Below are 72,089 nucleotides of genomic sequence, written 5' to 3'. Positions count from 1 at the left end.
CCTGCAAAACAAGAGACATCATTACTAAAGACTTTAAAGACATTTGAATGACTCAAAACTTACCGTTCGCGCAGTAAACGACGGACAGCAGTCCTCTGAAGTCAAGAGGCCTGCGCTACCTATCCAGTGAAGAAACTGGTTACAGCACCCTGCCCCGAGGCAGATGGAGAGGTCGGCATTCACTTACCTAAGGTGAGAGCGTTAACCTTTGGGGGTCTACAGGAGAGGAGAAGAGGAAAGAGATAGGGACACCCCAATAACCCCAGTTCATTAACCCCATATTTTCTATCTGCAGACATCTTACTCTACACGTCAGGCATACAGTGCACAGAGGTCCAGCCCATGAGCCAACCGGGTGCTACACATCACCTTTGGAGATACGGTAGTCGCCCAGTCAAGACCGGCGCCTCTGCGAGAATCAGGTGAGCGTTACAGTTATTTACTATTCTTGGGAATGGTCCTAAGGCTTGTGAGAACCAAGTCACCTGCAACGAGTGCAAAATGGTACTCAGTCGCGGGAGGCTTGGTTCGTACAGCTTTGGGACGACTACCATGAAGCGACACCTAAAGTCATTCCACACTGGGGCCATTTGCAAGGTTGTACCTTGTGAAGAGCATAGCAGGTTTACTTCCTCTACTTCATCCTCCGTTTCTGATCCTGTCACCACAAGGAACACTCCAGTGGGACAGCGTATTCCTCAAGCTGCCTCACAGGCCATACACAATGCTGATGACCCTTACCTTTCGAGGGTCACAGTTGTGTGTATGTACTGCGACGCAGTACTCTGCAGGGAGGAGCGACTTCGAAGTGCTTTTGAGACTATTGTCTCAGAGCACGAGAAGATCTGCTCACTACCCAAATAAAACCCACTCTACATCTTCCTCTCTCAGCTCGCCCTTTCTTATCCCCGTGGTTGGTGTCCCCCCTTATCCTCCTTTCCCCTCCTCTCCTAGTGTGTCTTGTATAAAAAACCAAAAAAATATAAAACAACTAAAATAAAAAAATAAGGCTCTTTTCAGAGCCGCCTTTCCCAGTTAAAAAACAGAAGTGTAAATAAATGAAGCAGGGCCCTGTGTATTTTTTAGAAGTCCGAGGACAGTCCGCGGACATCTAAAATGTTGGGGTGCTGCCCTATCATAACCATTGCAATTTTCTCTGGGAGGAAGTGGTGGATCTGAAAAGAGCCTTTTGGTGGTGTTTGTGTTTGAAAAATTAAAAAAACTCAACACCTACTACAAAATGGATGCTGTAATTTTAAAAAAGGTCGCATTGCATTTTGTAGATTTCTCAGAAAAATCTGATTGCCAGCATAAGTAAGATGGACTCCATCTCTGCGAAAAATGTATGTACTACGAAAACATAATATTTTCATTGTGAAAAGAGGACATGCCAAAATCTCTTAGAAAGGCACAAACAGCCTTATTGACATTGCGCCTTGCTTTCTCCATTTGTGGACCAAATGAAGAAGAACAAAGCCACATTTGTCTCTGCGCAATCCGTGAAAACATCACTTGAGAATTTGGAAACATGTCCATGACCTTCCCAAGTCCTTCTTTCATTGCAAATTGCAAAGAAATTCCAGACACATGTCCTACACTATTCCCTCCACAATGAATTATAATTATATCTGGATGTTGCTCTGTCTCCAAAGTAGCACAGAGAGGTAGCAAGTCCAACCACTTCATTCCACGTGCTCCATGCCAGTGTACTTCCACATGTGGGAATCCAAGATATACAGCTACTCCACAGCTTTCTGCATGCACCTTCAACCAATGTATCCACGAGTCTCCCAAAATCCAAACAATTTTTTTCTGAAACACACAGCCATAGCTATCTCTTCTTCTCTCAGCAAAAAGAGTATCTGAGAAACTCTCTCCTGGCACAACACACCCACTAAACTTTCCTGACCAATCCCTTTCTATGCTCATTCTCATTTGCATGGCTTCCCAACCCAAAAATCCCCAGATGTAACACCCGATGTCCGCGAACTACCGCCATGTCCGCAGACATATCGTAACATGGACAGCCCTTCTACCATTTCCACTTCACTCTCTGGGCCATTCCCTCATTGGATGTAGCTAAGAAGTCACATGACCATCCACCAATCACATAGAATACCTCTACATCTAACTGCATCATCATAGATCAGCACTGCAAATGTACTGTTAATCTCTGTGAGTACAATTGTCATTTCATTGGAAAGCACCTTCTACAAGAAATACTATACAAGTCTCCAAGATTTCTACTTGCAGCTCCATACTAATATCCATATGCATGAACACAAACTAAAGGTATGCATATTTTCTGTAAAGTACATGTACAATTCTTCTAGTTTCATATAAAAAGATTAACTGACTTTTAGCTTGTATAATCTGTAAAATGAACTTACTGTCTTTTTTTCCATCTCCTAAAATCAACTGTCACTTACAAACATTTATACTATTTAATTTCTTTTTACACACACATATTCAAAGCATGTTGAACTAACATATTTTAAATAAAATATATAGAGTGCATATAGTCAAACAAAATTGCCTGCACACACTATGTTCAAATCTCAAACAACAATACTTGTACAATAACATAAACATTTGTTTTTATTTATTTATTTACTTACTTATATTTATATAGCGCAAGCAGCCCATGACATTGAGGCACTATTACTTGCAAGAGCTTAGTTACAGGAATAGTGGTATTCAGTGGGACATTATGAATTTCACAAGGCATAGTAAAGATATTTTGTTTGCTACAGTTAGTCGTTGCAATACAGTTTATTCATTAAGAACATATGATATGTATTCAACTGGTGCGACGTATCTTATGTGAATAAAATAGTTTTCATGGTTTTGAGGAAAGGGCTGAGGATGTCAATTAAAAAATCAATGTCTAAATTAAAAACAGTGCTATATACAAACAAAATTACTAATTTGTTTCTTTTACAATTGCAGTGAAGACCATTCTCCTGAAAACAAGCAGCCAAATCTGAAGTACAAATAACAACTAAGAAGAAACATGCTCATTTTAGAAAAAAAGTAAGTTGAATACCACCATAATATTTGTATTATTACTCAAACACACTGTACAGTTAATTCATGCTATTTCTGTCCCTAAAAATAGAGATTGTGCACCGTTCTGTCCGAAAATCCCCATTTCTTAAACAGCAATTTACAGCCAGAATGGCCCACAAATTCCTATTTTTCGACACACAAATGACCCAACTCAGCCGCTAGAATTTTGATGTTATAGAACAAACAACAGTTTTAATTGTATAGCATTAGATTTACTATTTGTACTTCTCCACACCACTAGCTTTTTTTTTTTTCTGTCATCTGAACCCAAGTTTAGTAGCACATTAATTCAAGAATACCCATCCCTACTAGTTGTAGTTGCCCAATGCACAATCATACACCATTACATACATCTTTTTCATCTTACTCAAACACTCATGCACACAGCACACATACATTGCAGAACATCCCAACCCATACCTTCTTTAACATAGGCATCCATCTCTAGCACAATTTGTAAAAAAAGTTGAAACAAAAGAGCTAAAACAGTATTTAGTGAAACAAAAGAAGTTTGAAGTACAGAAACTTTGCCCCCTCTATCAAAATGTAAAACAAACCAGAAAACAATTAACAAAAAATCAGCTATCACTACAGATAAAACTGCTTCTATAAATCTTGATATAGTGCAAAGTAAGCATACCCAAAAAAGTATTTTAGCTAAAATGTTCTGTCACAGAGTCCTTCAAAATCTTATAAAAACAGGAGAGAAACCAGGTTCAACCCTTAAAACCTATCGTAGGAAATTAATCTTAGAAGCGTTGATAGACAGTGCAATTCTTCTCAAAAGAAAGTTATTTATTTTAGTGTTAAACAAAATGAAACCACTAACAAAACTAATGACTAAATTACAAAAAAGACTTCTTAATAAGCAAAATGTCAACAGAAAGTACTTCTTAAATATCTGCGGAGGTGAATGGAGTCACACTACAAGCACAGAACCATACTTTAATGAAGAAGCATACAAACAAAAGCAAACAAATACAATTGCCATACATAGCAGTGGTCGAGGTTGTGAAAAAGTTAACAATACCATAATGAACAAGAAATACTGCTTACAAAAATATGCCCTGAAAACTTAGAATTACCTCTCCATTCAACTGAATCAGAACATCTAGTATACAAATGGCCATGCACGTCAAAGTGGAACATTCCCAAAAAAATGTTCAAGTCCTTAAGCCAATTCCTCAATCAATACGTGAAAGGCAAAGACAAAATCAAAATGAAACTACTGCAAAATATGGATACCTGTCCAGTGCGCAAGTACACAGGACAACAAGGACATTCATTGGCATGCATTACAGGACCTACTTGCAAAACCACCATCCATGATATCAAAAGGATATCAACACATCATTCAACTATAAGAAATCTAGTCTATAAACTGACTATGCTAAAAGTCCTGCTTTAGCACTAGCCAATTTAAATAACATTCTTCTAAATGGTACAGGAAAAGACCTACCTGAAGAAATCGACTATATCCAGAAAAAATATTTTGGAAGTGAAAGCCACTTACAGAATGAAATAGCTTTAAACCAAATTAGCAACAATTCTATGCATGGCAACCTTTTACTAAACACATACAAAAAAGAAATACTGAAATGTAAAAGTACATCAGCTGAAGTACCAAACCATGTGTGTGTATGTTGCTGCAGAACTTTTTATAAAAGTAACACAAACACTGTAGACCTATCATACAAAATAGAAGACAATGAAGATTCTAAATGGTTTGAATTAGCTCTCTACCTTATAGCAGAAAACAAATACGAAATAACTGACCCCTTAATACTTTGCAGTTACTGCACTACAAAACTTGACAACAACCAAACTCCTTCACGTGCTATCACAAATATTTTGGAATTATATCCACTACCAAAACCCCTACAACAACTTAATTTATATGAGAGCATCATAATTCAAACAGTGCACCCATTTCAAGCAATAATATGCCTTCAACCAAAAACAGCAAAATTACCTCCCTCTGAATTAGTGAAAGGTATTTGTGGAAAAGTAGTGTATTTACCATTAGGTCTAAAAGAAAATGTGCACACTCTAGGAGTGCAACGTCCAATGGAGCAATCTTTAATTATCTTAGTAAATGGAGTACCTACAAAAGACAAAAAAATATGGCAACAGATGGTAGATTTACATAAAGTTAGACAAGCCTTGCAATATCTTAAAGAGAATAATGAATACTACAAAGAAATTAATATTGTAGAAAACTTGAAGGATACAACTGAAATAATTCAAGAGAAACAAGAAGCTGGTCAATTTGAGCTCCTAGATCCTGCTACAATATCAAATACTTTAGACCATTATACAATTCATCCATTGCACTCTAATGACACCATAGAAGATGCACTAGAAACATACCAAATGCGTCAAACAAAAGGATCACCAATCAGCATATGGGAAAAAAGTATAGAAGCACATGCTCCACTCTTTCCTACTGGTAAAGGAGGAAGGTACGATGATAGACCTATTCAAATATCAGCATCAGAATACTGCTCATTACGGATGTATTCTGAAGATCCCAGATTTAGACAAAATGTGGAATACATATTCCACCTACTCTTTGAAAGTGAACTAGCAACTTTATGTTACGGAGTTGCACACACATTAAAATCAGGATCTCACTTTCAAAATATGTCAGCTACACAATTATTACAAAATGTGCAACAAAATATGAGGTTTTACAATCAAATATTACAAATCTATTAGCAAATATGCGTGGTACTGGTTTCGACGTCATGGAGATGTACGTTGTATGATCAGAAACCTTGGCCCACCCACTTGGTTTGTTACATTAAGTTGTGCAGAATATGCATGGGAAGATTTACATGATTTCCTACGCATATCAAACAAAAACATAACAAACATAGATATACCAACACCTGGAGAACTTTGTTCTCTGGATCTTGTTAATGTTTCAAGATATTTTCACCATCGCTTCATTGCTATGCTACATTTTATTTGTAATAAAACTGTTCCTCCCCTTGGAGAAGTGCAATACTTCTTTTGGAGAAAAGAAATCCAAGCCAGAGGAGCACCACATATCCACATGCTTTTATGGATTAAAGATGCTCCTAAATTAGGTCAAGACAGTGATGCCACTGTTTTACAGTTTATTGAAAAATATGTCACTTGAGAAATTCCATCAAAAGCCACAAATAGTGATCTTCATGCACAAATTTTACAATTTCAAAGACACAAATGTGGCAAATATTGTCGTCGCAAATAGAAAAACAAGAACGGAAATACTACACCAAATGCTGCTTTGGTTTCCCTAGACCGGTTACAAATACAGGTCAAGTGAACAACCTCATGTCTTCAGTTCGAAATAGTGTTAAAGGTAAGTCACCTAAACATACATATTACATAAAAAGAACAAAAGAAGAAAAATATATCAATGATTACAATGCAATCATTGCCCACTTATGGAATGCAAACATAGATATGCAGTACATTGCAGACAATTCCACTGCAATTGCACAATATGTTACAGCATACTTAACCAAAGCAGAAAAAACAGAGCTCCAAGACCTCTGTAATGACCTGTCATCAGCCAAACAGTGTCTCAGAAATTATACAGCTTGGGCATAAAAATGCTCTCCCATAGAGAATGTGGATCCTATGAAGCAGCAGATCGTTTAACTGGTACTGCATTGTATGGTAAATCTGAAAATATAGTATGGCTAAGTCCTGCTAAATCTAGAAAAAGAGTTCTAAAATCATACAAAGATATAGAAACAATAGCCAAACGTGATCCCAACAGCCAAGACAATTTAAAAAACAATTTATTGGACACATACTACCCAAACAGAAGTAATACTTTGGAAACCATGTGTCTAAACCACCTAGCCCAAAACTTCACATACAAAAATAATATAAAACCTGATGAAAAAAAAGGTAAATACAGAGTGACAAACTGTGAAGGCAGCTTAGTAAAACTCACCAAATCAAATTTAATTAATCATATCAAATTGTCATTAAAGACTCCTCAACATAAAGAACTATATTACATGTCCCTGCTACAACTCTTTAAACCATGGGGAAAAGAAGAAGAAATACTAGATAACTATGACTCATATGAAGACGCTTTCAAAGCAAATGAAAGCACTATAACTGATGTAAACTTTACACAGTACAAAACAATGTTGCACAATGAACAACAACACGAAGAAGAACTCCAGGCCCAACTAGATAAGGACACTCCTGACAGTAGTCAACCTTCTGTAACAGGAAGCCAAGAACCACTGGGAGAACCAATAATAACAAATGAGGCAGAATTAGCTACGACAGAAGTAGAAAACACCATGTGTCACTATGAAGATAAAGAAGACTTAACTATACTACAATCAAAACTAAACAATGAGCAATGTAGCATTTTTCAAGAAGTAAAAAAAGAAATTGCACATAGTGTACAACATGAAAACAAAGACTGCACCTACCAAAATAACAAACCTATACTACTGTACGTCAGTGGTGAAGCTGGTTCTGGCAAAACATTCCTCATCAAAATCATCAGTAAGTTCCTTCAACAATTGACAAACAACAAACTGTCAGCTGTTGTCACTGCCCCCACAGGTTTAGCTGCCTACAACATAGGCAGTGTCACTTTACACCGATTACTACTCCTGCCAGTAGAACACCAAAACAAAATAGACTATTACAAACTTTCTACAGAAGCAGCAATGGAACTACGCAGAGTATTAAAACAAATGAAAATGCTACTAATAGATGAAGTGAGCATGGTGTCCAACCTAATGTTGGCTTTGATTCACCTCAGATTACAAGAATTACTCAAAACAAACTACGAAGAGCTCTTTGCACGAAAACATATTATTGTTTTTAGAGATCTTCTTCAATTGACACCAGTAAAAGGTGAGCCTATTTTTAAAACATTAGGACAAAAACTCTGCCGTAAAACTGTTGGCAGCATTGGAAATGTCAACCTTTGGCAACATTTCCAATACAGAGTATTAACAGAAAACATGCGGCAATCTGCAGACCTCACTTATGCCAACATCTTAAAAAGTATTAGGGCCTCATTACACGGTAGGCGGTAAGGGTTTACCGGTACCGGTATTTTACCGGTACCGGTAAATCCGTACCACCTTACTACGAGGTCCCTTTGTGGGTTGGGGAATTTAACGCCTGCTTTTTGCAGGCGTTAAAAACCAACCCACAAAGGGACCAGTGGAGCTAATTACGGTACCGCAATTTGCGGTACCGTAATTAGCGCCTTCCCCATTCCCATAGAGCCCTATGGGGCAAAAATGGGAATGGGGAAGGGCAATGGTGGAAGGGGGAATTACCGCCCCGCCAACCTTGGAATGGGGCGGTAATTCCCCTTTCCACCAAGGCAGTGCCGGTATTTTACCAGCATGAACCATGGCGCTAATAGCGCCATGGTTCACCGCTTTCCGTGTAATGAGGCCCTTAGAGTTGGTATACTATCTAAAGAAGCACAAGCAATATTGAAAACCCAGCACATTCATGCACTTTATGGCGATAATGCATGTGCTACAGATGTCATGGAACAATTAGCCCACAAAAATGTCAATTGTACGGCCTTAATGCCAACTCTTGCAAGCTGTTTCAAATTCAATGAAATAATGTTAAATAAAGAAATGCAACCAATTATGGAAATTAACGCCACAGACAAACTAGATGTACATGGTATGACCCTACCCATGTGTGAGCAAGCCACAACAAGACTAAATAGTTTAGAAAATTCAATCTCCAATACAGCTGGGTTGGAAAAGATATTAAATTTATCCTTAAATTGCAGAGTAATCCTTAAATATAACCTTGACGTGATACAAGGACTAATTAATGGAGCACTGGGTACAGTTGTTGGCTTTCAAACGTGACAACAAAATTGAGTTTGTCAATATTCTCTTTGACAAACTTTCTGAAGTAAAAAGGATAGGATGCTCAACAGCTCGATTCCTTCTCTTCAAAGACATGTATGTACACAGAGAACAATTTCCTCTAACTCTTGCATAAGCAGTCACCATTCATAAATCACAAGGTCTTACCTTAGACAAAGCAATGGTAGTCATTGGTAACACAGTCTTTAAAGAAGGCATGAGCTACGTAGCACTATCACGCGTACGTACACTTGACGGTCTATTTCTAATCAACTTTGATGCAAGTAAAGTAAACGCTGATATTCCTTGCATTTTAGAATACAATAGACTTCGCTCACTATACACCCCCATCTAAACACATATTCTGTTCCACAAAAAGTAAAACGTAAAAGAAAACTAAATCAAACAGAAATACAACAGGATGTCACTGCAAATCCTACAAAGAGAGTAAAGGAAACGAAAACGTCATCAAGTACTACAAGCATAAAAGAACCAATTAGGGAAAGTAAACCAGGTACTTCGTCAAAGAAGGAAGACAAACTAAAAAAAACAATCAGATACAGAACTACCTGGTCCATTTAAACTCTCAAAAATAGTTGGAGTAAGTTGCTGCGCAAATGTAGCAATGAATATTCTATTTCAATTACCACCAATTGTTAAAAACATTTACTTACACAGTACAGACCAATTGTGTTTGCAAATGTTAGTACTTCACAGAAATGCAACAAACAATCCTGATAACACGTATAGTGTTTATGGAATAAGACAACAAGTGGACTGCTGTGCTGGAATGGTGAAATTCACTATACACTCATAGGAAGATCCACAAGAATTTCTAATGTACTTACTACAAGTACTGGAAAATAAAAACATGCCTATGAATGAAATCTTCCAGATTTCATACTAATGGAAACATACATGCACTCTCTGCAACAATGTGACACAAGAACAAATCCCCAAGGAACGCTTCGTATATATATCAATACCTAATTGTGAATCCATTCCATTTCAGCAACTTGTACAAAATGCAAACCATGGTAGATTATGTACTACCTGCAATTCGGATAATCGCTCCACCTTACTAATACAAACACATAGTACATACCTAATACTAATGCATCTACGATAAAATGCAGATGGTACCAAAAACAACTGCAAGCTGACTGGATTCACACATGGTCACGTATCACTTGGTAAGAAAACCTTCACAACAATAGGTATAATCTACCACGCAGGAGCCATAACCAATTCCGGTCACTACACTGCATATATAAAAAGAAATGTGGATGGTTTGAATGTAATGATAGTACCATTACTCTAAAGCAGAGATTACCAGCAAATCTTTCAAACACTTATTTAATGATCTTAAAACCAAAATGTATTAACTAAACCGTACTTAAACCTTAACTAAACTTGTAGTAAAAAATATAAACTGTTAGCATATTCCAAAAGGTATCTAACTGCCCAACGATTCTACAACAACTAATCAGATAAATGAATACCACTAAATTAGAGCAAAAAATAGATATTTAGAATACACCATCTGGTATCTAACTAACCCAAAATTTTACAATATCCAAACTGATAAATCAATACCACTAAATTATATAAAAAAATAGACAGTTAGAATACACCAATTGGTATCTAACTGTTCCAAAATTTTACAATATCCAAACTGATAAATCAATACCTCTAAATTATATAAAAAAATAGACAGTTAGAATACGCCAACTGGTATCGAACTGCTCCAACATTTTACAATATCCAAACAAATAAATGATATCTAACTGCTTCAAAAATCTGCAACAAGCCAATATATAGAGCATTACCAGAAACAACAAGTGAACACTGAAAACAGACAAACAAATAGACTGTAGCATAACAAAAAAAGTTTTTTTTTAATCCAACATGGATTTTTTTTCTCCCACAGACCCAATGATTTTAGCAACAAACACAGAAACTGAGCAAATTGCACAGTACACTGGTTTGTAATCTACTAAATATGAGGGTAAAAAAAATGTTGATTATTCAATGTTACACTAACATGATCTTTTCTTTTATCACAGAAATAAACAGGAAATACATGTACTCCAGTTACTAAACCAAACAGTAAGTATATTATAATAAGTACAACCATCGCAGCAGATCACAACCATAGTTGCTTATAACTTTTTTCCTTATAAATTTGTTTTTGGATCCCAAAGTTATAAGCCACTATGAGTGTGATATGCTGCGGTGGTTGTGGCCAGGGCAGAGTCTTGGGTGCATGGCCATATGGCATTGCTCCCAAGACTCTATGCCCTGGCCACAACCACCGCAGCATATCACTCCGATAGAGTCAAACATTATAACTATGCCTTATGGGAACTTTTAATGTCCGCGGACATGATGAGTGTTCTTAGAACACTTTCAACTTGCCAGCGAACAAAACGGACAGCATCCTCAGGATACCCCCATTTTCTTTATTTACGAACATTTCAGAACACCGCAAGTGTTCTTAGAACAGTTTCAGCTTGCTTGAGAACAACACGGACAGCGTCCTCAGGACACACCCTTTTCGTTTATTTATGGACATTTCAGGACACTGCGTGTGTTCTTAGAACACTTTCAGCTTGACCGCGAACAATATGGACAGCGTCCTCAGCACACCCCCATTTTGTTTATTTACGAACATTTAGGGGACACCACGAGTGTTAGTAGAACACTTTCAACTTGCCAGCGAACAATACGGACAGCGTCCTCAGGACACGCCATTTTGTTTATTTACGAACATTTCAGGACACCGTGAGTGTTCTTACAACACTTTCAATTTACCAGAGAACAATACGGACAGCGTCCTCAGGACACCCTCATTTTGTTTATTTACGAACATTTCAGGACACTGCGAGTGTTCTTAGCTCAATTTTAGCTTGCTTGCGAGCAAAACGGACACATACTCCGTCCTCACAACACCCTACCATTTAGTTTATATAGAAAATTTCAGAACAGCCGTGTTGACCGCAGACAAATCGAACACAACAAAAGTGTCTAGCACATTAAAAAAAACAGATCAGTGAACCTATCTCATACTCCCCCACCCTCCCCAAACACTCTTACACACCAACACACTCCACTAAATACAATTGTTAATCCAAGTTTCACTGCGCTGTCTAAGGGATTCTTAGTGTAATGTTAATAAATAAAGTGTCAAAGATTCTTGGAATAAATATCAAGTGCTAATCAGTGCATTAAGCTATGCATTGATATAAATAGCATTCTATTATTAACTTCAATCCAGTATACTAAGGCACTCATGTAGAAACAAAAGGCATTGTGTGCAGCATGCATGATGGAAGTGCAATATTCATAAGCTTGCCATGTTGAACAGTGAAATGATAACTGTTTTCAAATTAGAGTTTTGCGTACAGTGAAACTTGTGATAAGTAGGTAATAAAACCCACTTACTACATAATTGCATTATTATAGACAAATCACAAAGAGACAACACCACATACAAATATGAATATATACAAGGGAATTGAAGTAAGAAAAAGAAACAGCAATAGTAGCAGAAAGTGTGATTACCTTTATGCAGAGAAATGATTGCTCTGTTTCAAAGCTGTTACTTACCCTATCTTTATATATCACATGATGTGTCTGGACCCTAAGGAAAATAGTGTGAGTACAACATATACAAATATGAGCATATACAGGGAAAGTACAGTAATAAAAAAAACATCAAAAGTATCAGAAAGTGCTGATAAATCTACTGATAGTTTGAATGCACAAAAAGGATTGCTGTCTTTCAAGGTTGTGTCTTCCCCTATGTATATGTTTCATATGATATGACTGGACCATAAAGGAATTATTCTAAGAACATACTTGAAGGATAAGTCTACGAATATAGTAATTTACAATTTTTAGTTCCTGACTGTTACTGAAGAAAATCATGTGGCCTAGATATGTCAGGAAAGGAAAAAAGGGGGAGTCAGACATGTGATGTCATCAGTGATGTCATCAATGACATTTGTGATGTCATCTTTGATGTCCTGGATGTTAGGCCTAGCAGTGCACGGTGGTGACACGAGTTATGGTTGCTTAGCTTACCATAACTGGCGAATTTAAGGGGTTTTTCGGTTTTACTTGGAACCATAACGTCCCTTTAACAAAGTTTTTTCACTGAATATATATATATATATATATATACAGTAAAAAAACTTTGTTAATGGGACGTTATGGTTCCACGTTAAACCGAAAACCCCCTGAAATTCACTATTTATGGTAAGCTAAGCAACCATAACTCGTGCCACCACCGTGCATTGCTAAAACTTATACCCAGGACATCAAAGATGACATCACAAATGTCATTGATTACATCACTGATGACATCACATGCCCAGCCCTCTCTTTTTTCCTTTAGTGATATATCTTGGCCAGTAATACTTAGGAAAAAAATTATCAAAAAGTACTCTATGTTTAGACTTATACTTCAAATATTTTCTTACAGTAATTCATTTGCGGTTCACTCACAGCATATGAAACATATACATAGGGAAAATGCACACTTGAAAGATAGCAATGCTTTCTGTGTATGAAGACAATCAGTAAGGTTATCAATACTTTCTTATTGTTCTGCTGTTTTTTTATTACTGTACTTTCTCTGGATATGCTCATATTTGTATTCGCATTACTTTCTTTAGGGTGCAGTCACATCATGTGATAGTTATACATAGGGAAGTAGTAGGTTTGAAGCAGAACAATCATTTCTGTGCATAAAGATAATCACTTAGTTTATGACCACTTTCTGGTTCTACTGCTGCTATTTTGTGTACGTCACTTTCCCTGTATATACTCATATTTGTATGTGTTGTTGTGTCTTTGTGTTTTGTATGTAATAATTAAATTATATAGTAAGTGGGTGTAATTAGCTACTTATTACATGTAGCACAGTACACACAACTCTAATAATAAACATTTATCATTTCACTATTCAACATGGGAAGATTATGAATATTACACCTCCATCATGTATACTGCACACAATGCTTATGTTTATACATGAGTAGCTTATTATACTGTAAAGAACTTCATAATACAATGCTATTTATTTCAATGCATTGCTTAATGCACAGCATAGCTCATGACATCTATTCCAATGATCCTTGACACTTTTTTTGTCAACATTATAATAAGAATCCCTTGTACAGACTTTTCATGAAAAGAAAATGCACGTGTGATATCATCAGTGACATTTGTGATGTCATCGTTGATGTCCTGGGTGTTAGTCTTAGCAACGCACGGTGGTGGCGTGAGTTATGGTTGCTTAGCTTACCATAACTAGCAAATTTCAGGGGTTTTTCGGTTTTACTTGGAACCATAACGTCCCTTTAACACAGTTTTTTTACTGAATTTCATAGGATTTAATAGTGCAACTTAACCATAACCTCCCTTTATCAATTTCTTTTGCTGATTATAAATACATAGTGTGAATTTGATAGATGTTTACTAGGATTCCCTTACTTTATATACATGTAACATAGAATATACTGAACCCCCTGCTGGATATTTTGATGTCCGCAGACTGTGCGTATGTCCACGGACAGAGGCGGGCAACATCAGCACTACCCAAAAACTCACGGGGTATCTTAGATTGTTATATCATGCCATATAAACAATTCTGTATTAGGTACACTAGTGATATATTTTTATTTTTTTTACCCAGAAATGTACAATACTTTGGAATGGCTTGAAGAAAATTTCCCATGTGATGAAATGAGTGAAGACAGTGATACGAATGGTAGGCACTTCTCTATATAAGCAAATTAATAATCATTACTTTATGTGTACTTTACATATGTTTTTTAACCGACCATACAAACTGTGAAAATAATATAGCAAAAGAGACATTAGAAAATGCTCTGCAGCGCATGGAACAAAAAATGGATATGCTAATGGAAAATGTCAATCTTTTAAAACATTTTGTGGAGGACTACATAAAAGAAAAAAATCAATATCATTGTCCCACATGTACATGTTCCCCCTCTCCATGTCCCAGTCAACTATTCCCAAACCCTCACTACCAAGACAAATGTTATGATGAGATTTCCATCCCTTCATCCCCTCCATCCTCTCCAAACCCCTAATTCCCCTGTATTTGTGTCAGTTTCTGCTTCCCCCTCTCTTTCATAAATTGTATATTTGTATATAATACAAAAAAATATTATGTGTTTTTTAATTCAGTCCTCGGTGTCTTTCTTTTTTTTTAAAGGCCGTTGGGGTGTTCGCGGACAGCGCGGGTGTACGGAATGTCTGCAATTAACCAAAATGGAGGTGTCCTAAGGATACTATACCTGTCCGTACTGTCCGCAGTCAAAAAGAAACTGTTCTTAGAACTCACTCGATGTCCGGGATGTCCACAATTAACCAAAATGGAGGTGTCCGAAGGACACTATACCTGGCCGTACTGTCCACAATCAAGATGGAACTGTTCTAAGAACATAGTCTGTGTCCGGAATGTCCTCAATTAACCAAAATGGAGGTGTCCTAAGAACACTATACCTGTCTGTACTGTCTGTAGAACATCTACGCACATGCGCACCACACCCATAGGTCCTACGAATATCGCACCTGTCCATAACGGTCTGTTTCACGTGTATTGCACTTTTAATTAGCTTGAGGACCCAAACACTGTCCGTAGAACACCTGCGCGCATGCACACAACCATCCCTGCTCAGTTGGTGTCCTGCGGACATCCGTCCCATTCGTGGACGTGATCGCAATGTCATCATGTGACCGCACCCACGCTGAGTGTGTGTCCTGATTTGCGGACACTGTCCTGGTCCCTGAACATGTTAAAAGTACTTTTTTGGACAATCCAAAGTATTTTACAGTAAATGTTCACCATTGTCCATATCCCAGACAATGTCCCTGGCGATCTACATACTTTTTTGACATTTTTGAGGCTTTGTTTGGTGTTTGAAGTGTCCGTGGACAGCGCGGGTGTTCGCGGAGCACTCACCAGCACCCCTATAAAAGGCCACACCCAAGAGCTGGTCATAATTGTGCTTCTGGCTACCTGACAGAGCATTGTCTTTCCAGTACTGCAGATTAACCTGGCAGATTGACCTTTTTGCTGATTTAGCTGCTTTTGCTTCCTGATGGCATCCCATATTGCTTCAGTTACTCCTGCATCAGCAACAGCACCCCCAGCCCCTCCACCACCACCAAGTCCCCAAGGGCCTGCAGAGGGGAACATGCATGAGGATGTAGAGGAGACAGATGAAGAGGATGAAGAGGATGAGGTAGTGGAAGTCCCTACTACCAGCACTCGCCGTGAGTCTTGGTTGTGGTGGTTGTTTACCACTCTTGATGGAGTGCCAAAAGTGCATGCGAATAAGGTCACCTGCAACCAGTACAAAATGGTGTTGAGTCGTGGGAGGCCTGGTTCGTACATCTTTGGTGCGACATTAATGAAGCGACACCTAAGGTCATTCCACAGTGGGGCTATTCGCAAGGTTGTACCTTGTGATAAACGTAGTAGGTTGAGTTTCTCTAAAACATCCTCCGTTTCCGCTCCTGTCACCACAAGAGACATTCCTGTGGGACAGCGCGTCCCTCCAGCGGCCTCACAGGCCATTCATGATGCTGTTAACCCTTACCTTTCGAGGGTCACAATATTGTGTATGTACTGCGATGCAGTAATCTGCAAGGGGTAGAATCTTCGGAGTTCTTTTGAGCCTGCGGTCAAGGAGCATGACAAGGTATGCCCACTACCTGAATAAGGCCCACCCTACATCTTCCTCTCTCCATCTGCCCTTTCTTATACCCGTGGTTGGTGTCCCTTCCTTACCCTCCTTTCCCCTCCTTTCATCGTATGTCAGGTTTAAAAAAACAAAAAAATATAAAACAATAAAAAGCAAAAAAAAAGGCTCTTTTCAGAGCCGCCTTTCACAGTTTAAAAATAGAAGTGACAAATAAAAAGTGCAGGGCCCTGTGCATTTGTTTAGGAGTCTGCAGACAGTCCACAGTCATTTATTTTTTCGGGGTGCTGCCCTATCAGAACCTTTTCTACGCGAGGAAGTGCTGGCTCTGAAAAGAGCCTTTTCGTGGTGTTTTTTTATGTTTCAAAAACTTCAAATGATTAACACCTACTGCAAAATGTATTAATGTAATTGCAAAAAAGGTTGCAATGCATTTTGTATATTTTGCAGAAAAATCTTATTGCCAGCAGAAGGAAGATGTACTCCATCTCTGCGAAAAATGTATGTGCTACAAAGCATTATATTTTCATTGTGAAAAGAGGACATGCCAACATCTCTTAAAAACATTGACATTGACATTGCATTGACATGCTTCTTCATTAAAATATGGTTTTGTGCTCGTGGTGTGACTTCATTCACCTCCACATATATTTAAGAAGTTATTTTTGTTGACATTCTGTTTATTGAAAAGTCTTTTTTTGTAATTTAGTAGTTAGTTTTGTTAGTGGTTTCAATTTGTTTAACACTAAAATAAATAACTTTCTTTTGAGAAGGATTACACTGTCTATCAATGCTTCTAAGATTAATTTTCTACGGTAGGTTTTAAGGGTTGTGCATGATTTGTCTCCTGTTTTTATAAGATTCTAAAGGACTCTGTGGTGGAACATTTTTGCTAAAATACTTTTTTAGTATGGTTACTTGCTAGTATATCAAGATTTATAGGAGTAGTTTTAGCAGTAGTGGTAGCTGAATTCTTGTTAATCATTTTCTGTTTCGTTTTACATTTTGATAGAGGAGGCAAAGTTTCTGTACTGGAAGCTTGTTTTGTTTCGCTAAATTACTGTATTAGCTGTTTTGTTTGAACTTTTTGTACAAACTCTGCTAGAGATGGATGCTTATTTTTGACACTTTTATTTTCATTTGCTCTATTTCTGTGTTGGTTTCTACAGACTTGCTTTTTCGTAGGCATTCTTTGGGGTCTGTTAAAAAAACGAAGTTATGGGTTGGGCTGTTCTGCAATGTATGGGTGCTGTGTGCATGCGTGTCTAAGTATGATGGTAAATATGTATGTGGTGGTGTGTGATTGTGCATTGGGCATCTACAATTAGTTGGGAAGGCTATTCTTCTATTTATGTGTTACTATACTGTGGTTCAGATGACAGTAAAAAGTGAGCTAGTGCTGAGGAAAAGCACTAATACTAAATCTAATGGTATAAACATTTCTTTGTTTTGTAATACTAACATTCTAGGGGTTGAGTTGTGTTATTTGTGTTCCAAAAAAGGCGATTTGTGTGCCATTATGCCTGCTAATCCCTGTTTAATAAATGGGGATTTGTGGGCAGAATGGTGCAGAAATCTCCATTTTTTTTTTGGTGCACAAATTACATGAATGAACCACATAGTGTGTTTGAGTAACAGTAACAATATTAAGGTAGTATTGTACTTACTCTTTTTTTTGGAATGAGCAGGTTTCTTCAGAGATGTTTGTAGTTCAGATGCTGCTGCTTTTCAGGAGAGTGGTCTTCACTGCAATTGTAAAAGAAAGAAGTTAATAATTTTGTGTGTTTATTTCACTGATGTTAATTTAGACGTTCAATTTTATGTTTTTGTAGTAGTATTCTTGTTTGATATCTGAACATAGTCTATGCATGCATTTCATTTGACTATGTGCAGCCTTTATATTTTATTTACAATATGTTAGTTCAACATGCTTTGCAAATGAGTAGAATATTAAGTGTATGAAATTCACTTGGTTTTTTAAGCTGTGTTATAGAATATTAGGAGAAAGAGGAAATAATAATATGTTTATTTTGCAATTTTTATAAGGTAAATGGCAGAAACTGTACAGAAAAGCATGGACTGTATGCATTTGTGAAGGTGTGGGTAATAAAGCAAAAGTATGTGATTTACAGGCAGTGATGTTATTGAAGCTGGCAGCTTTTCAATGATAGTGTCTATGTGTGTGAGTGTATGAAGATGCATGACCTTTTCCTGGCTGTGTGTAGTTTTATAATGCACTACTAAGTGTTTTTCCACAATTATACTGTTATTTCTCTCATCTTCTAATATTATAATTTTTTAGATATGTGTGTGTGTAAAAGAAATTGTAGATAGCAGACAGGTTTGGAAGCGACAGTTGATCATAGCAGATGGGAACAATTGCAATAAGTTCATTTTATAGGTTATACAGGTTTAATGGCATTACTCTGTTTATATGCATTCATAAAAGTTGTACATGTACTCTGAATAAAATGTGCATACCTGTAGTTTGTATTCGTGCATGTGGATATGCATGCAGTTATAAGAAGACATTTTGAAGACTTGTACAGTAGTTTTTGTAGTAGGTGCTTTCCAATGATATGAGACCTGTGCTCAGAGTGATCAACAGTACATTTAAAGTGCTGAACTCTGATGATGGAGTTAGATGTAGAGGTCTTCAATTTGATTGGTGGATGGTTGTGTGACTGCCTAGCTTAGCTGTATCCAATGAGGGAATGGCAGAGAGAGTGAAGTGGAAAAGATAGAAGGGCTTCCTAAGAGTTACGTGGTCTGAGGGCAACGCGGCTCTCCGCGGACAGGGCATGCCAGATCCAGGGTTTTCCTGCAAATCCAGCATGGAAAGGGGACTGTAGGGATCAGCCAATCAGATGTTGAGGTTGTGGATTTGTGTTGAAATAGGCTTTGTGTAGTGAAGATGGCAGAGGTGGAGAAAGTCAGGGTGTTGGTTCTTGGAGATATGTTTGTGCATGCTTTACAGCATTATGCTCAACATGTGGCAAACAATTTTGATGTTAAAGGAGTGGAGGTGGTGTGGAGCACTGTGCCTGATTGCAATGAACAGGGTATTGTACAAGTTTGTGAAGATATAGGCAGGATGAACAGTGCCTATGTGGTAGTTTTGCACTATGGTGCTTTCCATTTGGGCTATGTCAGTGCTCCTACTTTGTTGGCAGATTTGGAACACTTGGTTCAAGCAGTAATGAACATCCTTCCAAATGCCAATGTATTTTTTCTGGATTACTACCTAGGGCAATATGGGACAATAGTTCTGTTTTTTGTCCTCAGCAAAACATTGCTATGTTTGCAATCATGCGAGTCATGTGTGCCTTCATGCTTAGAGCTGGTGCTGGTATGTTTTTCTGTAATAATGAGAATATTTATTCCAGTAATGCTGTTTATTTTAAAGAATATGGCATTTCCTTTTCTTTTTTGGGAAATGCCATGCTGTTTTAGAATGTAATGGTTGCTTTGGAGAAGGTTATGTGAAGATTTTAGCAGTAAAGTAAGAAAAAATAATATACAAAATAACAGTTTTTTGTCAAGCATATGCAAAAAAACTAAAAAAAAGTCTCTTTTCAGAGCCAACCTCAAAGGGGAAATGGGGCACACTATTTAAATTTACATTCACCACGCTTAGATTTCCGATATGTCCGCGGACATGGCAGTAACTGCGGACATCGCATATTACATACAGGGATTTTGGGGTGGAGAGGCATGCAAATGAGAATGAGCAGAGCAAGGGATTGGTCAGTAAAGTTTACTGGGTGTGTTGTGTAAGGAGAGCTTTTATCAGAAAGTCTTTTTCCTGAAAGAAGAACAGTTAGCAATTCTGTGTGTTTCAGAAAACAGATTATCCGGATTTTGGGAGACTCATGGATACATTGGTTGGAGGTGCATGCAGAACGCTGTGGAGTAGCTGCAGATGTTGGATTCCCTCATGTGGAAGTGCACTGGCATGGAGTGCTTGGAATGAAGTGGTTGGACTTGGTACCTCTCTGTGCTAGTTTGGAGACAGAGCATCATCCAGACATAATTATAACTCATTGTAGAGGGAACAGTTTAGGACATGTGTCTGGAATTTTTTGCAATTTGCAATGAAAGAAGGACTTGGGAAGGTCATGAACATGTTTCCAAATTCCCAAGTCATTTTTTTTGTTATTGCGCAGAGACAAATGTGGCTGCGTTCTTCTTCATTTGGTCCACAAATGGAGAAAGCGAGGCACAATGTCAATAAGGCTGTGTGTGCCTTTCTAAGAGAAGTAAGCATGTCCTCTTTTCGCAATGAAAATATTATGTTTCGTAGCACATACATTTTTTTGTAGAGTCCATCTTACTTATGCTGGTAATCAGATTTTTCTGAGACATGTACAAAATGCATTGCAACCTTTTTTGCAATTACATTAATACATTTTGCAGAAGGTGCTGACTATTTCAAGTTTTTCAAACAGAAAAAAAAACACCAAAAGGCTCTTTTTAAGAGCCACCACTTCCTCCCAGAGAAAGGTGCAATGGTTTTGATAGGGCAGCACCCCAAAATTTGCCTGTGAGGCAGCTGGAGGGATGCGCTGTCCCACAGGAGTGTCTCTTGTGGTGACAGGAGCAGAAACAGAGGATCTGGTAGAGGAATTCAACCTACTGCGACACAAGTGAGACGGACAGTTACAGACAGGCGCAATGTTCGTAGGACTTATGGGTGTGGTGCGAATGTGCATAGATGTTCTAGAGTTAGTACGGACAGGTATAGTGATGTCATATTTGATGTCCTGGGTGTTAATAGCACCATGGCTACCTCTAACCTTGTAATGAGGCCCTGGCCCTATATATTACATTTTGTGTGCTACTAGTAGCAACATGGTTGAGATTAATCTTGCATCCTGCATGAGGGTGTCTTTCATAAACACTCTTCATGATATTGTTACAATAACTGCAATTGAGTCATGGCAAAGTACCTTGTTGGCGTTCCATAGTATCACCTGTCTGCTAGTAGGAATACTTTTGGCTTTGACCAGTTGGTCATGGAAATTCCTGCATTGTTTGTAAGCCATCACATAGGGTTGAGGAAATAATCAAGAAAATTAGGGGTCAAGTTGAATAATTGTCCAATCAGTCTTTGTCATTCTTGCTATGTGGTAACTCTTTCTGGAATATGTCATAAAATGAAGACATGAAATTGAGTCCATTTTGGGTTTACTAATATGTAAATATTGTCTCATTTTATTGGATGCTTTAAATGAGCTATCTTTAATTATATCTTGCGGATAGCCTCTCAGATGAAAAATATCATAGATAGCTTGAATTTCTTTTTCAAAAGAAGCAGGATCAGATATGATTCTAAATAATAAATAAGTGGCTTTTTGATATATTGTGGAAAGAAACTTGTATAATCCAATGTATTATTCACATCAGTTGGCTTTCAGTAAAGTGTAGTCAAAAGTCAAAATCATGCCTTGTATGAAACTCATTTCCTAATTTAAAAATATAAAACTGGATTACCAATTTTCAAAGCGAATATAATCCGAGGGTACATTTCATTGAGGTATCTGAAGAAGTCCCTTCGCTTGAAACACACATTTCAAAAATATCATCATTGTACCATTTCCATGCTATTAATTTAGATGTCCAATGTTCATGCTTTAGCATGAACAACGTTTTGAAATGGTACACAAATATATTAGCACGCATTGGGGTCACTGCTCAACCTTTGATGTTCACAAAACGTGTAAATAATATTTATTGTGAAAGTAGTTGTTGACTATAATCCACTTTGCTAACTCTACTACAAACACTTTATGTGCTGGAAACATTTTTGGTTGCAGTAAAAGCCATTCCAATGCCTCTAATCCTTCATTGTGTGGAATAGAGGTGTAGGGACGAGAAGACTATTCTACAGTAAATATTTAATTTGGCACACAAAATCTAGAAAATGTGATGTCTCTCTCCAATGGGTAGTTGTATTTTGGAGACCAGTGGTTGAGAATACTCTGCTCATAACATTCTGTATTTCAAAGCCAAGTCAGAACACCCCATAACTACCCCTTGTGGAAAACATATAATCAGCCATTATATAGCACTGTAACAACTGCATGTGTCCATGCTTCACATTGGATAGCAAACACATAATAACATTATCATATCGTGACCAAATGTAAAATTAACTATTTACAAAGTAATAAACATTCAACAGCCTGTGCATTTTGTGAAAAAATAGGGGGCAAACATTTTACACATAGCGATGACACTACCAAACACACCCCTTCCTCAACTACATACCCCGAGCCATGCTCTACACATACACACCAACTCCCTTCATCACAGCCACCACCCTGTTCAAACTCCAGATCTTGCCATCAGAGGTCATTATAGTTTTTTTTTTTATAAACTTCCTTACCACTCATACTGGTTCACAGAACTTCACAGCACCTTTACCCATCTTTTTGGGAAACTTGATTCTGACCGAGCCTCTTCGACTTAAATCAGTGCTCTTGACAGCACCCTTCCTCATCAAATGTCTTCTTCATTTTCTCTTGTAGAACTTTTACGTTCCCACGTATTAACTCATCACTCACGCACCACTTCATCTTGCACTCCATCCAAGTCAGGTTAAGCTTAGTATGACTCACCCTCCCTCTCATCACTCCAAAGGGCATGGCCCCCTGTCGATTCATGCCTGGTAAACTATTCTCTCACTCACCACCTGCTTCCATGATTAACTACAAATCTTTGCGATCCTTATCCCTCATATGATCACCCAATGTACTCTCTCAAATGCTCCATTGCATTGCGGTTTGTACAGTATGGTTTTCCTGGCCTTACTCCCTTTCCACGTAATTCGTGCCACAGATATTCTTTGGATTCATGTCTAAACTTTCATTTATCAAGGCACACTGTCAAACCTCTCTCTTGTAGCATATTTAAAATTGTTCTCAGTGTTTTATAAAACTGCCCTATATCTTCGCCTGCAACTAATATCTAATCTTGAAAAGAAAACGTGTCAAGATCACCAAACTGCTTTTCCATTATATTTTTAAAAACAGCTGCCACTGATACCAACCCAAAAGGCATCCTGTTAGAACATTCACTCAAATTCATTTCGTTAGTTGGCAATCATTTGGAACCACGTCATCATGTGTATCTACTACTTTGAGAGCTACTCAACCAAATGTAGGGCTATGTCATTGTGCATTACATTGTAGTGGGCTAATCAGTTTCAAGGCCCTACGGGTCAACCATGGCAGTGTATATCCTTTTCCTAGGCCGGATATGCTGACTGCTTCCTCCAGGAAAAGATTTGCTGAGAGCCGATTAAACAAGCCAGTGCAAGAACCACAGCGGAATTTGGTAAGTTGACCTGGGGTAGGTAGCAGAATCACATTAATACTATTTTGGTTCTTCCTGACCTCCCCTGCATGGTCTTTAGGAGCCAAAACATCTGTCTGTCCAACAAAAGTTGGGGGCTGGGGGGATATTACAAATGAAAATAAGCCAAACTCACTTTAATCTGAAAAATGCCATTCAGATACAAAATGGAAAGTGGGAAAGGAGAATTAGAGATGAAACAAAAAATGGAGCATGAAACAAGGTTACATATAGATGCCGTGAGGGAAGAAGTGCAAGTCCAAGAGGGATGTGCGAGGTCGGAAGTCCCAAATAAGGCAAAAAGAAGGCGCATTACAAAGCAAACATTCAAGGTAACTTTTCTGCAATGCATGCACTTGGGGATAAACCACATAGATCCAGCTGCTAAATATGACATGAAAAAGCTTCATATTGTATATTAGTACCCGGCGAGGGCGCAACCCTTGCCGAGTCATTACCAAGTGGGGAATCCCTCTGTCGAGCCATGCCCGCTCCGAGCCTCCCCGGCTGAGAGGCTGCCTTCACCCTCGCCGGGGACTCTGGTAAGCTTTTTTTTTTCCTACCCTTCCTCCATTCCTCCTCCCTGCTCTCCCCGCCCTCCGTGCCCCACTTACCTTTTTGCTGCTGCGTCCCCGCTGGGGAACGATTGCAGGCTCCAGCAGTGTGGAGACACACGGCTGGAGGCTTGCATCGTCCCTTAGCAGGGACGCAGGTACGTTTTTTTTTTTTTTTTTCAACCTTCCCCTGCCTCCCGCCCTCCCAAACCTACTACCCTACTTACCTTCTGCTTCTTTTTTTTTTTGGGAGCGGACGCAGTGTTCCCAGTGCATCCGCTCCTGGTGGCGCAGCCGTTTTCTTGGTCGTTTTTTTTTATTTTTCCTGTCCCGAAACGCTGTGGCTTTTCGGGACAGAAAAAAATGCTTTTAGTGCCCCGGTCATGCACATAATGCGGGCCGGGGTACTAAAAGCAATATGACCCGAGCAGCGGGGGCATTACCGACTCAGGTAATGCCCAGGGGCCTTCGTTAAGGTCCTCGCTTCGCTCAGGCCTATAACTATGGGCCCCGGGGCATTACCTGAGTCGGTAATGCCCCCGCCGCTCGGGTCATATTGCTTAAGTATAGCATAGAAAACCTAAGGAAGGACAACATTTCAAATTAGGGCCGAAAATAACAAGGGTCGCAATGTACAAGCAACTATCAAAAACATGACATAACATAGCCACCAAACATATGTAAATCAGGGGAAGGGTACTGCAAATCTAGCATGCCCAAAATAGGATATTAGAGTGGCTTCTGGAAGGAGGGGAAAATGAGACAAGGTATATGCCCAATATGACATGGGGTGCTGTAACATGACTAGAGGCACCAAAGAACTGGGAACACCTAGTAACAAACATACTCCCATCTCTGACCAAAAACAGCACCCACCAGGCATGATCGCTCACACAAACACACACACAAATACATCCACTCATTAATTACTTGATGCTATGTGCATTCATAACTATTTATATGTAATATTCATATAGTGCTGGATATTTATGTGTTTATGCAGCTCCGTTTTTAGGAATATGAGTTGTTTACAAATTCTACAAGACAATGCTGCTTTACATTCCATTGTATTTAACATCTGAGTGCCTCAACTGGCCTTACAAAATGTTCCTTTATTTCTGTGGAGGAACACAGGAAATCAGGAGTGTGATTCATAAAATGCAACCGCGGTTATTTTGTTTTGGAACTGCACCAGACTCATAATTTGGATGGCTCCACCTTGACGAGGGCCACTGCATATCTATACTTCACAACCCAGTAAACAGCAACACTTTTAAAAAAAACATTTTCAACCACTGGAAGAGCTTAGCGATATGAACATTTTCAGTGAGAGAAAATAACGATGTATCCAAATGTTGCCCTGAAATGCAATTACTGAAAGTTGGCCCTTTAGCTAAGACATTGTTGAAAAATGGTCACATGGCCAAACATACTTTAATCAATGATTTTTGCCCTGCCTATAACTAACACAAAGCTAGTAAACACGCAAATCTCAGATTTTGTCACATTGAAATACATTTTGAGCATACAAATCAAAAAGTGATCGACAGATCTCCACAATCAAGGACAGGCACCCATTGGATTTTCCTTTATTTGAAATGGATGAAATCAATTATCATTTAAAAAAAAAAAAGAACCAACAGGATGTGGATCTGGACAATGCCCAGAACATTTGAGAGTAACACAAACCAAAATCAAAAAGAAAATGTAAATTAAAACATGCCCCCAGATATAAGTTTGCAACGTTATCACCATGGGCGTAATTTTAGGGGGGGGGCGGGGGTGTTTGTCCCCCCCCAACATTCATGGCACACTATTTTGTCCCCATTCATTTGAATGAGGCACCTTTTCTTCAGAGGTCATGTCCCCCTCAACATTTTCAGCAAAGTTTCTCCACTGGTTATCACTACTCTCTGCCAGCAGCTAATATTCATATACATAAAGGACCGGAATTTGATACACATTCTTGTTAGACATGCTTTCATAGCCACCTCCTTGGGGCACGCTAAAGAGCCATTACAGGAAGCTTCTGCATCCCACCCCAGAAGAGTGAGGTGCCGACATGTAGGTATAACATCCTACACAAAACATCTCGTCAATGTCTCTGAATCAGATGTAATTCTTACAGTATCACTCGTGTTTTGTTAATACTCCTGAGTAACATGTTCTCGTGTGGGTGGTTTATGTTCTGCCCATAGCACACGTCCGTACTAATTCATTGATCAAGTTCAACCATGGAGGCTTACACTTGTAGATGTGCCTTTGTCATCTGAATTAGGGCGGGTATGCATCTCATGGTTCTTGAGAATTCTGTGCCCGGAGACACAATCTACACCTCAGTCATGATGCTCAACGAGGCTGAAACCTGGCTGGGGGGTGCTTGTAGCATTGTGCAGAAGGAGCAAGCCTGATTCTCATATTATCTCCCTCTTTCTTATGGCATGGCAAGCTGTACAAGAGTAGACCAGAGGATTCCCCAGAGCAATAGCCAGTGGCTAAGAATTAATCGAAACAGTTACAGCTATCAACGTTCAGCTGTGTGGTTCCTGTCCTGGTACACGTAAGTGTTATCACACCTAGCACGTTGATTGTATGCACCTTTGGTTAAAAGTTGCTTCATGAAACGTATCATACAATAACGCTTTTGAAAAAATAATGGTGCTGCAATCTGTGTAATATATGTGCATGCTTTTATTACATTTCCAATCCTTCCTTTATTCATTGTTTCACTGAAAAGTAAAAACGTACTTGCACATTCCTTTTTAGTTCATAGAACTGCTTCATGAACGTAGAGACCCACATATTATTTGGATCAAAAATCCATCCTTAATGAGACTAATAGCGACTTTAAATCCTTTTAATGAGCCTGGAATTGCATATATGTTTGATGTTCATTTTCTAAGCCATTACGGATATTTTTGTTATGCTTATTAAAAAATAAGAAATGGCCACAAGGCTGTGATAAACCAATTAATAAGATTAAAACACTAAACATGCATGTTCCTATTAAAATATAAGTCATGTCTAGAAATGGGAACACATTATTTTCTTTTTTTTCGAGTGAAGAACATGCATGAATTGCATTTCACTGAAAAGCCAATGTAGTTAAGGTAATAACCATATACTTCTGATATATTGAATAGGACTCGAAAAACGTCTGTGTTATGAAAGCATTATTTTAACATATCAAAGCTGGGTATCTTTTGCAATTGCTCAAACAATCCATGTGCTGCATATTTCAGTTGTGCTTGTGTAGGCACAGTTTTAATGACTAACAAGAAAGCCTATTATACAACTGTGTCTGTGATCATGTGGCAGAGAAAAAGACCATGCGCCTCATTACAAGTATAGCGTAAGGGTAAAAAATAGGCAGTAACAGAATTACCACCGATATTCTCGCACCACCATACTACGAGTATGGCTCTGGAGTGGAGGATTTGCCTCCAGCATTAAGCTATCAAAATCGGCAGAATTAACGCAGCAGAATTAACCCCTTGGTAATTCCACCAAAAAATCCCCATAGAGTCCTATGGACTCATTGAAAATGGGGTTTTAACTGCCACTTGTAATACAGCGGTAATTATGCCGGACCAAGTAGCGGAATGGTAATTCAGTTGGACGGTATTACAGCATATTTGCTGCCAGAATACCACCCCAGCTCATAATAAGGACCATGAGTCAACTTAATAGGACAATAGATTTGATTATTCTTGATCACTGTTACAACATTCAGGATTTTTGTAATGACATAGAGCTGTGTATTATCGCAACACAATCTCATTCAATATTAGCAGAAAGAAACAACATATGTTTCATGTACTACTACTCATTCAATTGCTTTCTTGCCATGTGCATTGGTCCAGTTCTGTATCCGCCAATCCCATGTGATCAGCCCCTTTAAGTAGCTCCTCCTTTTATCAAATGTAGTCTTTTCGAAAATGACCACCTTGAACCAGCTTTAGAAAGAATACTAGCCATCATACCAAACACCCGGAATGTCCAATCCAAACATCTTGCAAAACATTAAATGGGATCAGAAAAAAGTTCTCCTTAACAGTTGTTATTGCTGCAGAGGAAGCAGAAAACCAACAGTGGCGGGTAAGAAGGAAAGATAATAAAGATTGTCCATACATTCGCTACAGAAAGTCATGATTCTATTAAAGACTCGGAGGCGAAAGATTATGCTCTGACTTCTCTTTTCTCACTCGATCAGCATCAGTTATAACAACAAACATGAAAAACAAAATAACCAAAAACTACAAATCCCAATAAAACATCATCACATTTGTAGTTCGTTTTTTCATAGGTTGTACTGATCACGTGACATTTATCCTCCAATCACGTGCTCCTCTCCTCTATAATACGATCTGTCCCCATAGTCCTTCCGCTTTCTTTTGCTGAACGAATTCAAACTTGCGCCCCAACCGGTAGACCACTTAACTTCCTCTGCTCTTTTCTCAAGGCGTTGTTTTCTGCTCCGTCCCTGAAACAAATATAACCATTACTAATCTCCTTGTGAACGGGTGGGTAATCGCATAACAATAACATTACTATATCCAATCCAACATCACATTATTTTCCCCAATATCATATATACACATTTTTTGTTGTAGCGATTGAAATTGGGTGGAATAATCTTTCGCCACTGAGTCTTTAATAGAATCATGACTTTCTGTAATGAATGTATGGAAAATCTGTATTCTATATCAAGACTCAGAGGCTCAGATTATGCTTGTTTAAAGCTTACTTGCCAGCAACGAGGCTACTTGCTCTACTGGTAATAAAAATTATTAAAAGTCTCCTCATAAGACCAGTCTGCCGCCTTCAGAATATCTTCCCGGCAGGCCCCTGCCATAAAAGCAGACGATGCCATAGCACCACTTTACCTATCTGGACAAAGTGGCTGCTGCTACTGCTCTAAAAGGTTTTCTAATTGCTATCAGAAATTGATATTCCGCAACAGGTCTCACCCTATTCGCTCTCTCTTCATACACTTTCAAGCATCTAACTGGACACAATTTTGGTTTCCCCAGAAAGGCCATGTACTCAACCGATTTAATGTTAGTCTTTGTTCTCTTCTCTACATAAAATACTACCCCTGAAGGTGAAAAGGATTTCCTATTTACCTCCAAAGCTTTCACATCGGACACTCTTACATGAAATCAGACATAATAAAGTAGTTAATTTAGCCCACAAAGCTTTCCTAGACAAAAACGCATTGTCTGGCCAAGTCTCAAATATCTTTAATACCACACTCACATCCCACAAATGATAATATTTAGGTGCAGGTGGTCTGATGCATCTGATCCTTTTCAGGAGCCTACATACCAGAGGGTGCTCACCTACCGGCCTACTCTCAATGTACACATGACCTGCCGATATCGCTGATTTATAATTATTAATGTTCCTGTAAGCCTTCGCCTGTGCTGCTAAAAAATGTACTATGTGAACTACATCTGTTCCTACCGGATCAACCCTTCTCTCCTTACACCAATCACTCCATTTATTCCATGCCACTTTATAGGCCTTCCCTGTAGCCGGTGCCCATGACTCTCTAATAAATTCTTGAGCTGCCCCTGAAAGTTTCGGCTTAGACAAACTTCTCCTGAAATCGCCCAAGCTATGAGGCTCAAGTTCCCTGACCTCGCCAATGGATGAGTCTCTCCTGCTAGATCTAGTAATATATCCTTTCTGTCTGGTAACTGAATTGGAGCATCGTAAAACAACTCCTGAAGATCCGGAAACCAAGCCTGACCTCTCCAGTCTGGTGTTATTAAAATCACTGTGGCTTCTTGTCGCCACTGTGCACGCTATCATGGCGAACAGAGGGAAATCGTATTCTCTTGCTGGGCCCCAAACCTGGAGAAATGCATCTGTCGCTATCGCTTCCGGATCCGGTCTCCAGCTGTAAAATCTGGAGATCTTCCTGTTCAGCCTGGACCCAAACAGATCTGTCTGACACGGACACCTGCGACAAATTTTCTCCTGAAATACTGATTTGTCTAGCTACCAATCGCTGGAGTCCCTCAAGTATCTCGAATTCCAATCTGCCACCAGATTGAGATCCCCTGGCAGATGCTGCGCTCTCACGCTTATTCCCTTCTGGAGGCATGTCTGCCAAAACTCTTTGGCCATCTCCGTCAGCCTCTTTGATCTCATTCCGCCCAGTTGATTTATATATCTGACTGCCGAAACATTGTCCATCTTCAACAGAATGGCAGCTTTCACTCCTTCCCGTGTCCAACACCGAACTGTGAAAGACCCCGCCAGAAGTTCCAGGCAATTGATGTGGTGACACAGCTCTTCACTCGACCATCTCCCTCCTTTCGATTGGTCTCCACATCTGGCTCCCCATCCCCATCGGCTGGCGTCGGACTCTATCACCAGGTCCGGGGATGATCCAAATATTGCCCTGCCACTCCATGCCACTCCATGCCTCCATGTGGTAGTGCCACCGTTCCAGTTCCAATCTCGCTTCCTGCGATACCGTCACTTTCTGCTCGTAAAATAGACCTCTCTTGAGATGATCTTTCTTCAGCCTCTGCAATGCTCTGTTATGCAGAGGCCCTGGGAATATGATGATGACAGAAGGCCTACTAGCCTTGTTATTTCCCTCAAACAAATCTCTCACTTCGTCATTATACTCTTGATCTCTTTCTTTACTGAATTCACTTTGTCTAACGGAAGCTTGAGAACACCCTGTGTTGTCTCTAAGCTGAACCCCAGGAATTCCATCTCCTGTGCTGGCTCTAGTTTCAACTTCTCCCAGTTTATCAAAAACCCCAGTTGTTGTAGCAAACCCGTGGTTATCCGAACCTGTTCTACTAGAATCTCCTTGTCCTGACACATTGGACAGGTATTGTCCAGTTAAATGATTAGCCTGATCCCTTGCTCTCTCAGGTATGCTACTTCAGGTCTCAATAGCTTGGTGAAACACCATGGCGCTGACGCCAACCCAAACGGAAGACATTTGAAGTCCCACTTCTGTCCTTTCCATACAAACTGCAATAGTTTTCTTTGCTCTGCCTGAATCAGAAACATTAAGTATGCATCTTTGAGATCTATCCTTGCCAATCAATCTCCATTCTGGAGGACATCTCTTAAAAGATGAATCCCTTCCATCTTGAAGTGCCTGTACACTAGGAAGTAATTCAAACCCTTCAAGTTTATCACTGGCTTTACTTTGTTTTTCCTTTTCACTAAAAACAGATTGCTTACGAAACCTCCCGGACCTTTTGAGGCTGAGCCTATTGCGTTCTTTAGTAAATCTATCTCCTTGTCTAGAAGCTCCCCGCCTTCTCTGCTGAACTTTATCTGCCTCAGCAACACCTCCTGATATGGTTCTTGCCAAAATTCAAACTGAAAACCTCGCACAGTCTGCCTTATCCATGCATCTGTGGACAACTCCTCCCATTTTCCTACATGCAGCTGCACTCTCCCTCCTACCGGAGGAATACTCACATCCAACCTTTCTGTTGGTTTTGCATCTCTCACCTGAATTATTCTGGTGCTGTTGTCTGCTATTGCTCTTCCAACCTCTACCCCGGCCTCTTCCCCTAGAAGGGAAGAAGGGGTTGGATCTTCGTTCTTCCTGTTTCCAGTTAGCCATGTCTTTAAAGGAGCCTCTGTACTGGCCAAGGCTGGATGAGTGGCCCTTTCCTCCTCCAGCCCTGTCGAAAACCTTTTTTTTTTTTTTTTTTTTTTTTTTTTATTTGTTTGGCTGATATTCAACCTTTCAAATATTTAATATAAAACAAACACAATAAAACACAAGAAGAAAGGAGTTATTTTGAATCTAACAACATATAACATTTAAAATTCAATACATTTCATCTTTAACATACAAAGCGACATGAAATTGTCTAATACCTCCTTATATTTGCAACAATTTCATCTAATGGAGGATAGTAGTTATGAATTTAACTAAAGCGATTAAAATCGCTGGGCGTTCACTATTGATTAGTAGGCCCCAAATTTCATCCTCAGAACGAGAGCAGTAGAGCTGTAGGGAAGTTTTAAAATATATTTGCCGTAGTGTTTCTAATGTGGAGCAAGATACTACTAAATGTTTGAGGGTTTCAATACAGTTGTTGTCATTACAATACCGACACCATTGGTTTTGCGTTTGATTCTTATCACGTCTGGATAGAATTTCGTGTGTGGGAAGAAGATTAAAGCGTATTCTCATCATCTGAGTTCGTACAAAGTGTGAAGGACACTGTTGTAAATATTTTTCCATTATACCCACTTTTTTGGGATAAAAGATGGTCCAGGAGAAATCAACTAAGTTTTTGCAAAGATCTTGGGTCACAATCCAATCGTGTAAGAGCAAAGTTTTTTTCGCTTTGGTTGGATTTGAGATTAACATCTGCAAAGAGATATTAGCTTCAATAAGTGTGTTAATTACATTTTGAAGCCAAGCTTTTGGAAATCTGTCAACAGATGTTAGCAAATAGTGTGCTAGAGTGTTTAACACATTTTTCTCAGAGACACCAATTAGACATTTCCTAAAGAAGCAACACATTTTCCATATGACATAACAATGGATCGAATTTAAGCCCAGTTCAAGTCTCAACATTGCCGTTGGTGTGCAGTTAGGTAGTCTGAATACCAATTTCCAAAAAGTGCCTTCAAGCTTATCCCAATATTTTCTAGAGTGCACTTGTTGGGAATCAGCTCCGTAAGATATGATGGGAATTACTTTTTGTTTATAAAAAACCAGCACATGTTTAGTTGTAAATTTCCCATATTTATGCAAAATAATGGAGGCTTGTGAGGCTAAGGACTGAATTTTTGCTTTTAGAATAGATAGTTGTAACTGGGGCGCCGGGCTTCCAGTAAAGTGTATGCCTAAGTATTTGTAGGTGTTAACTAGGCAGAGATTTTCATTATTTAGTCTCCATTTGCAACGTTTGAATTTTGCCTTGACTTTATTGTTTTTTTGACAAATCAACACCTGCGTTTTTTCTGTGTTGATTATCAAATTGTTCGTTCTGCAATATTTTTCAAGACATTGGATCAGATTTTGAAGGCCTCTGGGAGTTTGGGATACCAATACTAGGTCGTCAGCATAAAGTATCCATTGAATTCTTTGTGATCCTAATTTAGGCGCATCACTTACTATTTCCTCAAAATCCATTCCAAGATCTAGAAGGAATAGATTGAAGAGCGTTGAAGCTAAAATGCATCCTTGTTTTACCCCTCTTTCTGATTTTACAATTCTGGATAATGATCCTTCAGTAGATAACCTGATCTGAATCTTTGTGTCTGAGTGAAGTTCCTCAATGATGCGGAGTAGTGAATATGGACAACCAAACCTTCTTAGTTTGGAAAATAACAAATTTCTGTCAACGGAGTCAAAGGCACCGCGAAAGTCAACGAATGCCATAAAGAGATTTTGATTGCGATTGATGTATTTAGTTCTTAGTAGATTAAGAACAAACATGTTCGGCGTCGTGCCAAGACCTGAGACGAAACCGGTTTGGAAGGGATCACGCATATTAGCTAGGTTCATCCAAATGTTCAGTTCTTTAAGAACAATCCTGGTATAAATTTTGCCAGGTGCATCGAGCAACGCAATGGGTCTGTAGCTTTCAGGTCTTTCACGATTACCCTTTTTATACAATGGGACTATGATGGAATGTTTCCACGATCTGGGTAGAGTTTGGGAATAATTAATTTGTTGAAACAAGGAAAATAAAATGTTGGACCACAATTCAGGGTTTTGTTTAAAGATGTAATTAGACAACCCATCTGGCCCTGGAGCTCTTGAGGGACTTATAGTTTGAATGTAATACAAAATGTCCGTTCTGTCTATTTTGAGAAAGAAAGGACTAGCCTTAGTTTGGGAGGATACTGGGATATCATGATTGGGCAGCGAAAGGATTCTCTGAAAGTATTCAATCCATGTGGATTCCGAGACCTGTTGAATTTGTTTACAGAATTGTGAGGTTGAGGATAACTCGTTTATGGCTTTCCATGTACGTGCGGTGTTCTTGTCTTTTGTCAGTTCTAACATGTGTTCTCCATCTGTTTGTAGCATCTGGGCTTTATGGTGTCGCATCCAGTTTTTAAAGTTTGTTTTTAACTGTTTAAGTTTTTGGAAGCGGTCGCATATTGGCAATAGCATGGCTTCGCGCTTTGCTTTCCTGAGAATTGCTTTCTTCTCTTTGATTTCCCAGTCAAACACATGGGAGTGTGTCTTATAGGGTCTCGGTATGGTATGAGCTTGGGACATTTTTTGTAAGATGTCATAGTAAGCTGAACTTTGCACGGAGCCACCATGAGATCTATCAAAAGCAGAGTCCAGCATCATACCAAATTGGGTAATAGTGTCTGGTGTCCAACGCACTCTGTTAATACCGTTGTTTATCGCAATAGAATGCTTCCATTTTGTTTCATTGATTGCTAATTGTCAATGAGGTAAGATCCATTGAAGGCATAGCAAATTATGATCGCTATTTTGGGATTGATCAATTTTGAAAACAGGAGAAAGCAAGAATAGTGAATCAGAAACGTAAATGTAGTCAATGATTCCACTACTCTCTCTTTGTGACCATGTGTTTTGTGGAGGATCATCGTGGGGTCCTAATCCATTCATCATTTGAAATCCTCTTGACTTCATAAGGTGGTCCCATGAGATTCTACGATTTTGCTCAGATGCTCTCAATTTTGTGATACAGTGAAGATTTAGATCACCTGCTACAATTGTGTGAGATATTTTAGGTACAGCCGTTAGATAATTCAGTAAAGCTGATACAGCAGAGATAAATTCAGAGTCATCAATTTTGAGAGGGTTCCAATACAGGTTAACTAGAGCATACAGAACGGAATTGATAGATACAATCGTTAGTTGCGAAAAATGGTTTGGAGAATATTTGTGTATGATGGATATGTTTGCACTGCTTTTAATAGCAGTCACCAGGCCACACATAGGACGGCCTCTTGGATTCTTCAAAGCTAACGTATTGTGAAGCACGTGATTGTCCCATAGAATTTGTTTCGCAATCCAAGTTTCCTGTAGCATTACGACATCAAACTCCCAAAGTGATTTATTGTTATTTCCCAATAGATGTCCAAAACCACGTGTGTTCCACGAGACAAGGGATATAACAACATTCACGTTCTCTTGCTCTAGTTAGCTTTCATCAGTTTTGCAATGGCAATTACATTTTCCGCTTATGACATGGTTTGAGTCATGATTGTCAACATCGCTGCGCCAAGTGACATTCTTTTTTACACTTTCTTTAGCAAGGTGGCTAACCTCAAGCTCTCTTTGCGATTCACATATTACCAGGAAACCCATGGAAAAGAGGACGTCCCTTGCCTGGCAAACTAAATTTTTGATTACTCTTGAGCGAAACCATAGTCTGACTATGCTCTGTTGTTTGGGCATTATAAATTCAACTTGTTCAATGTCAGAACTAATGACATCATTCAAAGAGTCTATCTCAAAAAATATTTCAAGAATAGTTTGGCGGTTTAGAGTATATTGAGTATAAGGGTTGGGGCGACAGCTCAACACCAATGATCCTAAATCAGGGTGATAAGGTTTTGGTTGTGGTTTTTCATGGGCAGTAGACCTATTATGATTCAGTAGTATCGACGGTCTAGTGCAAGTTTCGCCGTTGTTTTTTATTGGCAATAGAGCTTTGACCAATTGAGCTATTTCTGATTCATGTTTGTCCTTACGATGGGGGGAGGAAAACTTGCCATCTATATGGGCGCCAGCACAAGGGGATTTAATGTTTATGGCATCAGAATATGTAGATTTGCTAGCAGCCTCTATATTTGGTCGATCACTCGAGACTTGTAACTCACACGATGAAGCGGACAAAGCGGGTGAGTTTGAAGATAAGGGGGTTATAAGATTTCTTTGGGCTGGACATTGGGCCATATAGGCATCCACAGCTTTCCTGATCTCGTCACGCCGGGTTGCCGCATTACTCATTGAGCTATTGGCTAGGTTGCTCGACTGATCAGATGTCGATGCATGTAAGCTTGCATGGGAATCTACTGCCTTAATCAGATCGTCAAGCGGCTCGTAATGAGTTGCTTTTTGATTAAGCAGAGAGGAAATAATCGAATGTTGTTTGCGGGTTTGTGCTAACAACTGGTATTTTTTTGCTACAGCAGAGGAGGCTACTTGTGTACTCTTATTCGGCATTGTAAGACGTTTAATAAACTGTTTGGATGCAGCTGTCATAGGCTGGGTGGGACCTATCATATTTTTAGGTTTTTTAATCGCTCTATTGGGCACCTTTTTTGCGCCCGATTGCATTGTCTTTTGTTCCTTATTTGAAAAGATAGTGTATACATTAATGTCTTTTGTACTTGAAGGATTTTTAATCTTTTGTTTAACCATTGGAACCGAGGCAACTGTAGCATTAGTTACCTGATCACCAATGATGTTGGGGAAACAAGGGAGGACAGGGGTCCATGTGCTAGTGTCAGGGCGAGTATTAACATCCACTTCAAAGACAGATGGGGCAGCTGAATCCACTGTTGTTGGATGTTGAGTTACTTTTGAATCAGACGTTTTATATTGTTACGCGTTGCAACTGCCGCATCTTGTTTGGTTTGCCAAGATATTACTAGGTTGAGTAAATCAGTTTGGGTCTTAATCTTGTCATTTAGGGTATCAAATAATTTAAGTAAGATGTTCATAGTTGTTTGCATAGCTTCAAATGATATGATAACAGCCCTAGATACGCCCTCTTGCCCAGGATGACTGTGTGATTCTGTTTGTCTACGAGGAGTGGGATTTATGAATGAAGAACTGGACACACATTGATTCTGATAAGTGATTGCAGAAATGTTAGGAGAAAAGGATAATTTTTCTTCCAGCACATGATTAGAAGTATCATTTTTTGGGTTTGCTAAATCGATTGACATAGTCACCTCACTGTGAGGAGGAGAAGGACAGCTATTCAGGTCAGCGTTGTTATGAGCATTTGAAGCCTCTCTTAGCACAGTGCTGTCTGAAAGAGAGATGTCGCAACCTGATATTTCTATTATTGCATCCTCGTCAAAACTCACGATGACTTTATCTTTGGGCAAGCCACTTTTAGTGTTGACACTTGATAGAGGAGTTTTAATAGCAATGCCAGTGTTGGGAGGAGCAACAGGAAAGCAGAAGGATCGAATATCTGATGTATTATTACCAGAAACTTTTTTGCTAGTACACCTTCTGTTCTCAGGTACTAGTCTAGGAGTGGAGCATGCAATAGCAGTGCTAGGAACACTCTTGATGTTAATAGGGGTATCATCCATTTTGGTTTTATCAGGTTCATGTTCAAGTCTCCAAACATTAGGAAGCACTGGCATTCCAGAGCTTAGTGTGTGAAGATGTCTCATATTTTGAGAGTTAAGGGTTAAAGGCGACCACAGAAACAAAGTTAATTTTGCTGGGTATTTTAAACTTAACCACTTGAAAAGCCAACTTACTTATTATGAATCTCAAGGGTAGAGCCAAGTAACGATGTGTCAGCGCTAAAACGCGCCGCGCACCGCGAACAGCAAACAGTACTTTCGGGTACTTCCGCGGTGCGCGCGCGAGTGCGCGGGAGCAGCAGTATTTATGCCGCCCACCACAGAAGGAGGGGGCGGGCGTAGGTCCGGCTCACAACCTAAAGACACAAAGAGAGGACACAGTGTAAAAAGGAGGTGTAGTGGAGAAACACGAGGCCAAAAAAAAAAGGGAAGGGAGGAGACTCCGTGTCTTTCAGTGTCTTTCCAAGTCTTTCCAAGTCTTAGGTTTGTGTGAAGTAAGGTAGAGTTAGTTGGGCTTACTTTTCTTAAAGCAGTAAACACAAACAAGTGTTACTGGAAAATAGTTCCTCCGGCAGCCGAGGATGATCAATTCCCAAGACAGCGCCGTCGGCAATACGAGGGAAATGTAGCACCAGCAGGGACTCGAACAATGAACAGCGAGCAGAGACAGCAAACAGTACTTTCGGGTACTTCCGCGGTGCGCGCGCGAGTGCGCGGGAGCAGCAGTATTTATGCCGCCCACCACAGAAGGAGGGGGCGGGCGTAGGTCCGGCTCACAACTTTTCTTAAAGCAGTAAACACAAACAAGTGTTACTGGAAAATAGTTCCTCCGGCAGCCGAGGATGATCAATTCCCAAGACAGCGCCGTCGGCAATACGAAGGAAATGTAGCACCAGCAGGGACTCGAACAATGAACAGCGAGCAGAGACAGCAAACAGTACTTTCGAGTACTTCCTTTCGGGTACAACCTTTTGGCCGAATATCTTCTTGAGAGAAGATTGGGCTATATACATTGAGACGTACGTACTGGCGAATTTCGCCATGTCCTTAATGAACAGGTGCACAAACAGCTTGCCCTTTGCTGCCATTGCCTGCTCTGATGTTACCATCTCACCCAGCCTGGTGTCCAGTTTCATTAGGATGGACCTCCTCCTCTCCGTGGCTAACGCTGTATTAGCGTTCCCCAGCAGACAGAGGGTCCTCTGAGCCCAGCCAGCTACAATGTCTAGGCCCATGGGCTCCTTCTTGGCCTTAGCCTCTTGCGCCAGCTGCCAGATTCTTGTAATCGGCCCTAGCATGTCCAGCAACTTATCCAGGCAGGACCTCCTGGACATGTCAATGCCTCTTTTTAAGTCCCTGCCATATCTGCCCAGGAACGTAAGGATCCTGTCATCGATCTCCGGGGTCTCATCTACCCCGTCCAGAACCCTCGATCTCGGGCACTCCGCTTTCAATTTGGATCTTGCCTGCTTGCTTAGCGGCACCCTCAACCGTCTCCTGATATACTCTGCAATTTTCTCCGAAGGATCCCATTCATTGGACCTTGGATGCACAAGGTTGTGAGGATCGAACTCTTCTTTGAGAGGGTCCTCCTCTTCCCTCCTGCCTCTTTTATTTTTAGGCTGGCATTCATCCTCTTCTTGGGAGGTCTGAGGTTCTGATGAGGTGAATTCCTCAGATTTGGAACTGCTCCTGCAGTAGTCGTCACCCGACTCGCTTGAGCTTGTTACTCGCCTCTCACAAGACCTCGCCTTCCTTTTCCCTGAGCTGGATCCTCGGGGAGAACCCGGGGGGGGGTCTGGGCGCTACGGTCCCTGCGGGTTTTATGCTTGCTTCCCCCTTTCTTCCTGTGTGCCTTGCCTTGCGACAGGCAGCCAGGCCACGCAGAATGCCCCTCTCTCCACGGGGCCTCTCTGCACTCTCCATTCTTTGGACTGCCTCACTCATACGCAGGCCGCTGACGCGAGGACCTTCATATTCTTCTGATTAATCACTCATGTTAGTAGTGCCTTAACAGATGTATGTGCAGTTTACTTGGGCTGCCTCCGTCAAAAAAATATGCTTTATAGTGTAGCTTGGCGAGTGTCAGTATCAAATAGCAGTTTTGCCTGGGACTGAGCCCGTAAATGAGATCTTACACAATCTCTTAATGCCCCCCACCCCAGCGGACAGAACAATGAGGGGCCTATATGATTTTACCTGACAGGGCCCGTCTTGTAGGCTTCAAATTCAGTTTTTCGCCTGCCGCCTGTAACCACACGATGCTGTCAAATGATGGCTCTGTGTGATCTGAATGGCTTTGAAAGATATAAAACTCTCCCGTATGTAGAGTAGACTTGCTTCTCACCAGAACGTAAGTTTGCAATGGCGCTTGAACTCAAGGAGTCCCTTCGCACCATTGTGAACATCCGTAATCACAGTGCCTCCTAACGAGGCGAAGCCGACGCTGGAACGAAAAGTCCCATCGCGTCTTCCCTTGCAGATATGCTCCGCCCGTCAAAACCACACGCTGCGTGCCTACACGTTCCCTAAGCGCGCTCGCTGCCTGGAGTGCAATTATCAATATTGTCATAGTCAATCAATAATAATACCCATAAAAGTAAATACATATCACTTATCTTGGCTGCTCGAGCAGCAAAGAAAGAGGAAGGACTATGGGGACAGATCGTATTATAGAGGATAGGAGCACGTGATTGGAGGATAAAAGTCACGTGATCAGTACAACCTATGAAAAACGAACTACAAATGTGATGATGTTTTATTGGGATTTGTAGTTTTTGGTTATGTAGTTTTTCATGTTTGTTGTTATAACTGATGCTGCTCGAGTGAGTAAAGAGAAGTCAGAGCATAATCTGAGCCTCCGAGTCTTGACATAGAATTCTCAACCGTATGCCATTAATATAATCTCAACTCTCAGTCATATTCTTTATTGTGACTAAGGAAAACTCACATTTTTAGCACAACGATTTTGTGTTATGTATTTTCAAACACCACAGAAGCAGCATTACCAATGTGTAAGCTTACAATAAAACATGTGCACCTCTGACCAATAAGTAGCCTTGAAAATAATTGCTTTGCATCTAGCAGGGACCCAGAACTCATTGGACACAATTGCCGACTTACTGGAATGTGCCCTGAACATATCTGGGAGATAATTAATTTAACTCAAAGTGAAAGAGTTTAGAAGGTTTGCAAAGGGAAATGAAAAGCTGATCAGCCAACATTCTGAAAGAAGCCTCCTGATTCTCATATCCCCACAGACATGCAGCATGCTCTCTCTGTAAAGGATATTCATTTAATAAGAAATTAACCAGTTTTTGGTTTTATAGATATTCTAGAATAAAGGCAATGTTGTGTTTAAAAGTGACAAGATAAATCCAAAACCCTGATATCACACACTCTCCATAAATAGACCAGAAACACTGGCATTACTAGTTTGGCAGACAGTTCTTGCAACGAGGGAGAAAAATTGATTGACTACTATTTACACAGTTACAATACTGTATTCGCATACCAAATGTACCACCAACTCCATTGTGATGGCAATGCAATGTCACGTATTATTGTGCCCGTGTGCCATTGCAATGGCCTCAAAGCGCTGTAGGTGAATGTCCTGGGAGAACCCAAGTTTCAGACATCACAGATTGTGCTGAGTCATATGTAATGTGTGTGTCCATAGTAGCCTGTAGAAAAGAAGGAAGGTAGTCAGGTAGGTAGGCAGAGGAGGCACAGTCCCTGCAAGTAACACAATTAGAAGAGGCATGTGGTTGGGTGATGTGAAGGCTGTCATAGAGTGTGCGAGTCAATGAGATGGATAACGTGTACAGTCAGACAGAAAAATCATGTGAATATGCAGTATTTGAGTGGCAGATGTGCAGCATGATATGAGAGCAGGTTGTGGGTGATTGCAGATGTGTGTAGGTGGGTGGCTAAGCCTTGGGAGGGATACAGCTACCGAAAATATAAGAGCACAAGAGCAGGGCGCGCGATCCGCGGGCAGCAATGCCAGTGGATCAATGCAGATCCATTTGTGACGCAGGGGGAGGGGGGCCGCTTACTAGGTAAGCGGCCCCCCTCCCCCAGTGGCCCCAAGGCATGGGGCCACAGCGCCAGAGACCCCTGGGAGCAGATAATCACTGCCCCCAGGGGTGAAAATAAAAATAAATAAAAGCAAAAAAAAATCAAGGGGAGGTGGGAGGGGGTTTGGGGCCCTGGGGCCCACTGGACCACCAGGGATGGATCAAAAAGTGGTGTCCCTGGAAAGGGGACTTTCTCCCCTTTCCAAGGACACCACATATGAGGCATTGCTGGGCACGGATCGGGCGCAGGGCGCGCGATCCTAGGAAGGGGCATCTGACCCCAGGGAGGGTTGCATGAGGTGGGGCCCTCCATTTGGGGTGGGGGGGCTGAGGGCCACCCTCCGTTGCAGTACATCATTCGCTGCCAATTTAGGGTGCCCCTCAGCCCCCCTAAAAAGCAGCCTATGAATTTGTATTATTTTTTTTGTTTACCCAACTTCGCTTGGTGCAGATGGCCACATTAGTGTGGCAATCTGCCCCCAGGGTGCCCAAACCCTACTGCCCCATCTATTGGGGGTCCTGCCCCACCTTTTGGGGTGGCCCTCTCCCCCCTCACACCAAATGGAGGTGGGGTGTACCTCACGCAGCCGTTAGGAGGAGGCCCAGGGAGGCCTGCATGAGGTGTGTCCCCCAGCCATTGGAGGTGGGGGGGGCACCCCAAAAGGTGGGGCAGGACCCCCAATAGATGGGGCAGTAGGGTTTGGGCACTCTGGGGGCAGATAGCCACACTAATGTGGCCATCTGCACCAAGCGAAGTTGGGTAAACAAAAATAAATATACAAAATCACAGGCTGCTTTTTAGGGGGGGCTGAGGGCCGCCCTAAATTGGCAGCGAATGATGTACCGCAACGGGGGGTGGCCCTCAATCCCCCCCCACCCCAAATGGAGGGCCCCACCTCATGCAACCCTCCCTGGGGGCAGATGTCTGCTCCTAGGAAGGGGCATCTGACCCCAGGGAGGGATGCATGAGGTGGGGCCCCCCCTATCTGCCCCCAGGGAGGGTTGCATGAGGTGGGGCCCTCCATTTGGGGTGGGGGGCGTTGAGGGCCACCCTCCGTTGCGGTACATCATTTGCTGCCAATTTAGGGTGGCCCTCAGCCCCCCCTAAAAAGCAGCCTATGAATTTGTATTTTGTTTTTCGTTTACCCAACTTTGCTTGGTGCAGATGGCCACATTAGTGTGGCTATCTGCCCCCAGGGTGCCCAAACCCTACCGCCCCATCTATTGGGGGTCCTGCCCCACCTTTTGGGGTGGCCCTCTCCCCCCTCACACCCAATCGAGGTGGGGTGTACCTCACGCAGCCGTTAGGAGGAGGCCCAGGGAGGCCTGCATGAGGTGTGTCCCCCAGCAGTTGGGGGTGGGGGTGAGGGGGCACCCCAAAAAGTGGGGCAGGACCCCCAATAGATGGGGCAGTAGGGTTTGGGAACCCTGGGGGCAGATAGCCACACTAATGTGGCCATCTGCACCAAGCGAAGTTGGGTAAACAAAAAAAAAATATACAAAATCACAGGCTGCTTTTTAGGGGGGGCTGAGGGCCACCCTAAATTGGCAGCGAATGATGTACCGCAACGGGGGGTAGCCCTCAACCCACCCCACCCCAAATGGAGGGCCCCACCTCATGTAACCCTCCCTGGGGGCAGATATCTGCTCCTAGGAAGGGGCATCTGTCCCCAGGGAGGGATGCATGAGGTAGGGCCCCCCCTATCTGCCCCCAGGGAGGGTTGTGAAGTGGGAGAATGGAAGACCAGGCTCCCGTCCTTCCCCTCTCGTGCCTGGCCTAAAGGATCACGGCCCAGGCACCCGCCACAAGAAGAGTTTGCCCATCTACCAGATGACCAAATACCCTGGTACAGGAACATACAGATGTGTCCATCTGCCTGCCCAGCAGCCCGCCCTGTCCATGCCGACACCTGCGGCACGGATCAACTAGACTAAAACCTACACGTCGTTAGAGATGCCATGACGACCTAGCCAACGGTCAGCACACCTGTGCAAATATACACACCGGACACTCCCGCACCAATCTACACGAAGAATATACTCAGTGCTATGACGTAGGCGACAGACATACTCACTGACGTGCATCTTTATTATTTTCCACATAGGCTCTCAAAATGCAGAAACGCAAGACGCATCAAGGCGACAGACATACTCACGGACGTGCATCTTTATTATTTTCCACATAGGCTCTCAAAATGCAGAAACGCAAGACGCATCATGAACCCATCTAAAGAGCTTGCTTACGCTTCTCCTAAAACCAGGTGCCATAATGAGAAATATAACGAAGACACGATACTGGGGATAAGACAATATGATACTATAACCTAAAGCGCCTGTGCACCAAACGGTTCCACCTATACACCAGGCCTAAGTAGGCCGTAAGCAAGAGCTTCCATGGACGTTAAAAGAACAAGAGTCAGGTTGCTGATCCTGCAGAATGAGCCCGGCGAAAGCAGACAGCCAAGGTCGCAATGTTGCAAACCCACATTCCGAAAGCGGACAATCAAGGGCACGATGTTGCAACCTCGCACGCCGCACACCAACGTCAAAGTCACACCTGCAAATTAAACCAGGCACACAGTGGAAAAACAATATTAATTGTGCAGAATTCTGCCTCAAACACGGTCCCACCTCACGTGACCAAGCCGAACCTGACAGGATGCCAAGGCCAGAAAAGGCATCTGGATCCCTCGTTACAAGACACAGGCAGATACAATTAAAAGGCTCAATGGACATCTGCGACAGTGGGAGTAGTCGGCCTTCCAGCTTATGAATAAGTCCTCACATTGTCTGCACGTACTCATAGTGAAACATTGTTGCAAATGACAGGTGCACCGAGAGCTGGGAACAGCGATGGTCCCAGACTGGGAGGCTCGCGAGCGCACCAATCAGAACATGGGGCTCTTATCACTGACGCCATTAACATTAACCAATCATCAGGGGTCTTCATGTAACAATTCTCATGTATCTAATTGTAGGGACAAACCAGATATATCACCTGACTAACCCTTGACCACTAACATTGTTCTCTATACGTATGCTATACTAACCCTACCACTCGAGCAACCAATTAAGAGTGGCGATAGGTTTTTTGCTAACTTTCCAATGTGACGCAAGTAGCGCGTCATACTAAGGTAAAAAGGGCCTGCGAGCCCCACGATTGTTTGTGTGTCAGGACGGACGCGTACGATCCTTAACCCATCCCTGCCGTTTTTGTCTAATAAACAGCAGAGTCACCTTGCTTCTTGCGTGTGTCTCATACTCTATCTCTTTTGGGATATACGGGAGGAGTTGGGGCCTCCCTGCCCGGAGGTCTGCGGACGGCCCGGCCGACCCCCGCAGAATTTCCCCCCCGACAAGTTGGAGGCACTGCTGAGATCTGTTTAAGATCCGCTTTTTTATTTTTACTTTTTTCCAGGTACTCCCGTTGCGAGGAGGCCCGGCGGCGCGGCCCCCTCTGCCGTTGCCCCCTTCTGAGGACTACAGGACCATCGCGGAGCTGCGAGAAGACCGGACAGCGCAATCCGGATATTGGCCCTCGGGAGCCGGTTGAGAAGTATCCCGCCTGCGGTTGGCGAGTGTCCAGACGTGGTCCAGACGAGGGGAGGTGGCGAGCCGCTTGGAGGGATCCACGCAGTCGAGCGGCCCCGCATCAAGAGAACTTGGTGAGCATGCCACGCACAACAAGCAATGTGAGATTGTGAGGGAGGGGGGAGGAATTAAATACGGGAGGTGGGAGGTGTTGCACAGGTGCGCGGCGAAGGTTTGACAATTTAGTGTTGGCAATGGAATGAATGGTAACCGAACAAGTGCGAGAGCAGTGGGCTACGTTACGCGAGGGGGAGGGCGGAGCACGAAAACATCACGTGCGGCCGCTCGTAGAAACTGATTGGCCTAGGTCGCGACTACGTGTAAGGGTGGGTGTGTGTGGTTTCCTACGATTTGCCATTTATTGATCAATGAATAGATGAGGATCCCTATTGTTCGAGCAAGAAACTCGATAGGTAGATGACGTTTCCCTGTAGGCGGTAGCTAGTTAGTTGCCCAATACGGAAGATAATTGGCTGGTTAAGCCCTCCTGTCGAGGGGCGTATCACACGCGAGGCGACGCAGCGTGCGCAGTCCGATTATATTATTGATTACCTTGTTCCAGGAGTGACAGGAAGACAGCTGTAAGGTTAACGGGGGTGGATTGCAAGTGTATTTTGAACTTAAAGAATATATGAAGAACTTACCAGTAGCTCGAAGAGATCGGTGACGTCCCCAGTAGGGCTTTCATAGGATATCGCGAGCACAAGGCATCTTCGTTTTTGAGAGTGGTGGGGAAGAGAACTGTGGTAAGGGAGTGGAAACGGAGATAAACGGTAAATGAGTTGATCGAGGAAAGGCGAAACGGGGGACGTGGCTGCGCACGGAGAACGCCGGCCACGGCAAGTGTAGAAGAAGGAGGAGGAGCACGTGAAAATAGGACGACTGTATAAGAACGTCATAAGGGGTACGCAGCCGCAGGAGGCTACGTGCGCCTCGGCCGCAGGGGGCCGTAAGGGTGTCGTATAAAGAAAGAAAGACAGAAGAAAATATACAAATGTAAAATACTATATTTTTGTAATTTTCCTTAGCGGACTATCGCAAGTCCCCAAACTTACTGGGCCAGGTAACGATATAAGGCGGTATATTGTAAACTGCTAGTGAGATAACCACTGCCAGATAGGGGAAGGGTAACAAGTGGAGCGCTACTATGTCATACGGGACAGGATTGGGAGGGTGGGGGAACACCCTCACTACCCCACTACAACACATATGTACAACACTGCCACCCCATAGGGAGAAACTGATTAAGTATAGCATAGAATGGACCCAGGGGACGGATAACAAAATGATAACACCGTGGCCGCCTAATGGTAGCTTCGATCCATATGCCCAACATTCACTATTAAACCATCTGCACAATACATACAAAGGGAAGAAGTTGGCAAACCACGTGGAGGTGTTTAACTTATGGAGGATGTTCCAAGGGTCCGGACCAGGACCAAATGGAATGTTCACTGTGGGAGAAATACCGGAAGAAAAAGAGATTAAGGAGGAAGGAGAGGATGGGAAAAAGGGGAGTGAAGACCGAAAGAACACGGGGAACGGAGGAGAGGGAGGAGAAAAGAATAATACATCAGATGAAATAAAAAAGGAACCGAGCAACGATATACCCCTAGCAAAGGGAGTGAAAACAGAGGGAGGGGGGTTGTACCCTTTAAGAGAATTAGGAGAAATAGAAAGAGGACAGTAAAGGGCGGCTGAGGGATACTCGAACCCGGCATACAGCCCTCCACCATATGTGGCTCATAGGAAGATGCCAGCAGGGGAGGGAAGAACTGGAGAAGAACAAACTGTGGAAATAGGAAATGATGAGTGGGTAGCTGCACAGATATTATTAAAATTACGAGGTTCATTAACAGGAGAAGAGACGGAGGTTGTAAAGAAAACAGACGAGGATAATACCAGGGAGAGTGAAATAAGGGGGGAAGAGCTGTTACGACAAAAGGAAGAGATTTTGGAGGAACGACTAGCAAAGTTAAGGGATGAGCAGAATGAATTGATCAAGCAGCTCGAGAGGGAGGAGAGAGAGAGCGAGGAAAAGGAAAGAAGGTAAGAACGAATTGGAAAAAATAAGGGAACGAACTGAGGAACAAAGGAGAGAAGTTGAAAGAGTAAAAGCAGCAGCAGAAAGGGTATCAAGAGTAGTGCTGCGAGAAAAGAAAAGGGAAGAAGAAGAAAAAGAAAAAGAAATGGCAATGTGGAAGAGGAGATTACTATCAGAAACGACTAAGAAATACAAAGAAGGGAGGGTGATAGAGAGTATAGTAGAAAGAGAAAGGGTGAAATGGGAAAGGAAGAAAGAGGATGAAAGAATATTGGAACAGATGAGTAGTGAAGTGATGGAGGAATTAAAAAGGAAAAGGGAGGAAAATAGTAGGGAGATGGAGGAGAGAAATGAAGGAGAAAGAGAAGATAGGAGAAGGGAGAGTGAAGCATGGGGGGATGTATATAGAAACACAGAAGTAGCAACAACATCAGCACAAAGGGGAGCGGTTGATAAAGGAGAAAAAGGAAAACTGGACCTAATAGACTTACAAACAGTAACAATCAAGGGGAAAAAGACCGAGTGGGGGGTGCCGTTTATGACTGACTTTTGTAGTGAGGAAGAAGAAGGAGTGGCGAAGGAAGGAAGAAACAGTGAAAGGGAAAGCTTAGATAAACTATACATCACCCGGACCAACACAGACTCACCATGGATCCGTAGGAGAAAGGATGAGCTGGAGAGAAGTGAGGAGGGAGAGCAAGGAATAGCGGAAAGACAGACGCATGAGGTCGCACCATCCCCATCACGCCCTCCCCCATCGCACCCTACATGCTCAACCACCTCACGCTCGTTACGCACAATAAAACTCGTGCCCTTCACAGAGGAACTGACACCCTATGCATGTCGGCTTAGAGACCTCCCTAGACGCAGGCAGGAAAGACGAATACACATGCCCACATTAAATACAGGAAATGATGGAAGAAGGGGAAAAGATGGAGAAGAAAGAGTTACGAGCAGGGGAAATACGGACGAAATTGACGATGTAGAAGAAAGGGAAGAGGAGGAAGGGTGTGAGGACTCGATATTATGGAACACAAAGGGTAAAACGAGACATAACTTAATGTCACTTCTGGAGAGAGGAGGGGTTAGACCACAGTATGTCCCTTGGAAGCATACAGATAAAGAACATATAAAATGCAGGCTCCCATCATTAAGTGGAGGTGCGGGTAAGTGGATATATGAAATGGAAAAACACACCGCAGGACAGAAACTGGCAGTAGGAGATGTAAAGGGCCTTCTAATATCGATATTAGGGGATACAGCGGATGACATTTGGAAGAGAGCGGGATTCCCTGGGGTAACAATAACAAACACATCGCATGATGGGGCACCATTCGCAAACTGCAGACATGCACTATGGCAGGCACTGAGGGTACAGTACCCAGACACATCAGACATAGGAGCAATTACCTCCCGCAAGATGCGTGAGAACGAAGATCCTGTTGATTATATCCAGGAAATCCAAGAGAAGTGGCGCATGGAAACTAGAGAACAATGATAAAACACCAGCAATATTTTATCATATACTAGTGCAAGGGCTCCCAGAAGGAGTTCAGAAACAACTAAAGAAAGTAGTGGGAATGGAAGCAAAACCATGGCCAGAAATACAGCTGACTATAGTGCATCATTGCAGGACATGGCAAGGAAAAATGAAACAAAAGGAAGAGGACAGGAAAACGGAAGAGGCTAAACTAGTACAGAAAAAGCTTACTAAATACACAATGGAAGGGGCACTAATAACTACGCCTACAACAATGACCCAAAGCCCCACACAAGTAGTGGCTGCACAAGATTCCTCCCAAAAACCACCTTCACAGACTATAACACAACAGGCGCCGCCACTCCAACCATACACGACCAACATGGGAGGAGGACACCCAATGCCAGGAGCTGGGTATTATAATTATAACAGGGGGAGAGGAGGAATTATGAGAGGGAGAGGATACGGATATAACACCCAACAGCAGGTGGGAGGACTTAGAAATTCCTACCCCACAGGGCAACCAGTATACCAGGACAACACAGGGAGCTTTCCATGGCAGAGTAGGGAACCACCGGTGTGTTGGAGTTGTGGACTATTAGGGCACATGTCACGCACGTGTAGAGTTAGACCAGGAACACCATCATGGAGTGAACAGGGACAACCAAGGCCCTCACAGGAACAGCAGGGCATACAGCAACAGCAGACGTTGCAACAGGGAAATGAACAACAACAACTAATAACACAACAACAGCCACAGACATATTCACTGCCACAACAACAGGTAGCGATAACACAACAACCCCAAGCACAACAAACACAACTGGGTAGGGTGACGGTCTTGGGACACAACCCTTACACAGGAAATGGCCAATCGTTGTACCCTCAATAGGACAGCCCACAGAAGGCCTTGGTGTGTCCCATCCTGTCAGTAACACCTAATAGTGCGGAGGAAGCACGCATAGAGGTAACGATAGGTGACAAAAAATTATCATTCCTTGTTGACACCGGGGCGACCCGGTCTTGCATAAGGGAAGGTAAATTTAAGATGTCAGGCGAAGCCATGAACACCCAAGGATTCTCTGGGGCTAGAGGGTTGGTTCCCTTTACTGATAACATTCCCATATCTATTGGAGATTATGACCTGTCAGTTCCACTTCTATATTATAGTGCCTCACCAGTAAATATACTGGGGAGAGACATAATGAACAGGTTGAATATGACGATCTCCTTTACTGAGGACGGCATAATTTGCTCTACTCCAGGGATTAACATGCTCACAGCACGACAGATTATGCAAGCATACTGCGGACAGACAGCGATTAGGGCGGAGCCAGTAGATGGCGAACTATTCCAGTATGGAACAGATATGGCATTTGCATGGATGCCAGGGATAGAAGGGAAAATATGGAGGAGGCCAACAGCCTATCTGTTCAGACCAGAAACACCTGTTAATGAACCAGAAGGAAAGGTGGTTCTAATGGACATTGAGAGCATTATTGCAACAGCTGATTACATTGCTGTACATGCCCAAGACAGAGAAGGAAGAGCATGGAGGGCAGTGATAGCATTAGCAGAAGGATGTAGGCTCACCCAGGTGTCAGATGAGGAGCTGTTCTCAGAAGAAAAGGAGGAAGGTGAAATGGTGTTTATGATGAGTGTGGAAATATGGCTAAGAGTGGCTTTCAAACAAGTAGCACAGAAAATTGCAATGGCACTTGAGGCACCTGCATGCACCCCAGTCCCCTTCTTTAAGGAGGATATGTCAAAGGTACCCAAATCATTGTGGACTACTAGCCCCTATGACGTGGGGTGTATAAAAAGTATAGGGGGAGTAAGGATAACATTTAAAAAAGGTGCAATACTCCCCAGAGTGAAACATTACCCACTATCAAAAGAGGCAGATGAGGGCATATATGAAACCATAACGGCCCTTATAAATAATGGCATATTGGTCCCCTCAGAATCACCATGTAACACGGCTGTATACCCAGTGCGCAAGGCTAAAGGGGGGTCTTGGCGCTTCATACAGGATCTCAGGCCCTTGAACAACATAGTAGAAGCAGAATATCCCATAGCAGCAAACCCGGCCACAATATTGTGTGGCATTCCAGCAGAAGCATCACGATTTACAGTGATCGACCTTAAAAATGCTTTTTTCTCAATACCATTGCACCCAGACTCACAAGATCTGACGAGCTTCACTTACAGAAACACAAAGTGGAAGCACACCAGATTGCCACAAGGGTATTGCGAATCACCCTCAATTTTCAATAGAGTAATACAGATGGATTTGGGTAACATTGAAGTGGAAAGCACAGTGTTGCAGTATGTGGATGAGTAATAATTTGCAGTACAAACGAAAGAACATGCAGAGAGGACTCCTTAAAGATGTTGACAATATTGGCTGAAAAAGGTTACAAGGTAGACATGGAAAAGATACAGTACTGTCAAGAACAGGTACTTTACATTGGTCAGCTTATATCCCAACATGGAAGAAAGATTGCACCACAAAGAGCACAGGCCATTTCAAACACTCCAATGCCACAAATAGTGAGGGAACTGCAGCAGTTCCTGGGGCTGTGCAACTACTGTAGAGCATGGGTATTTGATTACAGTTCGTACATAGGACCCCTGCTTGAGGCGTTAAGGGAAGCTAATAAAGGGGAGAAAAAGCTGGGGTGGACGATGGAAATGAAAGAGGCTTTTGATGAATTAAAAGATGCGATATCAACTGCTCCGGTACTGGCATCCCCAGACTATGAGCGACAATTTTTTATATTTTCACATTGCGACTCAGCAGTAATGAAAGCAGTGTTGGCTCAAAAAACAAGCATGGGCTACAAACCAGTAGCATTTTACAGCGGCCACTTAGATCCTGTGATGTTAGGTCACTTCCCTTGCGAACAAGGTCTCGCCGCAGCTGCTTTTGTGGTAGAGAAAGCATCAGCAATCACCATGGGGTGCCCAACTACACTGTTTGTGGAACATGCACTATTTGCGATATTGAATAAACCTAAGTCCACCCTAACCACGCAAAGAGTATCAGGTTATGAGATCATTTTATCCAGAGCTGAACTATCAATTGTTAGATGTAGCACGGTCAACCCTGCAAGGTTCCTAGCAGAAGTAATTGAGGAGGGAGATTATGCCCACGACTGTACGCAAATAACTGAAATGTACTCATGTACTAGAAAGGTTGAAGAAAACGCACTAGAGGGAGGTGAGCTCCTGTTTATTGATGGGTCATCAACTATCGATCAAAGGGATGGTATAAGGAGGACTGGGGCAGCAGTGGTAAAAATGATGGAGGTACCGGTGTGTGTGGCCATGAAATGTGTACAATTACCACAGCATTACTCCGCTCAAGCAGCGGAATTAGTTGCACTGATCTTGGCGTTGAAGGAAAGCTTTGACAAACGAGTGACCATATACTCCGACAGCGCATATGTTACATCCACTGTCCACTCAGGGCTGTCGAAATGGAGAAGAAGAGGGTTTAGGAGAGCTGATGGCACTCCAGTGCAACATGCCCTCTTATTGGCTGAACTAATTGAAGTAATAAATGACCCCCAAGAATTAGCTTTAGTAAAATGCACCGCACACACCAATGGTGAAGACCACATCTCGAAAGGGAATGCAGCAGCAGACGCACATGCGAAGTATGCTGCATACTTTGGTGAGATATGGAACCCCCCAGAGTCACAGAGAGGGAGAGGGAGGGGAATGGCTAAGGAGATGTTGATAAGAGAAGGGTACACCCATCTCCCAACCACACAGATTATGGAGCTACAAGCGGCTGCACCAATGGCCGAAAAAGAAATATGGGTAAAAAGAGGATGCACAATGTCACCAACCGACGCACTATGGCGCCAGGGTGGCACTGGAAAGGTTGAAATACCATTGGCACTTTTGAACACCGCCCTGAGCCAACTACATTATCCAGCCCACACAGGCAAGGAAGTAATTGCAGCACGAATTAGGGAAGACTGGTTTTGCCCCGAGTTAAATTCTCATGTGTCAAATTTTATCAGCAATTGTCTCACATGTCAACAGTTTACGGCCGGCCATACTCTAAAGGTGATAAGAGGTACTATACCCCGGCCAGAGGGACCTTTCCGGCATCTCCATATTGACTATGTTGATATGATCAACATATGTCAAGGAAATAGGTATATGATTGTAGTAGTATGCCCATTCTCGAGGTGGATTGAAGCAGGGCCCTGTTCACACCCAGATGCATTTAGAGCAGCTAAATTCCTAGTGAGGGAGGTCTTCCCCAGGTGGGGAGTGTGCGAGGTGTTAAGGTCAGACAATGGCCCACATTTCGCAAACGAAATGTTCCAGCACATCACATTCTTGCTGAACATCAAGCATAAATTTGCATGTGCATACCACCCACAGGCCAACGGTGTATGTGAACGCCTGAATGGCCTATTAAAGGAGGCAATTGCAAAGATACAGCAAACAACAAAGAAGAGTTGGTTATATTGCCTTCCATTAGCCCTATTTGAGCTAAGGAATAGACCAGGGTCCGACCACCACCTCACCCCTCACGAGGTGGTTACCGGACGTCAAATGCGCCTTCCCCTAACGCCAACATCAAGAGCATTTACCGACCACGAGAGTACTGCGAGTGTTCTTGGTGATGAAATGTACCAATATGTGTCTTCTTTGATTACTAGTGTATTGTTTGTGTCTCAAAAGCTCGAGCGCACGCGGGGCGGGTCTAACAGCAATCAACAAGAAGACGTGGATAAAGAATTGGAAAAGGAAAGACTGTGTAAAGTTGCTAAAGGTGACCACGTACTACTTCGTAATTTCAACAGGAAGTGGAACAGTCCACGATTCACTGGCCCCCATCTGATAGAGGAGGTATCAACGAGAGCAGTAAAGCTACAGGACAAGCGTGCCTGGAACCACCTACACGATGTAAAGATCTACAAACTCCAGACCCGCCCCAGCGCCACCGACAGGTCCATTGGGAGAACAACAACAACATCACCAACCGAGGAAGAGAGTTCTACCACAGCTAATGGCCTAAGTGTTCCCATACCCTGTCACTCCACAGATTCCCCAGAGACAATAACTGAAGAAGAAAGGGATGATCCCCATACTGCCCACCCCATGGTCACACGCTCAAAGAGTAAAGATACTTCCGCCAGTTGAGCCCCAAACCCCCTGCCCATTGACCCCTACCCCCACTGCAGTAATAACTGAACTGAAGGACATTGTCTTGCACACGTACACATGTAAACACGTGAATGCTCTCTTTTCTTTTCTCTCGCACATGCAGGAACTGCGTATTATTGTACTGCTAAAAAAATAGATAACTAACAAATTCACTGCCCAGGAGTAGATGGTACCCTCAGACGATAACTACCCAGAAGAATTGTCACACCAATTTGTATATGAAATAAAAAGGCCAACGTACCTGAAAAGAAGAAGGGTACGTGTCTACTACACAGCATTCCTCTTGGCCATAGAATATTCAATGCCCCACCTCCACCCATACTTGCCTGTCCTAAGAGATAGATCGCTTAGATTAGCGTGGGAACAGCTCTTCGCCTGGGCACTGAATGACTATTTGATAGGGAGAGCTTAAAAAACAGCAACTAACATTTAATAACCAGCATATTGAGAATTTTCAGGCGGGCAACTTTAACGTCGCAAGAATACGCTGCCGGACTGCAGCAAGGTAAGAGCAAAATGCCGGTGAAATTAGCATGTGTAATAAAAATAATAGGGATTTTGATGATCACCGGGTTCTTGTCTGCCTCTGTATGGCAGTACAGCTATGCTATCAATCTTATTGCTGTACCCAAACCTAATACACCCCCATCCCCAGCTGCAACAGGTATTACGTCAGGTGATACTAGTAAAATCGCACACAAGCAAAATAGAGTTCAACGCAGCACATACTTAGATAATAAAGGTATTGACAATTATATACAAGATTCAGCACACATCTCAAACAACATATGGTACCAACACATGACCCGCATCGGTAAGCAGACAACAGAAGACAGCTGCTACGTTTGCTCATTAATACCATACGCCATGAGCACTTCTCGAACATTCGTTGCCACAGAAATAGATGAAAAGACAGCACGATGCATAATATACTTGGCACTGTTCCAAACGAAAGGAAGATTTCAAGGGACAGTGGTGCATCTGGTGTGGAAAACACGAGACTCATACCCATATGAAAACAATTTCCTCAAGACTTATTTGAGTTACCACAAGAGCAGTTTACATGCTGAAGCATTCAGATACATAACAAGTGGTCCTGAAAAAGGGGAAACAAAGAAAGTAACACTGCAGTATTCACCATGTGATTGGTACGCCACTGAAGTTCCTGGTAAACCAGGATGTTGGGAGAGGCCACTGGTGACGATAACGGGGAAGGTCTACATGGACAACAAATGGGAGATAGGAGTGATTGGCAGCAACATGGTAACAAAAGAAACTATTTCAACTATCGATGCACACAACCACAGATGTTGGACGACTTGGATCAAGTACGTGCCCATGCTCACGTGGATAGAGACGGATGAAGACCCAATAACAATACTGCCGCTGACTGCGCCTAAGGTATGCTACCAACATAAAGGAGAGCTGGACGTAGGATACAACACCAACTGTGCAAGCGTGATGGAGTTACCTGAGATGGGAGCAGGAACAGCAGTGATAATGGACCATTACTGGGCCTGTGGAGAAAAGGCATACCACACACTGCCCCCTCTGTGGAATGGTGTATGCACGATGGTGCACGTCAATGTACCATCACTAGTGGTACCCCAGAAGCATGTGAATGTGGCGAACTTTCCCAAAATGGATGAAGGGGACAAGAGGAAGAAGAGATCTGCACCACCTCAGGAGGGGCCGGGGAACAGGAACAACGGCAATAATACTGTCCTAAATAGAAGGAAAAGACAAGGTGAACCTCTGACATAAAATTACCTATGGGGATGGTCGGAAATGGCACTCACTTCAATTCCGCCAGAACACAGACTATTCAGCAGAGCAGCAATGTTCTTCTATTCAATAATACATCCGGGACTGCAGGCTTACGCAAACGCAAAATGGCTCCAGATAACTAGATGGGAATTAATGATGACCATCAATTCTACAGTAAATGGATTTAACGCAATAAAAGAGGAGCTGCGAGCTATAAGGATGGTAGCACTTCAGAACAGATATGTATTGGACCTCCTCACAGCCATGGAAGGAGGAGTCTGCGCAAAGATAGGACAATCATGCTGCACGTTCATTCCTGCCAACGATGCTGACAACGGTACACTGACAGAAGCAGTTTCACAATTGGCCCAGATGCACTCCAAAATGATGGATGAAAGTAAAGGTGTGAAAAAGGATGAGAGCTGGTTTTCAATATTATGGTCATGGATGCCATCTTGGCTGTCAGATGGACTGAAAATTATAGTTGGTTGTACTATTTTGGCTGGAGCTACATTGATCATAATAAGATTTTGGAAGGCCCGGAAGGCACGCACCACTGACGAGTTGCTTGAAATGGTCGGTATGCACCCCTTGATGCCAGCAGATGACGGCCAACACACAGGCACAATCATACAAGAGAGAGAGAAGTTGCGCAACCAGATCATCACCAACCACCTGGACCCACCATCTGTGAAGATCGAGAACCCAAGAAACCCCAGGAGTTACATAGGGAAATGGGTATACTGTACTCCTGGAGGAACCTGTGAATATATGTATTGGTCATTTGAAGATCATGTGAACCACTTTGGACATTTAGGAGGAATAACTAAGATATGGAGAGTAAGAGGAGATAACGAAAAGGATATGTTTGTGGTCGACAAGTCGACCAGAGGGGGGACTGAAGTGGGAGAATGGAAGACCAGGCTCCCGTCCTTCCCCTCTCGCGCCTGGCCTAAAGGATCACGGCCCAGGCACCCACCACGAGAAGAGTTTGCCCATCTACCAGACGATCAAATACCCTGGTACAGGAACATACGGATGTGTCCATCTGCCTGCCCAGCAGCCCGCCCTGTCCATGCCGACACCTGCGGCACGGATCAACTAGACTAAAACCTACACGTCGTTAGAGATGCCATGACGACCTAGTCAACGGTCAGCACACCTGTGCAAATATACACACCGGACACTCCCGCACCAATCTACACGAAGAATATACTCAGTGCTATGACGTAGGCGACAGACATACTCACGGACGTGCATCTTTATTATTTTCCACATAGGCTCTCAAAATGCAGAAATGCAAGACGCATCATGAACCCATCTAAAGAGCTTGCTTACGCTTCTCCTAAAACCAGGTGCCATAATGAGAAATATAACGAAGACACGATACTGGGGATAAGACAATATGATACTATAACCTAAAGCGCCTGTGCACCAAACGGTTCCACCTATACACCAGGCCTAAGTAGGCCGCAAGCAAGAGCTTCCATGGACATTAAAAGAACAAGAGTCAGGTTGCTGATCCTGCAGAATGAGCCCGGCGAAAGCAGACAGCCAAGGTCGCAATGTTGCAAACCCACATTCCGAAAGCGGACAATCAAGGGCATGATGTTGCAACCTCGCACGCCGCACACCAACGTCAAAGTCACACCTGCAAATTAAACCAGGCACACAGTGGAAAAACAATATTAATTGTGCAGAATTCTGCCTCAAACACGGTCCCACCTCACGTGACCAAGCCGAACCTGACAGGATGCCAAGGCCAGAAAAGGCGTCTGGATCCCTCATTACAAGACACAGGCAGATACAATTAAAAGGCTCAATGGACATCTGCGACAGTGGGAGTAGTCGGCCTTCCAGCTTATGAATAAGTCCTCACATTGTCTGCACGTACTCATAGTGAAACATTGTTGCAAATGACAGGTGCACCGAGAGCTGGGAACAGCGATGGTCCCAGACTGGGAGGCTCGCGAGCGCACCAATCAGAACACGGGGCTCTTATCACTGACGCCATTAACATTAACCAATCATCAGGGGTCTTCTTGTAACAATTCTCATGTATCTAATTGTAGGGACAACCCAGATATATCACCTGACTAACCCTTGACCACTAACATTGTTCTCTATACGTATGCTATACTAGCCCTACCACTTGAGCAACCAATTAAGAGTGGCGATAGGTTTTTTGCTAACTTTCCAATGTGACGCAAGTAGCGCGTCATACTAAGGTAAAAAGGGCCTGCGAGCCCCACGATTGTTTGTGTGTCAGGACGGACGCGTACGATCCTTGACCCATCCCTGCCGTTTTTGTCTAATAAACAGCAGAGTCACCTTGCTTCTTGCGTGTGTCTCATACTCTATCTCTTTTGGGATATACGGGAGGAGTTGGGGCCTCCCTGCCCGGAGGTCTGCGGACGGCCCGGCCGACCCCAGCAGAATTTCCCCCCCGACAGTTGCATGAGGTGGGCCCTCCATTTGGGGTGGGGGGGCTGAGGGCCACCTTCCGTTGCAGTACATCATTCGCTGCCAATTTAGGGTGCCCCTCAGCCCCCCCTAAAAAGCAGCCTATGAATTTGTATTATTTTTTTTGTTTACCCAACTTTGCTTGGTGCAGATGGCCACATTAGTGTGGCTATCTGCCCCCATGGTGCCCAAACCCTACTGCCCCATCTATTGGGGGTCCTGCCCCCCCTTTTGGGGTGGCCCTCTCCCCCCTCACACCAAATGGAGGTGGGGTGTACCTCACACAGCCGTTAGGAGGAGGCCCAGGGAGGCCTGCATGAGGTGTTTCCCCTAGCCATTGGGGGTGGGGGGAGGAAGGGCACCCCAAAAGGTGGGGCAGGACCCCCAATAGATGGGGCAGTAGGGTTTGGGCACCCTGGGGGCAGATAGCCACACTAATGTGGCCATCTGCACCAAGTGAAGTTGGGTAAACAAAAAAAAATATACAAAATCACAGGCTGCTTTTTAGGAGGGGCTGAGGGCCACCCTAAATTGGCAGCGAATGATGTACCGCAACGGGGGGTGGCCCTCAACCCCCCACACCCCAAATGGAGGGCCCCACCTCATGCAACCCTCCCTGGGGGCAGATGTCTGCTCCTAGGAAGGGGCATCTGACCCCAGGGAGGGATGCATGAGGTGGGCCCCCCCCTATCTGCCCCCAGGGAGGGTTGCATGAGGTGGGGCCCTCCATTTGGGCTGGGGGGGGGGGTTGAGGGCCAACCCCCGTTGCGGTACATCATTCGCTGCCAATTTAGTGTGGCCCTCAGCCCCCCCTAAAAAGCAGCCTATGAATTTGTATTTTGTTTTTTGTTTACCCAACTTCGCTTGGTGCAGATGGCCACATTAGTGTGGCTATCTGCCCCCAGGGTGCCCAAACCCTACTGCCCCATCTATTGGGGGTCCTGCCCCACCTTTTGTGGTGGCCCTCTCCCGCCACCCCAAATGGAGGTGGGGTGTACCTCACGCAGCTGTTTGTAGGAGGCCCGGGGAGGCCTGCATGAGGTGCCCCCGCCAGCCATTTGGGGTGAGGGGGGAGAGGGCCCCCAAAAATGGTGGGACAGGCCCCCCAGTGGGTGGGGCAGTAAGGTTTGGGCACCCCGGCGCCAGATTGGCACACCAATGTGACCCTCTGCACCAAGGGGAGTTGGGTTACCAAAGGAAAAAAATGAAAATGGTGGAACGCTTTTTAGGGGGGGCGGTGGGGCACCCCAAAGGGTCAGGGAATTTTCTAATGGGATGGGGCGTTGACACCCTCCCCCCCACCCGCAATGGAGTGGGTGCCAAGTCATGCAGCCCTCCCTGGGACCAGATATCTGCTCCTAGGAACGGACGCCTGAGCCCAGGGAGGAGTGCAGGACAGCCGCCCCCCCTTATCTGCCCCCGAGGAGGGCTACATTTTGCTGGTGTGACCGTAGGTAACACATGTTCTTTGTTTTGTTTACAGCTTTTTCTACCCGAGCAGCTGCAACGTTATGTGAGTACTGTTTTTTATTATTCTATGGTTAGGGCCCACTGTCAGTGGGGTGGGTGAGACTGGGGATGGATTGTTGGTGGTGTGGGTGGGAATGGCCCGTCTGGGCAGATCACCTCCAACTGTCCTGGAGTTGCGGCTGGGCTGCATTACAGCTTTTCCCTTCGGGGAGGTATTGGCACACTGCCGAGACTCCTTGGTGGGGAGAAGCTGTAACCCAGGGCAGCCAGGGCTCCAGCAAAGTCGGCGGTAATATCCCTGGCCTTGGGCACCCTTCTCCCATGTGGGTCTTTGCTGGTGGTTCTGGGTATTACATTCTGGGCCGATTTGCGTAAGTCAGACCTCTGTGGATTCCCACTGGTGTTCTCTTTTGGGAAATGCATGGGGTTCCCTGTTTTCCTTGCTGGCTTCGACACCCTAGGCCCAAATCTGTAGGTTGCCCACATGAAAAAAATGGGCAGTGGCGAAAGACTTGGGGTTCCCAGTGGGTTACCCTTTTCCTTTTGCGCCCCCGGTAGGTGCACCCACACATGTGAGGTACCGTTTTCATTGAGACACATGTGGGGACGCAGGAAGCTAAGCCACGTGTTGTTGGCGGTGTGTTTCGGTGGGTGGCCAGAGCGAAATGTCTGAGAATTGTCTTCATTTCCGGACAATTTCAGAGACATTTCCCTGTGTCCACTCACCGAAACACGTCGCCAACAGCAGATGTCATACCTTCTCGTGTTCCCACAGGTGTCCCGACGAAAAAGGTACCTCGCATGTGTGGGTGCACCTACCGGGGGCGCAAAAGGAAAAGGGTAACCCGCTGGTAACCCCAAGCCTTTCGCCACAGCACAATTTGTTCATGTGGGCAACCTACAGATTTGGGCCTAGGGTGTCGAAGCCAGCAAGGAAAACAGGGAACCCCATGCATTTCCCAAAAGAGGACGCCCGTGGAAAAGCACAGAGGTCTGATTTGCGCGAAGCGGGCCAGAATTTATTACCCAGAACCCCAGACAAAGTGAACATTGTGTTTTTTCCCCACCAAATATCACACTTTGTCGGGGATTGTGGCTAATAAGAACTTGGGCAATTTGCACAAGGCAGACCTCTGTGGATTCCCACGGGTGTCCTCTTTTGGGAAATGCATGGGGTTCCCCGTTTCCCTTGCTGGCTGCGACACCCTAGGCCCAAATCTGTAGGTTGCCCACATGAACAAAATGGGCAGTGGCGAATGGCTTGCGGTTCTCAGTCGGTTACCCTTTTCCTTTTGCGCCCCCGGTAGGTGCACCCACACATGTGAGGTACCGAAAAGAGGACACCCGTGGGAATCTGCAGAGGTATGATTTGCGCACATCGCCCCAGAATTTATTCATTTATACATGTGAGATTTCCCTCTGAAAACACACTTGGGGTTACTTGTGTTTTAGGCTTTCCCCTTGGCGGCCAGGTAGGTGCACCCACACATGTGAGGTACCGTTTTCATCGGGACACCTGTGGGAACGCGTGACGGTAGGCCATGTGTTGTTGGGGGCGTGTTTCGATGGGTGCGTCGAGCAAAATGTGCGGAAAAAGCGTTTTTTTCCCCACATTTTGGATTTTGCAGGGCTGTCTGGGTAATAAAATCTGGGGCGATGTGCGCAAATCATACCTCTGAGGATTCCCACGGGTGTCCTCTTTTCGGAAATGCATGGGGTTCCCTGTTTTCCTAGGTGGCTTGGACACCTGAGGCCCATATCTGTACGTTGTGCCGGTCGGCAGAATGTCTGAGATTTCCCTCTGAAAACAGACTTGGGGTTACTTGTGTTTTAGGCTTTCCCCTTGGCGGCCAGGTAGGTGCACCCACACATGTGAGGTACCGTTTTCATTGGGACACCTGTGGGAACGTGTGACGGTAGGCCATGTGTTGTTGGGGGCGTGTTTCGATAGGTGCGTCGAGCGAAATGTGCGGAAAAAGCATTTTTTTCCCGACTTTTCGGACTTTGCGGGGCTGTCTGGGTAAGAAAATCTGGGGCGATGTGCGCAAATCATACCTCTGCGTATTCCCACGGGTGTCCTCTTTTCGGAAATGCATGGGGTTCCCTGTTTTCCTTGGTGGCTTGGACACCCGAGGCCCATATCTGTACGTTGTGCCGGTCGGCAGAATGTCTGAGATTTCGCTCTGAAAACAGACTTGGGGTTACTTGTGTTTTAGGCTTTCCCCTTGGCGGCCAGGTAGGTGCACCCACACATATAAGGTACCGTTTTCATCGGGACACCTGTGGGAACGCGTGATGGTAGGCCATGTGTTGTTGGGGGCGTGTTTCGATGGGTGCGTCGAGCAAAATGTGCGGAAAAAGCGTTTTTTTGCCCACATTTTGGAGTTTGCAGGGCTGTCTGGGTAATAAATTCTGGGGCGATGTGCGCAAATCATACCTCCGCGGATTCCCACGGGTGTCCTCTTTTCGGAAATGCATGGGGTTCCCTGTTTTCCTCGGTGGCTTGGACACCCGAGGCCCATATCTGTAAGTTGTGCCAGTCGGCAGAATGTCTGAGATTTCCCTCTGAAAACAGACTTGGGGTTACTTGTGTTTTAGGCTTTCCCCTTGGCGGCCAGGTAGGTGCACCCACACATGTGAGGTACTGTTTTCATCGGGACACCTGTGGAAACGCGTGACGGTAGGCCATGTGTTGTTGGGGGTGTGTATCGATGGGTGCGTCGAGCAAAATGCGGAAAAAGCGTTTTTTTCCCGACATTTTGGATTTTGCAGGGCTGTCTGGGTAATAAATTCTGGGGCGATGTGCGCAAATCATACCTCTGTGGATTCCCACGGGTGTCCTCTTTTCGGAAATGCATGGGGTTCCCTGTTTTCCTTGGTGGCTTGGACACCCGAGGCCCATATCTGTACGTTGTGCCGGTCGGCAGAATGTCTGAGATTTCCCTCTGAAAACAGACTTGGGGTTACTTGTGTTTTAGGCTTTCCCCTTGGCGGGCAGGTAGGTGCACCCACACATGTGAAGAACCGTTTTCATTGGGACACCTGTGGGAACGTGTGACGGTAGGATATGTGTTGTTTGGGGCGTGTTTCGATGGGTGCTTCGAGCGAAATGTGCAGAAAAGGCATTTTTTTCCCGACATTTTGGACTTTGCAGGGCTGTCTGGGTAATACAATCTGGGGGGATGTGCGCAAATCATACCTCTGCGTATTCCCACTGGTGTCCTCTTTTCGGAAATGCATGGGGTTCCCTGTTTTCCTCAGTGGCTTGGACAACCGAGGCCCATATCTGTACGTTGTGCCGGTCGGCAGAATGTCTGAGATTTCGCTCTGAAAACAGACTTGGGGTTACTTGTGTTTTAGGCTTTCCCCTTGGCGGCCAGGTAGGTGCACCCACACATTTGAGGTATCGTTTTCATCGGGACACCTGTGGGAACGCGTGACGGTAGTCCATGTGTTGTTGGGAGCATGTTTCGATGGGTGCGTCGAGCGAAATGTGCGGAAAAAGTGTTTTTTTCCCCGGCATTTCGGACTTTGCGGGGCTGTCTGAATAAAAAATCTGGGGCGATGTGCGCAAATCATACCTCTGCGGATTCCCACGGGTGTCCTCATTTCGGAAATGCATGGGTTTCCCTGTTTTCCTCGGTGGCTTGGACACCCGAGGCCCATATCTGTACGTTGTGCCGGTCGGCAGAATGTCTGAGATTTCGCCATGAAAGCAGACTTGGGGTTACTTGTGTTTTAGGCTTTCCCCTTGGCCGCCAGGTAGGTGCACCCACACATGTGAGGTACCGTTTTCATCGGGAAACCTGTTGGAACGCGTGACAGTAGGCCATGTGTTGTTGGGGGCGTGTTTTGATGGGTGCGCCGAGCGAAATGTGCGGAAAAAGTGTTTTTTTCCCGACATTTCGGACTTTGAGGGGTTGTCTGGGTAAAAAATTCTGGGGCGATGTGCGCAAATCATACCTCTGCGGATTCCCACGGGTGTCCTCTTTTCGGAAATGCATGGGGTTCCCTGTTTTCCTCGGTGGCTTGTACACCCGAGGGCCATATCTGTACGTTGTGCCGGTCGGCAGAATGTCTGAGATTTCGCTCTGAAAACAGACTTGGGGTTACTTGTGTTTTAGGCTTTCCCCTTGGCGGCCAGGTAGGTGCACCCACACATGTGAGGTACCATTTTCATCGGGACACCTGTGGGAAGGCGTGACGGTAGGCCATGTGTTGTTCGGGGCGTGTTTCGATGGGTGCGTCGAGCAAAATGTGCAGAAAAGGCGTTTTTTTCCCGACATTTTGGACTTTGCAGGGCTGTCTGGGTAATAAAATCTGGGGGGATGTGCGCAAATCATACCTCTGCATATTCCCACGGGTGTCCTCTTTTCGGAAATGCATGGGGTTCCCTGTTTTCCTCAGTGGCTTGGACAACCGAGGCCCATATCTGTACGTTGTGCCGGTCGGCAGAATGTCTGAGATTTCGCTCTGAAAACAGACTTGGGGTTACTTGTGTTTTAGGCTTTCCCCTTGGCGGCCAGGTAGGTGCACGCACACATGTGAGGTACCGTTTTCATCGGGACACCTGTGGGAACGCGTGACGGTAGGCCATGTGTTGTTGGGGGCATGTTTCGATGGGTGCGTCGAGCGAAATGTGTGGAAAAAGTGTTTTTTTCCCGACATTTCGGACTTTGCGGGGCTGTCTGCTTAAAAAATCTGGGGCGATGTGCGCAAATCATACCTCTGCGGATTCCCACGGATGTCCTCATTTCGGAAATGCATGGGTTTCCCTGTTTTCCTCGGTGGCTTGGACACCCGAGGCCCATATCTATACGTTGTGCAGGTCGGCAGAATGTCTGAGATTTCACCATGAAAGCAGACTTGGGGTTACTTGTGTTTTAGGCTTTCCCCTTGGCCGCCAGGTAGGTGCACCCACACATGTGAGGTACCGTTTTCATCGGGACACCTGTGGGAATGCGTGACAGTAGGCCATGTGTTGTTGGGGGCGTGTTTTGATGGGTGCGCTGAGCGAAATGTGCGGAAAAAGTGTTTTTTTCCCGACATTTCGGACTTTGCGGGGTTGTCTGGGTAAAAAATTCTGGGGCGATGTGCGCAAATCATACCTCTGCGGATACCCACGGGTGTCCTCTTTTCGGAAATGCATGGGGTTCCCTGTTTTCCTCCTTGGCTTGTACACCCGAGGGCCATATCTGTACGTTGTGCCGGTCGGCAGAATGTCTGAGATTTCGCTCTGAAAACAGACTTGGGGTTACTTGTGTTTTACGCTTTCCCCTTGGTGGCCAGGTAGGTGCACCCACACATGTGAGGTACCGTTTTCATCGGGACACCTGTGGGAACTCGTGACGGTAGGCCATGTGTTGTTGGGGCCTTGTTTCGATGGGTTCGTCAAGTGAAATGTGCGGAAAAAGCATTTTTTTCCCCACTTTTTGGACTTTGCAGGGCTGTCTGGGTAATAAATTCTGGGGCGATGTGCGCAAATCATACCTCTGCGGATTCCCACGGGTGTCCTCTTTTCGGAAATGCATGGGGTTCCCTGTTTTCCTCGGTGGCTTGGACACCCGAGGCCCATATCTGTACGTTGTGCCGGTCGGCAGAATGTCTGAGATTTCCCTCTGAAAACAGACTTGGGGATACGTGTGTTTTAGGCTTTCCCCTTGGCGGCCAGGTAGGTGCACCCACACATGTGAGGTACCGTTTTCATTGGGACTCCTGTGGGAACGTGTAACGGTAGGCCATGTGTTGTTGGGGGCGTGTTTCGATGGGTACGTCAAGCGAAATGTGCGGAAAAGGCATTTTTTTCCCGACATTTTGGACTTTGCGGGGCTGTCTGGGTAAAAAATTCTGGGGTGATGTGCGCAAATCATACCTCTGCGGATTCCCACGGGTGTCCTCTTTTCGGAAATGCATGGGTTTTCCTGTTTTCCTCGGTGGCTTGGACACCCGAGGCCCATATCTGTTCGTTGTGCCGGTCGGCAGAATGTCTGAGATTTCGCCATGAAAGCAGACTTGGGGTTACTTGTGTTTTAGGCTTTCCCCTTGGCCGCCAGGTAGGTGCACCCACACATGTGAGGTACCGTTTTCATCGGGACACCTGTGGGAACACGTGACAGTAGGCCATGTGTTGTTGGGGGCGTGTTTTGATGGGTGCGTCGAGCAAAATGTGTGGAAAAAGTGTTTTTTTCCTGACATTTCGGACTTTGCGGGGTTGTCTGGGTAAAAAATTCTGGGGCGATGTGCGCAAATCATACCTCTGCGGATTCCCACGGGTGTCCTCTTTTCGGAAATGCATGGGGTTCCCTGTTGTCCTCGGTGGCTTGTACACCCGAGGGCCATATCTGTACGTTGTGCCGGTCGGCAGAATGTCTGAGATTTCGCACTGAAAACAGACTTGGGGTTACTTGTGTTTTACGCTTTCCCCTTGGTGGCCAGGTAGGTGCACCCACACATGTGATGTACCGTTTTCATCGGGACACCTGTGGGAACGCGTGACGGTAGGCCATGTGTTGTTGGGGCCGTTTTTCGATGGGTGCGTCGAGCGAAATGTGCGGAAAAAGCGTTTTTTTCCCCACATTTCGGACTTTGCAGGGCTGTCTGGGTAATAAATTCTTGGGCGATGTGTGCAAATCATACCTCTGCGGATTCCCACGGGTGTCCTCTTTTCGGAAATGCATGGGGTTCCCCGTTTTCCTTGGTGGCTTGGACACCCGAGGCCCATATCTGTACGTTGTGCCGGTCGGCAGAATGTCTGAGATTTCGCTCTGAAAACAGACTTGGGGTTACTTGTGTTTTAGGCTTTCCCCTTGGCGGCCAGGTAGGTGCACCCACACATGTGAAGAACCGTTTTCATTGGGACACCTGTGGGAACGTGTGACGGTAGGCCATGTGTTGTTTGGGGCGTGTTTCGATGGGTGCGTCGAGCGAAATGTGCAGAAAAGGCGTTTTTTTCCCGACATTTTGGACTTTGCAGGGCTGTCTGGGTAATACAATCTGGGGGGATGTGCGCAAATCATACCTCTGCGTATTCCCACGGGTGTCCTCTTTTCGGAAATGCATGGGGTTCCCTGTTTTCCTCAGTGGCTTGGACAACCAAGGCCCATATCTGTACGTTGTGCCGGTCGGCAGAATGTCTGAGATTTCGCTCTGAAAACAGACTTGGGGTTACTTGTGTTTTAGGCTTTCCCCTTGGCGGCCAGGTAGGTGCACCCACACATGTGAGGTACCGTTTTCATCGGGACACCTGTGGAAACGCGGGACGGTAGGCCATGTGATGTTGGGGGCGTGTTTCGATGGGTGCGTCGAGCGAAATGTGCGGAAAAGGCGTTTTTTTCCCGACATTTCGGACTTTGCGGGGCTATCTGGGTAATAAAATCTGGGGCGATGTGCGCAAATCATACCTCTGCGTATTCCCACGGGTGTCATCTTTTTGGAAATGCATGGGGTTCCCTGTTTTCCTCGGTGGCTTGGACACCTGAGGGCCATATCTGTACGTTGTGCCGGTCGGCAGAATGTCTGAGATTTCGCTCTGAAAACAGACTTGCGGTTACTTGTGTTTTAGGCTTTCCCCTTGGCGGCCAGGTAGGTGCACCCACACATATAAGGTACCGTTTTCATCGGGACACCTGTGGAAACGCGTGACGGTAGGCCATGTGTTGTTGGGGGCGTGTTTCGATGGGTGCGTCGAGCGAAATGTGCGGAAAAAGCATTTTTTTACCCACATTTCAGACTTTGCAGGGCTGTCTGGGTAATAAATTCTGGGGCGATGTGCGCAAATCATACCTCTGCGTATTCCCACGGGTGTCCTCTTTTCGGAAATGCATGGGGTTCCCTGTTTTCCTCGGTGGCTTGGACACCCGAGGCCCAGATCTGTACGTTGTGCCGGTCGGCAGAATGTCTGAGATTTCGCTCTGAAAACAGACTTGGGGTTACTTGTGTTTTAGGCTTTCCCCTTGGCGGCCAGGTAGGTGCACCCACACATGTGAGGTACCGTTTTCATCGGGACACCTGTGGGAACGCATGACAGTAGGCCCTGTGTTGTTGGGGGCATGTTTCGATGGGTGCGTCGAGCGAAATGTGCGGAAAAAGCGTTTTTTCCCCAAACTTCAGACTTTGCGGGGCTGCCTAGGTAATAAATTCAGGGTCGATGTGCGCAAATCATACCTCTGCGTATTCCCACGGGTGTCCTCTTTTCGGAAATGCATGGGGTTCCCTGTTTTCCTCGGTGGCTTGGACACCCGAGGCCCAGATCTGTACGTTGTGCCGGTCGGCAGAATGTCTGAGATTTCGCTCTGAAAACAGACTTGGGGTTACTTGTGTTTTAGGCTTTCCCCTTGGCGGCCAGGTAGGTGCACCCACACATGTGAGGTACCGTTTTCATCGGGACACCTGTGGGAACGCATGACAGTAGGCCCTGTGTTGTTGGGGGCATGTTTCGATGGGTGCGTCGAGCGAAATGTGCGGAAAAAGCGTTTTTTCCCCAAACTTCAGACTTTGCGGGGCTGCCTAGGTAATAAATTCAGGGTCGATGTGCGCAAATCATACCTCTGCGTATTCCCACGGGTGTCTTCTTTTCGGAAATGCTTGGGGTTCCCTGTTTTCCTCGGTGGCTTGGACACCTGAAGCCCATATCTGTACGTTGTGCCGGTCGGCAGAATGTCTGAGATTTCGCTCTGAAAACAGACTTGGGGTTACTTGTGTTTTAGGCTTTCCCCTTGGCCGCCAGGTAGGTGCACCCACACATGTGAGGTACCGTTTTCATCGGGACACCTGTGGGAACGTGTGACGGTAGGCCATGTGTTGTTGGGGGCGTGTTTCGATGTGTGCGTCGAGCGAAATGTGCGGAAAAAGCATTTTTTTCCCCACATTTCGGACTTTGCGGGGCTGTCTGGGTAATAAAATCTGGGGCGATGTGCGCAAATCATACCTCTGCGGATTCCCATGGGTGTCCTCTTTTCGGAAATGCATGGGGTCCCTGTTTTCCTCGGTGGCTTGGACACCCGAGGCCCATATCTGTACGTTGTGCCGGTCGGCAGAATGTCTGAGATTTCGCTCTGAAAACAGACTTGGGGTTACTTGTGTTTTAGGCTTTCCCCTTGGAGGCCAGGTAGGTGCACCCACACATGTGGGGTACCGTTTTCATCGGGACAACTGTGGGAACGCGGGACGGTAGGCCATGTGTTGTGTTTGTGTGGTTTTCATAACGTTTTGACCCATTTGCTGGTGCCCTTTGTCTCACAACCCTTTCTTTTCCAAATTGTGACCTACATTTAGTCGCTGCTTTAGCCACCATACACTTTTGTAACCTGCACAAGTCACCTACCCTTGAAAAGGTCTGCCTGTGCTCTTTCAAAAAATGTATGGCTGCCATTCCTCACCACATTGGTTTTCCCAATTTACACATGCTAAGTGCGTCTGGTCAGGACGTGAGCGTAAAACTCCTGTGTCTCAGTGTTTGGCTTGTGGTATTGCTTGTTTTGTAAAAACACTACAAAAATGGTATGCTCTCCTAACTGCAAGAGTCGGGGGAATGTAGCGGAGCATTGCTTTTCTCAAAATTCATAGAAGCCATTGCCGTACCAAGCCAACCATGTCCAACACATACCTTTTTTTTTAGTCATTTTCCAGCTTTTCCCCCATTCGATGGCAGTTTCCCCTACCTAGTTGTTGCCTGACCTATGCAAATCACCCCTTCCTAAACTTGGAATTTTGTCTACTTTTCAGAAATATATGCCTTTCTGTCCTCCAATTTGGCTTTCCTGCCCTTTTCTTCCATTCCGTCCATGCATGTCCAATTGGCAAAAATGGCAAAAATCGCCTACCTCTCACAAAACGGTTGATAACCACATCAAAATAATTTTTTTCCATTTCCACTCAACCTGTTCCTGAAAGCCACGAAATTGGGGAACTCAGCACAGCAAACCATTTGTTCCTAGCTCTTACAAGGAAAAAACCACAGGCTTCTTTGTACATCATTTTATTGGCATTTTTTGAAATAACCCAACATTTTCGCACTTTTTCCTTATTTTCTCTCACCCCCCTACAGCAACCTGGGATTCCTGGGTGGCGTTATGACCACCTACATGTGGGAAAAAAAGGAGGCAGATTTGGCCGAGATATCTCATGTAACAAAAAAGTTACAAGCCATTGAATGGCCACATACCAAAATCACCAAAAAAGGCCCTGGCACTGTGGAGAAATACCCATGGCACTTAAAGGGTTAAATAAGTTTATCGGATGGTATTTTCTGCCAGAACTCGGTTTGTAAAATGGCGTCTGTGTTCGTCTCTGTAACTCCTAAACCAAAGGTCGAGCCCTTTGTTCCACTTTTGGTGGGCTCTGTACAGAGACCCTCCAAAGTGGTGCCATTCTATCTGGGTTACCACAGGGGTGTGGGAGGGGGTTTAGGCACCCTGGACCGAGTTGCCTTGCCAACTCCGGTCGCACTCTGGAGTGATTGGCCCAAGTGCTGAGCCTCCCCGCTCACCACTTAGCGTGTGTTGATTGACAGCTAGGCTGAATGAATGGGGGTTTTCTGCATAAAAGCAGGGCTTTTGGGACTGGATCTTCAGAAGTCGCCACAGGACCTAAGAATCCAACGAGGGTAACGCTGAGCCGACCTGCAACGACGACACCTCCGGTGGAGCCCTGCTGAGCCGACTCACCACTTCCCGACGACAGAGGAGATCTCCCTGCCGGAGAGTCTCTTCGCCTGACTGGTGGGAACAACCAGTCCCCTTTGCTTTTTATTCGCCTCAGGACGCAGTAGTCGAATTGCCCGTGCAGCGCACCTCGGCAACCGGATAGCCACCACCCCTGTACCGCGACCAAAAGGTGGTGCCTTGTGACGGAGCACTCCGCGGCTGGTCTCTTCCCTGGTGGTGCACCGGACTTCACTTTTCTTCGACGACGAGATCATCTCTACTCTTGGCAAAGACCCGACGTGCATCCACCACCAGGAACAACTGCCCCCGCCGGAGCTGCCCTCCACAACAAGGTACCGTATCTGCCTGGCTTCCCTTTCGATCGGTTCGAGTGAGGTGTCTTAATCCTCTCCTTTCCGTTGGGTCGCCTCCAAGCTTTTCTCATTTATTGTTCTGAACTGGTTCAATCTGCCGATAACAATTTGCTACAAAGACTCGAATGCATCTCCACTAGAGACTTTTTGGGACATATCGCCTTGCCTCTCTCCGAGTGGGCCTGGCCTCTGAACTTCATGATCTATTGTGGTTCTTGCCTTCTTGCCTTGCATTTTACCCGTGAAGTATTGAACTGTGTTGATTTCGTAACCTGCCTATTTATTTCTCTCCCGTCCTAACTAATATTAGAGTGCCATCTAGGTTGAGGTATACACCTCTGTCTGTAAATAAGTGGTGCCGGTAGAACCTAGACTTGTCGAAATATTGCTAGGGGGATTGATCGTTTCTTCTTCGTAGAGTAATTGTGTTTGATTTGTTTGCCGTGAAAGTGCCATAGTGTTTTTGATAGATGTTTCGTTATAAATAAATACCTTAATATCTTTACACTGAGCCTCGTCGCGTGTTTGCTTGCCTTGCTGTGAAGAATTGCCCTATTCTGTATACTCCACATACTGCTCAACTCTTCTTGAGGGAAGTCTGACTGCTCAGCCACAGCTACCAAGTGATTCTGTGTGGTGCAGACTGCTACCAAGTGGGTTCACCGCCAAACACTTGTAGTCCTAAATCTTTTGCAGAGGTCCCAGAGGGAACTGCACAGGTTTCCGCCTAACACATGTGTGGGTCCTCCCAGGTGTTCCCTCTACGACCTCCACGGCCTCTGCAGGTGGCCCACACCACAGGGGCATACCCTGCACATGTCCTGCAGGCACCCCATCCACCATGGCCATGCCCCCCAGCCAACCCACATGTCACCTTGCACTACTGACCACCAACGCATGTCCCCCTGCACCCCCAGCCACCAGGGGCAGCCTCCACCAGGCCCCGACCCATGTCTACCACCACCCCCACCCCCCAGCCACCAGGGGCAGCCTCCACCAGGCCCCCACTCATGTCCCCTATCACCCCCACCCCCAAGCCACCAGGGGCAGCCTCCACCAGGCCCCCACTCATGTCTCCCTGCACCCCCACCCCCCAGCAGTGCAGGGGCAGCCTCCACCAGG

The sequence above is a fragment of the Ambystoma mexicanum genome, chromosome 1p, assembly GCF_040938575.1.
Source record: "Ambystoma mexicanum isolate Mex_15411 chromosome 1p, UKY_AmexF1_1, whole genome shotgun sequence".
NCBI lineage: Eukaryota > Metazoa > Chordata > Amphibia > Caudata > Ambystomatidae > Ambystoma > Ambystoma mexicanum.
Note: the sequence above shows the minus strand (reverse complement) of the source record.